This window comes from Anastrepha obliqua, chromosome 1 (assembly GCF_027943255.1).
Source record: "Anastrepha obliqua isolate idAnaObli1 chromosome 1, idAnaObli1_1.0, whole genome shotgun sequence".
In the NCBI taxonomy this organism is placed as follows: domain Eukaryota; kingdom Metazoa; phylum Arthropoda; class Insecta; order Diptera; family Tephritidae; genus Anastrepha; species Anastrepha obliqua.
In genome coordinates this window covers 103,417,173-103,489,261 of record NC_072892.1, presented here as the reverse complement: position 1 = coordinate 103,489,261, position 72,089 = coordinate 103,417,173, and the positions used below count along the sequence as shown (strand labels likewise).

At 35.8% G+C, this 72,089-nt stretch overlaps 1 protein-coding gene across 1 annotated transcript; it reads right to left on the bottom strand.

Annotated features, from left to right (window-relative positions):
- Positions 1 to 46,645: 46,645 nt before the first annotated feature.
- On the bottom strand, positions 46,646 to 47,482 carry LOC129236312 (piggyBac transposable element-derived protein 4-like). The gene has a single exon (XM_054870628.1). It carries the CDS (start codon positions 47,480 to 47,482, stop codon positions 46,646 to 46,648), a length of 837 nt encoding a protein of 278 aa, XP_054726603.1.
- Positions 47,483 to 72,089: the final 24,607 nt, after the last annotated feature.

Below are 72,089 nucleotides of genomic sequence, written 5' to 3'. Positions count from 1 at the left end.
CAGAGGAAACTTGAAATTTACAAATCCCATGAGCTGGACTTCACCAACTAGTTCGCATAACTGTTCTGTATGACTGAAATTTCCGGTTTTACTTCATCGAATAGAAGTAAAATACAATACGCCAATGTTTCATCAGCTGTTAAGCCACAGAAAATAGTTATTGTTGATGAATCCGAAGCTCTTGAAGAGATGGAAGTAGAAAAAAAAGAAGTGCCAGTGGAGGAAGAAGAAGGAAGCAGAAATTTCTGAAGATGAAAATCTCAAAGACGAAGATTTCATGCCAGATGGGAAAACGAAAAGCCCTGAAACTTTTACTAAAGAAGAACTAAATGATCTCATACGAGATTTAAATTTGCCCAAGGATGGAGCTGAATTACTGGCATCAAGACTAAAAAAGACAAAAAATAAAAATATGTTAGGAATAGAGAAGAGGAGTTCCGGAAGTTTTTCACAAAGGACGATGAGAACTCGGTGGTGTACAGTTCCAATGTTAAAAGCTTGGTTGATGAATTAAAACCTAATATCTATAAAGACGATGAGTGAAGACTCTTTATAGATTCATCAACTAGAAGTCTCAAAGCTGTCTTGCTTCACATTGGAAACATATTAGCGCCAATTCCAATAGCCCATTCGACGAAGCTTAAGGAGACCTATAAAAATTTGGAAATTGTGTTGGATAAGATAAAGTATTCAGAACACCAATGGCAAATTTGCCGGGATCTCAAAATCGCAACACTTCTTTTAGGCCAACAATCAGGTTTCACAAAATATCCTTGCTATCTATGTTTGTGGGATAGCAGAGACAGAAAGAATCACTATGTGAAAAAAGAATGGCCTGCGAGAGTGCAACTAAATGTCGGTACTCAAAATGTAATACGAACACCATTAATTCAGCCTTCAAGCTATCTTCTACCGCCACTTCACATCAAATTAGGTCTCATGAAACAATATGTCAAAGCTCTGGACAAGGATGGTGATTGTTTTCAATACTTGAGAGAAAAGTTTCCGGCGATAAGTGATGCCAAATTAAAAGAGGGAATTTTTAATGGACCCCAAATTAGAACTCTATTTCAGGATGCTAATTTTATAGGTAAAATGAATGATACGGAGAGAGCAGCTTGGGTAAGTTTAAAAAATGTGTGTCATTAGTGACAAGTTACAAAAACTAAGGATGCTTAATGAATCTAAAATTACACTTCCTAGATTCTCACATCGACTACTTTCCTGAGAATCTTGGGGAGTACAGTGAAGAACAGGGAGAACGCTTTCATCAAGACATAAGTGAAATGGAGACTAGGTATCAAGGAAATTGGAATATCAACATGATGAAAGACTATTGCTGGACACTCAAAAGAGATATACCAAAAGATAATAACAAACGAAAGAGAAATCCTCTCTGTAGATCATTTGAAAATAAATAAAAAATTTCGATACCACCGGACAACGGTTTGAAAGTTAGGAACATCATTCTTCTAATTCTTTTTATACGCCATTTTCATAGATTTTACAATTTTTTTGCATTTTCAGATTTTAATTTTGTATTTTGTTAATAAACAATACAATAAAATTTATTTAATTGTGTTTAAAAGATTTTTTTCCATTTTTTCAGCAGCAATTTTCTGCTATTTTATCCATTTTTTGCTATTTTATTCGAATTTTCGCTATTTTTTGGGGTTTTTTTGTAATTTACTCGGGCTGGGCGGCCCAAACTGACTTGGAATTCGAATTCAGCGGATCGAAAAACATGGCCGTAGATAGGTGGCGCCCGGTGTACAGACAACTTTTTTTTTTGGGTGCCAGTGTAATATATTATTATTACTTCAATTATTTCGAATTATTTTGATTAAAAAATTTCAAAAAACCCCGATTTTTAGAGTGTCAAATTCGAAACCGCGCCATTTTATCAATTTTTTTTATTCAAGTACGGGACATAGCTACAGTCAAACTAATTAATAATTTTATTGGTTTTTGTGTTTCAGATAAATAAGTGAGCCTAAATGGACAACACCGTCCAAGTAAAATTTTTCAAGAGCGTCAACATTTTTAAAATTATTAAACTTAAAAAAAAACTTTTCATTTTTGTATGTACAAAAAGTTAAATAAAAAGCCTAAAAAATTTAAATAACGTTTTTCATTTTTTTTATTGCAAAAAAAAAAAATACTAAGAATACCCTAAATTTTCGAGCTCCACCGAAACCCTTTAAATTTCACTTTGGGTTACCCGCATTCTCAAATTCTCAGCGCTTTTCACTTCATCTCCTAAAGGGCGCATCAGCGTGTATCTACCTGCGCTGCGTTCATCTGAAACCAAGGTTTAGTGAATCCTTCCCGCATGGTTCGCGGTAGAATAGAAGAGTTGGAGAAGGCAATTTTTACCATGAACTTTTTATCCACTTTAAATTTAATCCTACGGATTGCATCTATTTCAGGATTTTGGATCAATTTCAGGCCGAAGGAGTCGCACTAATTTTATTTTTTGAAGAGGTTTATGTGGTTGTCGGTTTATTTTTCATTCAGAGAGGTTCTTCCAAACAACGTTAGTAACGGGTGGCTCAAAATTAATCGGGTGGCGCAGAATTAACCATTCAACTTTTTACTAAAAAAAAAAATTATTTTGAATGACGGAAATCTTTATTTTGACCCTTACGTGCTCCGTTGCTTGTCTGTTTGTATGCTGCAGCTGTCTAGCTCACAAGTGTCAAATATGATTTGCAAATAATATAAATCTTTCCATAATTGATTAATTTTGCGCCACCTGTTATTTGAAATGCAATCGAGTGGCAATACAATCGGGTATTTATACAAATCAGTGAATTGGCTCCAACGTGATCTGAATGTGCTTGGCAATCGCAGTTTATTTGTTGTTTTGACTGAAGCTACATACTATTCGCAGTTACTGTTTAGGTTTATATATGAAATCAGCGAGATCAAAACATAGTGGTTATCATTTATTGACGTTTAAGGTAATATCTAAGCATTAGTCGAGGAAGTTGCAGCGACACTCTTTATTATTATTACTGCCTAAGTTGAATCTATGAGTGCATATTTAAATTAATTGAAATTAATTAATTCATACTTGTCTAATAATAATAAATTGTAATTGAACGATTATTACAGGCTATCATAACACAATGTTTAAGTAAACGTAAACGCCATATGAACTTTGGCCTTGTCACCTTCAGCTTATAGGAAAATAACACTGAACTCTTATCAAACAACATTTTTATATAAAATTTTACTATGTAGTTGTTCTTAAATATTGTATTTTGAAATGCTGAAACGTAAATATACTTATACAATATGTTTGAGAAGTGGCGGAGATTTTCGTTATTACTTCGCACAATATCGGATGCACGTCATAAATGGGTGTACGTGCCAATTATTTATTACTTTTTTTTAATCGGCTATTTGACCAGCTACTCTTGGCAAAATTTCAGAACTATTTCCGGAATATTGATTAAAATACGTCCACTACATGAAAAAATAAAAACTACGCAAATTAGGCAAATTACCTGGTTTCACTCTCATTCTCTCAATTTCTAAAGTGGATAACTTCCTATCTTGATAACAAACACTGTATCGCTCGACTCGGAGTGTGTCATCCTATTGTTTTTTTGCGTCTTCTGGTGTCCTCAAAGGAAGTGTCCTAGGCCCGTTACTATTTGTCCTCTTCGTTTAGGATATTTCCTCCCAAGTGCAAAGTTCTCTTATACGCGGATGATCTGAAAATCTCTTATGAAATTAAGTGTCCTGAAGGTTCATCCATTCTCCAGCGTGAGTTGAATAACTTACTCGTATATATTAGGTTGGGGAATAAGTTCATAGCGTTTTTATATTTTCTTTTATTTTACAACGATTTTTTAGCTGTTTGGCAAAGGGTAAGTATTCGTGCGATAGAACTATTTCTGCTCTACAAAACAATGCTAATTGTATTTTTGAGTTATTTAATTTTCTATTAGCTTTTAGGCTTAGGAATGAAACACCCAGGAGGCAAAAGTCAGCACTTTCGATTCTTTGCTTTTCATCGAGGTCAAAAAGCTGCCGAACCAACCCAGGATTCGGGACATTAGCGATGTGTATGGAGAAGATGTCCTAGGCAGGCCTACAGCACGGAAATGGTTTGCAAAGTTTAAAAAGGCTGACTTTGACATCGATCACACTTCCCGCAGCGGAAGACCTTCTGAATTCTATGTAGAACATCTCAAATCACTTTTGAAGGAGAATGGTCCCCAAACCAGGTGTGAATTGGCGAGAAAAATGAACTGCGATCATAAAACGATTCTCAATCACCTTCATTCAAGGGGATTTACTGAAAAATTGGGAGCTTGGGTGCCTCACGAGCTCAACGAAAAAAACAAAGAAAATTGCCTTCACATTGCTTCTTAGTATCTCGCCCGCCATCGAGCAACACGCGGTCATCAACAGCGCTTTTTGTACCGAATCGTCACGGTGAAGCAAAGAAAGGAGTGGGTGGCTCCAGAAGGTACGCCAAAGTCGAGAGTCAGGCCGGATCTTCACCCAAAGAAGATCATGGTATGCGTTTGGTGGAACTGGAACGAAGACTGAAAGTACCTGATGGTCATGGTCAAGTCACACTCCTTCACGACAACGCCAGGCCCATGTTGCACACATCGTGAAAGCCGCATTCCAAGAGCTCGAACGGGAGGTCCTTCAGTATCCGTAGCCACCGCATCCACACCTCGTACATTCTGAATATTATTACAACCTTTTAGACCAGCTCAAAAGAAAAAACTTGTGAAAAATGACCCAGTTTGCAAAAGAAAAAATTATTTTTCATCAGGGCAATGCACCGGCCGTACCGTGTCACAAGCACATTTTCACAATGGCAAAAATCTATGATCTAAAGTTCGAATTGTTGGAGCATTTGGCCCTTAGCGACTTCCATCTATTTGCAGGCCTAAAAAAATTTAAGCGTGGAGAGCGCTTTTCATCAAATGAGTAGGTCATAACAGCTGTGGAAGCGTTGAAGTTCATAAATTGGAATATCGTTGGAAAAAGGGGGAACAGATGTTCAGGGAGATTATATTGAATAATAAAGTGTATTTCAAACCAAAAAATTGTGTTTTTCTTATCGAACTGCAAAACTTATTGGACAACCTAGTAGTTATTTAAACTCAACTTCGACATTATTTCTTAGAACGAATACATTACAACCGGCTTACACATCTTTATTATTGGTAGAAAAACACGAGTTCAAACTACGTAGATTTTTTTTTTTGGGGGGTATATTCTGTGATCAATGATTGTTTATTATAATTTGTTTGTCGTGCTTCGTATGAAGAAAAGTGCCATATCCGTCCCCTTTTCAGCTGCCTGGCTTATGTTTTCGTCTTTATCAAAGAACGTTTTTAAAATTCCGAATTGCTCCTTGATTTGCCAACTCTTAAGATTTGTCCTCTTAAGCTAAAAACTTTCAGAAAACACTGTAAAACAAAATAGAAAAGACGTTATGCTTAAGCAGAAATAAAATAGAAAAGGCCTTATGCTTAAGCGCAGATAAGTAAGTGGGAGTATTAATAACATAAATTATTGAAATGCCTTTATGAAATTTAGCAACCCACCGTTTATGGAAAGCAGTCCAAAAATAAATATATATATTAATTACATAATTATGCATACGAGTATGCGCATAATTACATACATACCTGCGTATATATTATATATCGTACATAAACGTGTTTAAGTCTGTATGACAATGTAAGATAGGATCAAACAAATCCCAGAAATATCACTTTACATCACGTTCAATGAATAAGGCAAAGTTTTGTTGTTGTTATTATGCGCGATATTTGGTAGCATGATGGCCATGACCCATAGGCTATCTCTTGCTTACTATCCATTATTTATTGTTTTCGTTTCGTTTACACCAAAATTACATTCAAATTTCGCGTCAAGGTTATGGCGAAATTTGCCAATTATCAGCCATTTATATGCGCGATCGACAACCGTTTAGCTCCATATCTTTGCTCTTATTCACTCTCACTCGTTTTAGGCCATCCCACCAAGTTACGAATGCCAAATGTTTTGGGTTTTATCTGGCCTTCGATGACCTTGTGAGAGGCCCACGTAAATCCGACTGGCACGTGTTGTTGCTCATTTTTTTCATTATTCCAAGTAACAGTTTTTGTTAAGTATATTAAATTTAATTTGAAACTCATTTAGGTAAAATGATTGTGTTGAAGAGACATGATTATCTAAATGAATCTGTTTCTGCTCGCATATTAATTAATTTTCTTTCTAAACGTTTTCGTCGAAATCAACCATGAGATTTGTTTAGCTATTGTATGCATCTGTATACACTGAGTTTGTTTATGTTTACTGTTATGTAATACGATTTCCCTTGAAATGTAATGGGTGTCTAAGCTTTCGTTGTTCCACTCAAAATAAAATCTTTTAATTATCTGACCACCACCCACTTCGTCATGTGCGAGTTGCAGTAACCAACTCGCGTGGAGCTTTGGGTCACGATAGAAAGGGAAGCAACTTTAGTGGGGTCACAGCCAAACAAAAAATGTGCAGTAATTTGGTATCGAGCTGGTGGTGGGTGAAAAACTTCGTCACCAAGTACTTTCTTCTACTCTCTGTGTAGCTTTTACTTTGTTGTACCTTTTCGCACCAAACAAATAGCGCATGTACTCGTGTCACGTAGCCACGTCTCTATTAACAGGTACCATTTTCAAGTAGTGGAAGACTTTATTGACTCGGAAGCTAACACTAACCCCGATAAATAAAAATAAAAAATTGCATTTTAACAACAGCTGTCTTCTCCAACTCCTGCAAAAAGGCCAATTATTGGGCTTGGGAATAAGTTTCCGTTCTCGTAAAAGAGCTGTAGCTGACATTCGTTTGAAACGTAAAGATCCTTTTTTATCTGACGTCAAAAATGTCTACGTTCGTCTCGAAAAAAGCAGCATTTGCGGGAAGTTATGCTTCATTATTATCTTTTAAAGAAAAGTGCAGTTGAAACGTGTCGTATAGTGACCAATGCTTACGTAATTACGCTCCATGAAATACAACTTGTAAAGAGTGGTTTCGACGCTTCCAAAGTAGCAATTTTGGCGTGAGTGATAAAGATCGCGAAGGAGCAGAGATAAAAATTAAAAAATTTAACAAGAACAGTTATTGGATGAAGACATATGTCGAACCCTTGATGGTATGCCGAAAGAGTTGGATCTTGACAGATCAACCGCGATAGAAATGGTCCAGAAACCATGTAACTGGGTGCCAGATCAATTGGAGGAGAGGGATATCGAGAGACGTTTGGGGATGTGTGAAAACGGCAGAAAAGAAAAGGTTTTCTACATCGCATCGTCACTGGCGATGAAAAATGGATCTATTATAATAACCCTAAGCGTCGAAAATGTAGGAGCCTGCCAGGTGAATCAGATCCATCTACCGCGAAAACAAATATTCATGCTGTGCATCAGGTGCGATCATTCATTGTCTTGTCATTTATTATGAGCTCCGCAGACTATCTGAAGCCATCACTGGCGATCGTTACCGACTGCAGCTAATGCGTTTGAATGGAGCCCTCAAAGAAAAGTGGCCGAAATGAGACGCTAGGCATGAAAAACTAATTGTGCTGCATGACAACGCCAGGCCTCACCTCGCAAAATCGGTCCAGAAATATTTAGAGGGACTGAATTGAGAAATCTTGCCACACCCGCCGTATTTCCCAGATATTGCACCTTCGGACTACCATCTGTCCCGATCAATGCAGTCAGCCCTTCTTGGAGAGCGGTTCACTTCTTACGAGAGCATCGCAAACTAGCTCAATGAATGGATCAAGTCAAAAGAACTCAAAATTTTCGTCAGAGGAATCCATATGCTGCCTTAAAGATGGAGTAAAGTTGTAACTTTCAATCGCACATAATATCATGTATTATTTAATTTCTTATATAATTGGTAACGTTGGCTAAGGAAGGTCGGAAACTTATTCCCATACCCAATACGATTACGATTTGCAATTATACCAAATGCAAAAGTCTTAGAGCGCGTAATGCATCAGCAGATTTACTCATTTTTATGTAAAAACTCCCTGGTTAGTGAACTAAAAACCAATCTGGCTTTAGGCGTAAAAAAGCTGAATCACAGCGCTCGTTACCATTTCAGATGGTGTTTGATTAAATATTAACAATAATTGTGTAACCTTACCAACTTTTACTGACCATTCCAAGGCTTTTAACATTGTCAAGCACAAGGTTTTTCCTTTGCTCGGTCACTCTAATGTACAAACATTCATACTTTTTTATTTATGTTATTAAAATCTACTAAAATTTACTTCAACGTACCCACACATCAAGAAAAAAAACATTTTAAATTCAACTACTTAAACTTGATTGAGTTTTTTTTTTTCCTCTGCTAAATACGTATGTTTGCCGAAGAACTTGCAAGTTCCTCTGAAGTGTAGATGATCATTCAATCAGCAATACGCTGTTAGAATTCCTGTGATGATTCTGAAAATATTCTTATTTAAACCCATATAGTCTTTAAATCGATTTAGGTTAAAGCTACCTATCATTGATTTTGATTTCGATAAGCACTGTTGATTGCCCCAGTATTACTTTTTTGATTTCTTCTACTTTTTCAATAAGAGTAGAGTAGTTACCCTTACCTAGCCCACAACATGGCTCTGGGAATAGAATGGAGAAAATTTATCTGCCATTTCATTCCCACTGATTCCTACATGCCCGGAGGCCAATAGGATCACCTACCGTTATTCTGATGTACCTTCTATCAAAAAAATAGCGGGAATTATTCATTTAAAAAGCGCGCGTTACACATATGTCTAATTTTTTTTTTACTGGAACGTTGTCATAACTCCCCTCTACAGTGTCGAACAGCTTGAGCGTGATCTGTCGATTAGCTTGTTTTTGGCATTTAATTATATCAGTCAACCGCAGGTTTGCTCTGCAACTTTCACTATGGATAAAAATATCGAACAAAGAATTTTTCTTAAATTTTGTGTTTTGAACGAGATTTCAACGGATGAAAAAGAGGCTTTGATGACTGAACTAATCGTTGGGATATGTGTATTGATTCGACAGAAGCTTATTTTGAAGGCGACATAATACATTTTGATGATTATATTTTGCGTTTTACTGAACAATTCCCCGTACTTTTTTGACAGAGTGTAAATATTCACCTTATTAAGACATTCCAGAACCAGTTTTGATGTATCCTGGAAAGTGTTTATAGCCTCGATTGGCTACTAGCCACTACCTGGTTATTAGTGAGGATAGCTATGCTTCTGTTGTTATAGTTTTGTTCAAAGTTAAAGTGAGCGCATTTTTTTTATTGCATAGACTTCCGCATGAAATAAATTTCTATTCTTGCCTAGCGCTTCCGCGTATCTTTTCCCCAGTCCGCAGTTACATGGAGCCGCAACTTCCTCGTTGTAATATTCTAAATTATCTTGTTGGTTTTAGATAATCCTTTCCGAGTCCTTTTATTGCCCAGTTCGGTTTTGAAGCGTTTGACTAAACTGAATATCACTAGCATCATTTCCAATGGCATTGAGATTTTAAAGCTTTGGTAGTAACTTTAGTAGGTATGCACATTTTCCATTTATTCGCAAACGTTTGGTATGCACAAAATATGTTTAAGGTATCTGAGAGCTCCTTAGTTTTTATGTAGCCATTCCCTTTTAATGACACCGAAACCTATAAACTAACTTAATTTATGATAGTCAGGACTACTACAAGCTAGGAATACAAGTAAAGAGGAGACGTGCGACTGTAATGGAACAAAAAGCAATTATGAGAAGACGGCCTACCTTGATTGTTGTCACTCGTGCATTTGCATTATAAACCGCATTTGTGATTAAAACAACTTAAGTCCATAACGAAATCTTCAACTGCGCTGCCGTCTCCGCTAGCAGAGAGCAGCAAACGATACGCGCTTGTAAGCCAACAGCGCTGCAAATCGTTGTGGGCGGCAAACGCAGCATTCACCACTTGTCGCAGAGCTAACAGAGCGTTCGCATTCTCGTTCTCGATGACTACGCCAAGCTATGTAACTGCTGCCGGTGTCGCAGCGACTGCAAAGCACAATGCATACTGGGGACTACGTTTAACCTCACACCAAACTCCATCTCAGTTTCAGTCCCCATTCAGTAGTCGATGTGTACAATTGTTAAATCGTGCAATTCTCCATTCGTTCGTCAGCCTGATCAACCAGATGATTCTAACTTAGTTAAAATACCAACAAAACGTGCCAAACAAGTCAGTCTCTGAGACAGTGTGCGAGACGGTGCGTCAGTTAGTTCGCGAGCGAGCCAATTGAGTTTTAAAAGTGAAAAAGAAACTAAAATCTGTAAATAACAACCTGTAAGTCAGCCAACATTTTTCGCGTACAGCGATCACCGGATTGCCTGAACAACAGCGGCCAGTCGGTATATTACAGTTTGGCAGGTTTGTTTTCGTTTTTTGTTTTCGTACCATCCTTTATTCGCTCCTGAGCTTTCCTTTTTATTTTGGAACTACTTGTTTGCCCATACGTAGTATGCTTTTATTTTTATTGATTTGGTTTTTATAAGTCAATTCTGAAACCGGTGATGAAAAGCTAATGTAAAAAGCAGAATAAAAAAATATTGAACACAGGGCAGACAATATTAAGAACAAAATAAGCGACAGGACAGACATTGTCGAGCGATCAAAGCAGAGGTGCAGTCAAAAATCAGTAACAGCCTTCGTCAACGCCAGCTTTAAATGAAAGTGATTCTCATGAACAGTCAGAATAGTCTTGAAGTGCAAGCGCAGTTGTCTGGTTGAACTGCAGCCGAAGCAAAAAGCATTGAGGTGCACTCAGGCGAGCTAACATCGATTGAATCGGTCGATTGTAACGAAGCGAGAAGTTGAAAGAGATCCTTTAATTTGCAATAAACATTAAAATTGTTGAAATAACTCTATAGTGCAAAGGTGCAGTGAAAATTTGGTTCATAAAAAACTTTAAAAAGTGTAAATATATCAAATGCATTAATCGTGTGAATCGAACTGGAGTCAGTTTAATATTAACGAGTCAAGCGATAAGGTAAGTTTGGAGAAATGATCAAGAATAAATATGAATGGCAAAGATAAATTCAATAGCTACTACTAGCGTTAATGTATGTAGTTACATGTCGGCGTTTTTTGCAGAAATATATCGATGTTTTGATATAAATATAGTTTAAATTATTATTAAATTAAATAAAATTAAATATGTTAAAATTAAGTGTCATGAAAATCTTTACGGAACTAGAGATGTTGCCCGATTAGAAATATGCATTTTCCGTAATTAGTTTTTTTTTTTATAAAATCATTTTTTAAATTTTGTTATTCCTCCAAATTGTATAATTCACTTCCGAGTGAAATTCAAAGCAATTGCAAGAAAATTTGAATGAAATTCACTAGGACGTGATTTACAGAACCTGACAGTGATTTACACACTTCCTTGGGTGTAGAGCACAGACTCATTAGAATCTTAAGCTTAATATTTCGAAATCTTTTATGATTCAATTAGGATTGTCCTGGTTCGGATTCATTGAATCATATGCAATTAGAATGAACTAGGAAACTTAAGAAAGTTTTTTCCTAAGCATTCAGTTCTCTGCGCACAATGCCAAACCTTTGTGCGCATTTCTGTTATTGAAAAGGTGTCAATAAACCTGTGTGTCATTCCACTTGTCGGGCACATATCACAAGTTAGAGTAGAAGCTCAACCAACAACTGATTACTATATAAATATGCGTCAAAAGAAATTATATTTTTTCTGAAATTTCGTTCAATGTTTAAAGCGGGTAACATTTTTTTCGGCTTTTTCTTTTATATAAAAAATGGAAGAAAAGGCACACCTCATCGACAAAAATGATCAAAAATTAAGACTATTTTGTAGTCATTTGAAATTTAAATTTTTTTTTACTGAAATTCAATGGGCAATAAAAATGCATAACCAGAATAATATTGCAAGTTTCAATGGAATTTTTTAAAATTTTGTGCAATTTTGCGTTTATGGTTTTTATTATAGTATGTATGAACCATATTTTTTTTTTAAGAAGAATACGATTTAATGGGGGTATTGCAAGAGTCAGAAAACAAAATTTACTTTGTTCAGCTGTTTAGCATCATAATGCGCCTCAATTTCGCTCCTAAAGAGGTGCCGATACACCACACGAAAAAAATTAGGAGATCAGCTAAAGTTGTTATATTTTTATTATCAGTTTAGAGCTAACAATTCGTGTTTTTAATACTTAAACTTTTAACGATAAATGTTTTAAAAGTAAGCGAAAATAAGCACGCATTTCACGAAACTTAAATAATTATTATAAATCTAATATCAAATTCTTGGGGTTAGTTTATAATTTGGAACTTAATAATTTGTGTTGGATCCTCTTCTGATTGTAACTGGTTGAATTCGATGAGCCATTCATTGGTTTCATTAAATTTTGTATAATATTTTGATAAATTTTTGACCATTCGACATTAAGGGGATAAATACCTGTAAACGGCCATGATTTCCCTGAAGAAGTCAATATATTTTTTTCAAAAATGGCATACAGTTTATTTATCTATACATTAAAATAATATATATATAATTTTTTTATTTTAATTATTTAAAATGGCGGATGTATACTGAATTCTTCCAGGAAGGTCGCAGCGGGGCTTCTCAATCGGCGGGTATTGTAGCATCGCGTCAGTGACCTGAGTACAAAAACCAAAAATTTTTTTGTTTATTAATGTCATAATTTCTATATGAATTAAGAAAAAATGGGAACAAAAATTCGCGAAATAAAATGCTTAAAAAAAAACAATGAATTTTGGGACGAATTTTCCTACTATTTTTGTTTCGAAAAAATTATTTTCTCGAAAAATTTTCGAAAACTTGTAAATTCACATAGAAAGTACTATCATAAAAAAGACGTGTGCAAAATTTCAGGGAGATCGGTCACAACTTTTCGAGTTATCGTGTACGCCAATTCGAAAAATATATTTAGTTTTGAGAAAAACGCGTCTAAAGTCGGGAACGTAACTATAACTCTCCCAGCGCTCGAACGAAAAGAATAGAGTTGTCACGGTTGACGATATATAATACAATAAATACTTAAATTTACGTTCTAAACTTTTTTTGACATATTCTTAAAGGATTATATTAACATTTTATGAAAAAAAAATTTTTTTTTTGAAATTTTGCAATTAAGAGGACACTTGCACTTCTAAGGTTAAGGCTTTTAGCGCTATCAAACTGACTTCCATTATTGAAAATCGTTAGAGAAAGTATGAAAGTATTATATATTCGATTGGATTAAGGTCAGGGCTGCAGTCAGGTCATTCTAAAATATAATAATTTTTTTCGCTGTTAAAAACTTTTTTGTTGCTTTAGAAACATGAACGTCTTCGTTATAATGCTGGAATTTAAATCGTCATCGAAATTATCATCAAAAAAAGTAATAAATACTTCGTCTAGAAGTTCTATGTACTTGATTCTATACATTTTTGTGGATATGAAGCATAATGCATTTTGATTCTAATGGCAAATCATGACAAAACCCCCTCCGAAATTAAGAGTAATTTTCTTCTCATTTCTCATTTCCCTTCCGTGCCTTCAAGCCAATATATTTTGCAACTATGTGGTTCGTCCAGCTTGCATTTTTATTTTGTTTTCCTTACAAAAAATTACTCATTGCCATTCATCTTTCCAAAATTGGTAATTTTCTGCAAATGCCAATCTGACCTGTTTGTATCGTGGTACATAAAAAGTTTTACCTATTCTAGACTAGAATTTGCTTTCAAAATTTGTTGAGCACGATGAGTATTAATTTCTAAATTAAGAATATGTTTAATTTTAGCAGGTTATTTGATTTATTTACAACTAAACGTTTGATTTCCCGAACATCTGCAGCGTTAAGTTTTGGTTAGTTCCCACTTATCTTGGCACGTACTTTTATTATTATATTTATTTAATAAAAGTAATGCAAAACCACAGTTTGGCTTCTTTTTAATTTTGAAGCCACCTCTCGCATTGTAAGCCCTTTTTCTTTCCATACTAAAATGTATCCGTGCTAAAGATTTTCTACGCGCCGTATTTTTTGTTTTTTAAACGAAAACAACCACATAAATATGAGAACGAGATAAAGCTATCAAAAGCACTTATAATATAATAAATTAAACGTAATAACTTACATTGTACACTTCTTAATTAAAAGCAAACGCTTTTGGCATTATAACTAGTTATTATAACTAGGTCACTTGGCACAGAACAAGAATTAGCGCGTTACTAAAATACCAGCAATAAACGCCGAATAATTTCTGCTATGAGATACCGTTTTAAACATACAATCAACAAAACGGTATTGGGAAATTTTTTTATTATTGCTTTAGTAAATATTACCATAATCATCTTGGCCTTATAATATTTTCATGCGGTGTATAGTTCTCTATCAACCAAGTTAGTATCTGCGCAGATAGCCAAACCGAGTCGCAGTAATCTCAAATATGTTATACTTAGATCTGCTCGAGTGTACCTAAATCTATGCTGAATAATTATCGCAAGCTTTTACTATATATAGTTCAGTTAACTATGATCCGACTAGGAGATAATATGTGCAGGGAAACGTTTTTTTTTGTAGAAGTTTTTTAGTTTTTCTAAAAAAAACATATTCTAAAAGTATATATTATCAAGGAATGAAAAAAGAGTTCCTCTACTGCTTTGATTATTTTGATTCAAGGTATATTTTATGTACGTATAAGGAGGCCCCGTAGCCGAATGGGTTGGTGCGTGACTACCATTCGGATTTCACAGAGAGAACGTCGGTTCGAATCTCGGTGAAAGACCAAAATGCAGGAAAAGTTTTTTCTAATGGCGGTCGCCCCTCGGCAGGCAAAGGCAAACCTCCGAGTGTATTTCTCCTATGAAAAAGTTCCTCATAAAAATATCTGCCGTTCGGAGTCGGCTTAAAACTGTAGGTCCCTCCATTTGTGGAACAACATCAAGACGCACACCACAAATATGAGGAGGAGCTCGGCCAAACACCCAAAAAAGGTGTACGCGCCAATTATATATATATATATATATATATATAAGGTGGCGCAAAATGAATCATCCAAATTGTTTTTGAATAACTTTTGTACTAAATAAAAACAAAAGATGATTTTGGGTGATGGAAATCTTTATTTTAATCTTTACGCCCTCCACTGCTTGTCTGTTTATATACTGCAGTTGTCTAGTTCACAAGTGCCAAATACGATTGACGTACGACGCCACATCCTCGAGGATGATTCATTTTGAGCCACCTTCTATTAGCTAACTATTTTTTTTTTCGAATGTTTTTTTAAGTTGACCAAAGGACCATGTACTAAAATCATGATTTTAACTTTGACGACTGTAATCAGAGATGAATGGTAAAAAAGTAAAAAATATGTTAAGATATGTAATGGAGAGAAATGATTTACTTTCTGAGGAGCTGGAGATAAAATTAATTGAAGAGAGTGTAATTGACAAAAATGTCTATTCAGACAACTATGTTTTTGGGTATCGGTCTCATCTTTATGGCTACACCTAACATCTTCTACTTAACATCTGTTATTATGTGTTTTAATTTGTTGTTTTTTTCTCATTTGGGCTCTTAATATTTAATGATTTTCTAAATATTAATTTCCTAAAATTTTCTAAGTTCATTGAGTTCTTATGCAAAAGCCATCAAGGTGAGTTATCAAACTATAAAATTACCATTCATGTTAAGCATCCAGCATATGTTAAGATGTTATTGAAGGTCATTAACATACATTTTCATTAAAATTCTCTGCTTAGATGGGAACTTTGCAGAGCTCGTCAGTAACAAAAATTCTCATACTGTACAATAGCAGCTGCTTACTGTACCAACAGTGAGCATTAACATTCTCTGGTACAAATTAACCAGATGGAGTTGTTGCAGCGAGAAATGTTAATCGGTGCATGCAATGGCTATCAACATTGTATAGCAGGCAATCGATAGAATGGCAATGATTTTAAAGAAATGCAAAATGTTTGAAAGAAGTAGAGAAAACAATCCCTCCTATTCTAAAAAAGTTGATAAAAATGAGATTTATTATATACATTTATATATTTGTATGCACATACGCACTTATGTAAATAAATTTGAAAGTTTATTACAGAAATGTATACGGCAATCTGTGATAATCGTCAGAGGTAAGGTTCAGCCATAATCAAATCGCAATCCTGCTATTATCCTTGAACTCATAATACCTTGACTTCGCAAATTGCGTATACATATATTGTGGAATGAAGCTCAGTATCATACCGCATAAAGTATTACATACATTAAAATCTTACGCTAAGCTTCCTCAATTAAGCTTTGCGTCATTAATTACTTAGTCTTTTTCCTTTAACTAACCCAAAAACATGTCGCTCTTCATATATCTTACTCCTACTTAATTGTTTCTTGGTTGTCAAAGTTTTCCACTTATGTGTAAGTCGTTCGCTTTTATATTCTGGCACAACAACTTTCGAAAATTACACCAATCAGAATTTTCAGTGCTATCCTTGAATACCCTTATGGAATCAATACTTATATAATAGCCATCATACTATAGTTATATAAAGCAAAACGGATAATAAAAAATGTAATAACAATAAAAACAAAGTCAAGATTAAACAAAAGTGAAACTGTATCAAAAGACGAAGAACACCGACGCTATCATTAAACCATTAAAATTAAATAAAAAGCAAAATAAGCAGGAAATGCAAAACGAAAGTTGTTTCTCAAGCGAACTGCTACGCACAGTTTTTGCTGATTTTGACACCGGTTCACAACCAGAATGCAAAAAACTACAAAACAAAAATAAAAAAACAATAACAACTATAACAAAAAATACAAAAGAGTGCTGTGCTGCGAGTGGGAAATGAAATATGAGATGTTGCAAAGATCAGGGTCACATTAACGGTCATCTGCCAGCGTGTGGTCCAGCATAAATTTCTTAATGCCGTTAATGAGGGAAGGGTGAACAATGCTCACTTTTACATGCATACGCACTTACTTATATGTAGCCATAAAGCCCTTGATTTTATGAGTTAACAAATTATATGGAATTTTGTTCGTTATAATTGGCAGCTGCTGTCCCAATGTCAAGTGCAAGGTTTGCGTGTTGTGACTGGGTTTAATGACAAATGCTACTAAATCAAACGGCACCTAGAGGGAAGTAAACTCAGTTCACTACTCAGATAGCGAAAAGAGTTATTAAATTTATTTATGTATATAAAATTTTAATTGGGGAATAGTAAACCCAATGAACTAAAAAAATATGCTCAAACTTCTAGCCATCTTCTGGTTATGCCTCTTTATCAGCTATGCTTAACGTCAATCTAAAAACGTAAAAGTTATACTCGTATTCATACCACCTTGGTCAAAAAGTTCCCAGAATATATTTAGTAAATTCAAAACACAAGGCTATTCCTCAAAAGCGATACTATCGCCTTCAAAGTACTCCCAATCAACTGCAACGCACTTATGCCAGCGTTCGATTCAGTTCTCGAAACATTTTTTGTACTCTATTTTCGGTATAGCCATCAGAGCCGTCTTCCATTTTTCCATTACGTTTTCGATTGGCATTGAATTCAATGGCTTTTTTCGTTTCGTACTTGATCGATAATTGACAGATAATGAGGGATGGAGGCACGGGTAGTATTGATTTTTACTTCGCTATTTGCTGTTGCAAAAGTAATTTAAGAGATCCTGGTAGTCTAGAGCTCGAAAATTTAAGGTATTTTTAGAAATTTTGTTTTACAAAAAAAAAAAAAGTGAAAAACGATATTTAAATTTTTTTATATTGTACTTTTTATTTTACTTCTTTTATATATTATACAAAAAAACCAAATTGTTTAATTTTAATCATTTTAAAAATGGCACTGAAGTTGATTCTCCCGAAAATTGGACCTGTATGGGGTTGTTTATTTTGGTTCTTTTATTGATCGGAAGCGCAAAAATCCAAAAAAATTATAATGGCGCTCGGTTTTGAATTTGACCCTCTCAAAATCGGGGTTTTTTCAGTTTTTTAATAAAAAAAATACAAAATAATTGAAATATATTAATAATATGATTCTAGTACGAGAGATAGCCATTGATGTTGTGAACAACATATTGAAATTTCAGACAAATCGATTTAATAGTTTTGTTTTTGTTTTGACAACACCAGGCCGAAAAAGCAGTTTCGAAATAATTAAGTTATGAGAGTGGCTGCTCTAAAATCGCTGTAGAATGTAGAATCTACTGGGAATATCCTTCCAAAAATTTGACAATATATTCATAAAAGCCTATACTTTCGAAAAAATCGATTTAGACCACCGGGATCCCTTAATGCATTTTATGAGAAGCAATAATTCATCTGTACCTATTTCACTTTCGTGCTGTCTCATAAGGTAGGCTTGCCTGCTCTATACGTAGACATCATTGATCGAGTCGAATAACAGAATCGCATCAAGAGGTAAGACAACTTTATTCATTTGTGATACTCAAAATCGTTTTCTCTGCCCTTGAAGGCCACAAGATCTTAGAGGCGATCTAGTGTTGCATTTTTTCGTAGAAAACTGTTGTTTAGCGCCAAGTTTGAATAAGTAAAATTTGTATGGCTTTTGGTTCACTCAAATTAATGGGGATAGCGATTCACCTAGGCACGATTATAAGATTTATTTTCTAGTATGAGAATGGGACTCTTACAACTTCTTTATACTTCTATATATTATTATTGCACCTTTAAGTGGAAAACTTATAGTTTTATATCGCCTCCGAACTGCGGATGATTTATGTGAAGCTTTTAGCTTAACAGCTATAGTCACAGTTTGGTCCTCATCCTCCTTCTTCCCCCCTTCTCGGTTTTTGTTTTGTTTTCCCCTCCTTGTATGTTATCACAATGGATGAATTTGAGTAGCTATTTATCTTAACCTAACCTAGTGCAACAAATTAAAATGTACTTTGCTGGGTTCCGAGTCACTCTGGAATAAATAATTACTGATGAACTCGCCATGGAATTGCACAAATTGCGTAAAGTAGACATTAGGAAAATAGAAGATCTGAGAAGTCACTATTACTTAAATTACCATGTCTGAAAAATTCACATTACGAATAAGACAGAGTGTAGGCACTGTCGTAAATCTCATAGAGCTCATTGTTCCATCGTCTGCGATACTCGTCATCGCCAACATGCAAAGGTCCAAAAATCTTCGGAACAATCCTTGTCTCAAGCGCTCTGATATCAATATCATCGACAGATACCAAAGCTTTTATAAAAAAATGAGCCTGAGCGATTAAGCTCTACGGCTTGCACCTGTTACACAATACGCTCGCTAGAACCTTATAGGTGGGGACTTATGCCGCGGTAATTGGCACATATTGAAATATCACCCTTCTTGTGGATTGAGCAGAGCACACTTAAATTCCAATCAGCATGCATACTTTCTTCCGACCTTATTTTGCAAAGGAGCTGATGCACGCACCGTACCAGCTCTGCGCCCCCATGTTTGATTAGTTCAGCCGGCCAGGCTCCGGCGGTTTTTTTTGTTTTCTCGTCGCATTATCGCTATTGTCACCTTGTCATGTCCGAGTAGCGGAACAACAGCCAGTCTCCAGATCGGCGTTTTTGTTCTTTGCCGAAACCGCCCCGGTCTAGAAATCTTCTATAAGCCACCGAACTTTCTAACGATCTTTAATTTAATTACGTAACAGAAATTCCCATCTCGAAATACCACAAAATACTTTTAACACTAACAAATCGTCCCTTTTCTGTATTAACCTCGTATCTACAAAATCATAATTTTCAGTAAATCGATAAAAATGTTTAGAGTTACTTAACTTCTATGAAAAGTTATAACTTATTTGATACGATACTTATGTACAGGGTGGGCCATATAGCGTTTGCTTTTTGAACCACCTATTTTTTTGAGAATGGTAACACAAATGACATGTCAAATGTGTTCATAATTTACTTAAAGGTTTGACATTTACGAAATGGGACGCTATATGCTTGAACAAAATTGGGAAATATTGAAAACCTATTTCCAAAGTGGTGAGTCTTCTTCTTCTTTTCTGATGAAGCTCATTTTCACATCGGTGGCTACGTCAATAAGCAAAATTGTCGGAATTTGGGCTCAGAAAATCCACACGTTACTGTAGAGAATCAAATGCATCCACAACGAGTCACTGTTTGGTGCGGTTTTTGGTTTGGCGGCAACATCGGGTCATTTTTTCTCGAAAATGAGCGAGGAGCCGCGGTTACAGTAAATGGCGAGCGTTACCGTGACATACTCAACGAGTTGTTTATAAAAATTGAAGAGGATGACATGGACGCCATTTGGTTTCAACAGGACGGTGCAACTTGTCACACTGCCAAAGTTACACTCGAACTTTTGGCTACCGTTTTTGAAAACCGAATAATCAGCCGAAATTTCGATGGCAGTCATTTGAACGATATTATTTTTCATTCATTATTGACTATGTTCAATATTCAAATTAAAAAAAAAGTTTGAAAAAATATTGATAATTTTTTTTTATAGTCGATTCAAAAAGCAAATTTTACATGGGCGAGGTTTTTGAATTCGAACATGTAGATACGAGAAAAATCGAAACGCTCTGAAAAAAATTCTATAATCATTTTGAACATTGTATGCTTTGTTTTACATAACAGGAGTGCTAAGGAGTGCTTTTCACTAAAAATCTCAATTTCGAAAAAAATGAAGTTACGAGGTTAACCCAGAAAGGGGACGAAATTACGAAACTTAAAAAATCTCTGTTTCCATAAAAAAATTGTAAGTGAAACTCCCTTTTTTATCAAGTGCTTCTGTTATCAAGCATAGGTTTTCCAGTTAGTTGTCTTCGCCATTCTGAAGAGTTGACATTTTGGTCCAAGTGTTGGCCCAAACCGACAGAAAGGTTATACAAGTATATAAGAAACAGAAAATTTGTATCTGCCTCGAAAAGCAACTTAAGATGTTTTTTCAAATCACAATTTAAATACATATATATGTACACACACACCTACATATTTGTGCTCCTTTGCATAACATTTTGCACATCAAAAGCCTAGACAGTTTTAATATTGTTACCAATATTAAGTGGGCAATTCCGTTTGATTAATCGGATTCTACATAAAAAAAGTGGAATGTTTGCCATAAAGATTTCGACAGTCTAATTGAAATTCATGTCAACGGATCTTTTGGACGGAAAAGGTGCAGATATATTCAAATACGTTTAGTTTTTATGATGGAAACACTCTTGGAATAACTTGCAGGAACTTTAAATAAAAATAAAAATATGCATACATTTACTTATGTATGTATATGTATGTACATAAAAATTATTATAGTAATAGACTGACATGTTTATGAAAATGGCATAAAATACTGCATAACAAAATTGTATAACCTAAAACTACAAAAATATTGAATTATATATTTCATAATTGTCAAAAGAGATATGTCTAGAATATTATTAGAATGCTTAGGTGTTTGTGAATACAACAACTACACCCCATTACTACTCTTGGTGAAAGATTTTTGTTTTAATTATTAGAAGGAAGTCTTGATTTCTTGCCTAGATTCGAAGAAATCTGCGTCGGAGGCTCATGGAATGCTTTTAATATTGGGTGTTTTTTAGCTGCATGAAAACTATTGATAGCCCCAACTTTGGTTTGGCAGCTGATAATGGCAAACTGTATTAACATTTCTGGTCACTAAGATTTTCCATGTCATAATGAATCGTTTAACGTCAGGAAAACGCTTCCTTCGTGAAGTTCATAGAGCACTGGCGGCATCATTGGTCCTTATTACTTTCGAGATGAGGAAGACGCTGTATTACGGTGGCCAACGAGCGTTATCGAGCCATGCTGACTAAATTTTCGTCTCCAAAAATTAATCAGCTAAACATCGTATGTGAAAATTGAACCATCGAGTAGACCATGTAAATCGTAGCCGCGGCGGACATATGCCGGATATTATAGCAAAAAAAAAATGCCAAATTATCTACCAGATTAACAACTTATATTTTGTATTATCATTTTAAATTTTCAAGCTCTGAATGAAACCATCGCACGAACGAATCGAAGCCAATTGATATATTTGATCAGAGCATTGTAGAGAACCGGCCAAAGTATCAATAGAGGCACGGCCTCTTGCGGTGAAATATATAGAGACATACTGAGAAACAATAGAATGGGTGCTCTTACCTCAATCAGTGTACTATTTAAAGATTTGATGGGTAGTGAACAGCTGATCTACTTCCGTGGGAAACTTCGGTCGGTTAAACAGAATTGCGGCAGGGACGGTTTTCTTGCCGTAAATTATTTTTACGCCGGAAAAATATTTAGATTAATTTCTATTTTCTCCGCCGAGTTGAAGACTCAGGGTTGCTTTTCTGATCAGTCGAAGACAATTTGTTTATTTACCAGTAACAGCAGGCAAATAACAAGCAAATAATATTTATTCGATTTGCAAAAGAAAACCCGCGAAAAATAAATAATTTAGAAAAAAGTTGTTTTTTTTGTAATGATGAGCTTCAACGAGTTGCTTCACAAATATGGCAAAAGAAAAAAATTCATTTTAGTGCCACCGCAAAATGTCAGCTGAAAACCGTTGCCGTCACAATTCCGATCGGAATGTTGGTGAGGTAGGGTTTAAAATGCCTTCGCACTTACAGCGACCGTCGTCTACTGCATTGAGTGGTGTGGCCACTAAAACAATCCCTCCTCCTCTTCTGGGGAGATTCCCTTCTCGGAACCACTTTCTGCATAACTTCATGAGGCCCCAGAATGACGTCCATGAAATGGACCAGTTCTATTCCACCATGCTTGTAGCTAGCTTCATGATATAAGCTCGTCTTCTTATGTCTCTATCTGTGAGTCTTCGCTTTCCTGTACTGCGGCAAGGACTATCTCTTTTCTCCGTAATCTGCCTTGAGCGTAACGTTTAACCTCATTACAGTTATGTGATGATCGGCTCGATGGCACCAATCTGCTCCCTCAGAGTATCTCTTTCCACAAGCCACCTGTCGCAATTAAAGAACGTGTGTTTAGCGTCATCGTTCGTTGCGGCACAGTATATGCATCTGAGATCACTTACCTTACCCATGCGGTACCCATTTACCTATTTTAGGCCGTCCATCTGCCACTCGATTCAGTGCCCTGGTTTATTTTCTTGTTAGCCATTTTATATCTACCTATATCCATCTAATGCGAGGTGATCTCTTCGTGAAGTGTTGTGTGTACAAGAGCAGTGACAAGGGGATTCAGGTGGGCCCGCAATATTTGACATGTTTTTCTTTTTGTTGTCATCATCGATCATGAGTATTTGAAGATCTCTGTGTATGTGCTAGGCTTTTGGGCACCAATATTTTGAAGTCTGCCCTTTGGATGATATCGATGTCAGTAAATCAGATATCATACCTCCACACTTCCATATTGACTTTATAATGAAATTATATAATGTCGCTTTGTAGCTCAGTATTAAAGCAGATTTCCGGTTTATAGTGAATGTAAGTTTCAAGTTTCCAAACTTATTTTTAACTTTTTGGTAAAAACAATCGCTTTAAGTTTTTTCAATTATGACTATTTTTTACTTTGACTTTCAGTAAAGTGAGAATGGGTGTGCAGAGTTTCAAGCGTTCAAACAAGACACGGAGCTCTGTGCAGAGTAATGAAACTTTAGCTTAGAATCAGTTTCCTAAAAAAATGTAAATAATAATTTTTCGTTTTACAACACAAATGTACAGCAGAGGTGCTTTAGCACAGAACAAGTTTTTTTTTTCATTTTAATAATTCTTGTTTTTTTTGCTCTTCAATACAAGAAAATGAGCCCTGTGCATAGCAATGGAACATTAACTCAAAATCAGTATTTGCTTTTATTTATTTATTTTCTTTTTTCTAACTTTAATAGTACTTTTTTCTAGTTTTTTTACAAGGCACTGATATCTATGTATAATAAGGAAGAGTTAACTCAAAATCCGTTTTTCGAAAACAAATCTAAATAATATTTTTTTTATTTTCAACACAAATTACTGAGCCCTATTCACTGCTTAAGCTCAGAATCAATTTTATAAAACATTGTAGGTATTGTTTTTTTTTTTTTTAATTTTATTGACTATAGCGTAGCTTTAGTTCAGAATCAGTTTTTTAGTTTTAAAAATACTTTTTTCTTGCTTTTCAGTACAAAACAATATCTTTAGTCCAAATAAATTTTTTAAAAACAGTTGAAGTACATTTTTTTGCTGTTCAACACAAAATACTGAGCCCTATGCCCAACAGCTTGAACTCAAAGGGGGAGATGTTTGAGAGCGAGTTAAAATGCTTTGGCCGAATTTAGTTTTAGTCTCACATTTTATGTTTGACCACAGCTAATAACCGTCCAAATAAAAGTGTTCCGGGAGATACAGCGAATAATGGGCGTGTTTTAAGGGCAAGGCATATTTCGATTGCTTTCATAGTAGCCTCGTTTTTAGTTGTAAATTCTATATAGTTTCATTAATTTTCTTCCTCTATCTAAGCATGTAATACGCATGACACTTCTAGCGACTTACAAAACCAATGGCAGGCCACCAGCCTTCAAGCTGTGGGTATTTCCCATAAAAAAATCCAAACAAAATTAAAATAAGGGGGCTTCGCGCATTTCTAAGTGGAAAAAAGGTTTAAAAACATTTAAATCCATATAAAACTACTCATTAAAAATCATATTCACGTAGCAAAAATGTGGTTGCCCTCGTGTGCAAATAATTTTGCACACATATAAACAATTCACAGCTTACATGTGCCGGTGTGTACATGCGTGCATGTGAAAGCGTGCAGGAATACTTAATGATGACACTACATTAATCTTCAAGCCCGCAATTGAGGGGAAGGGAACATGTATTTATGGTCATTGCACCAATAAAGTATTTTATTAGCGGGAAAAGGTATAATAAGTATGTAGTAGAAAAAGTAAGTACCCAACCCATGTAAAGTCCACTGGGCCAGGTGGTGGAACGCGGTTAACGCGAGCACAGTGGACACTGGACTATGGAATAGCGATCGTTATAATTTTATTTTTAACATCTACAATTAGAACTATAAAATATTTTTGCTAATTGTAAACATCCTTCATAATTAATTGTCTAATTAAGAGATAGGTGGGGCTTATGAAAATAAGAAAAAATCAAATAAATATAAAAAATAAATCGTAAAAATTGAAACGAAAAACACTACTGGTTGCATTTATTTGCTTAGAAATTCACAATATCGCTGACCAGATCAGAAATTATAAATAAATACAGGGCTTTTCTTTCGTCACATTTCCAATTTGAAGGCAAACGAGTGTCCACACGTATTTTTATGTATTTGCACATGTGCCTATTCGTCAGTTTATGACAGTTTTGTGAATTGATAGCATTCTTTCTAGCAAAAATGGTTAAATTAAAAAGATCCACAAAAAAGTGCGAAATCCGGTGATATTTCGAAGAAAGCAATTACGAATTGCCAATGATGATACATGATACATATATATACAATAGGCCGGGTCGATTTGTGGGGAGGCAAAAAAATCGCCAATTGCTCTGTGAAAATCATATTCTAGAGATCAAAATAAGAAACTTTGCCGAAGGAACCATACCTCTAAAACGAATTCTGATGTCCCCCAATTTAGGTCGAACTTTTTAGTTTCTTTTCTCTCGTTTTCATCACCAAAAATGGTGATATTTTGAAATGATTGCATGGGGAACCCCCAGGGGAATTCCGGGGGTGTCCCACTGGCATGGGTGGATCGGCCGTCCAAAGTTAGTGGGGGTCGGTCATACATTTGGACTCGATTGGAGCACTCTAAATGGGTCAAAGTGGGATTTTTCATTCGACCCAATTCACAGAGCAATGAGCGATTTTTAAATCGACCCGCCCTAATATACAAGTATATAAATGCGTATGTAAAGTATATGCAAAAAGACGGCATTCTCACCTGCTGAAGGGTAATGGAAGTTTATTTATAAAAAATTTTAATATTCAAAGCTTTAGGTTTAATGTTCTAAAGTTTGTTTACCACGAATTATTCGTAATTGGCATCTGTGTTAGTATAAGTAGAAAAGAAGGTAAGAAGGCGGAAGCTTCAGAGTTTGCTTTGAAAGTTTCAACAATAATATGTATAGGTTTCTTTAACTCCTATTTGGAGCATAGGACATCAACAATTAAGAACGTACAAATGTGAAAAGCTGAAATCCCGTTCTGTTCCTTGTACGAAATTCTGGTGAAAATGCCACTACACAAAAAAACATTTGAAATGAAGTAGAATCAATTTAGACTCAATTCTCACTTCATTGTGCCTTCGAATTTGTTTCCCAGTGTTTACACATATGAATAATGATAGATTACAAAATTTAATTAGCCGTAGCAAAATTGTAAGAGTAACTTTGGCTACTGCGTCATAAACGACTTGAGAGCACAATTGTGTTCGTTCATTGCACACTTATTCTCTCGCTCTTTTAATCAGTCTCTGCTCTGACCATAGATGACAAGATGTGAAACTCTCTCATTTTGTGTGAGAGCGCGCCCAGACATTAGTTCCAGTGCTTGGGTGCACTGACAATTCTTGGCCTGATAACAAAGATAATAGATACAAGGTTGCGCCATCCCAAACAAAAGAAATGGCAATTACTTGTTTGTGAAAGCAATAGAAACTACCAAACAGAAGCACACATTCTTGCAATGACGTCAAACGAAAAAAAAATGCGTTTGGCTTTATATTCATTCGTGATTTCACAAATTAACCCATGGCACTTCATTTTCATTGGTTTGTTTAATTTAAATCTCACAAATCACAATGTTACCAGGCCATTTCCAAAATTTTCGCAAACATATACATAATTTCTGTTTTGTTTAATTTTTTCGTTTGTTTTGTATTGGAAAGGAGCCTGACGTCAGACTTGTCAATATCGCGAAAAATAAAGTAACTGTTTTTAAAAAGACGCCATCTTGAGTATTCAATTCGCTTGCGCTGATAAACAGCTGCTAGATCAAATGGCGATCTGCCAAAAATAAAATATCAAAAATAATCTTCGAAAATTGTTCGTTTTTACGTTAATGCCGCGATGTGTGTACATATTTTGCAGAAACTTATTTTCAAATAAGACAGGCAACTAAAAATGAGGAACATAAATATTAAAATTAATACAAGGTTGACGTCTTAAGCTAATAAATCAAATTATAATAATGCTTTTTGAGCAAGAAAATGCTTTGCGGAGAAAATAAGTTGGCTTGAGGATGCGTCAGAGGACAATGGGTTTTCAACTTCCCAAGCCGAGGGAAGGAAATAATTGAATTGGGATCTCCTTATTTTGTGAAACTTTACAAATTAAAGCTAAAAAATTGGTTTGTTTGTTGTTTTACAAATTTTTAGTTGTTATATACTTTTTATCTCATATTAAAGAACTGCAATATTTTTCTTATACTTTTATAATTATGGGTTTCGCCTTCACTATTTTTTTCTTTCACTGTTTAATAATTTCATTTGAATCTTAATTTTTGAATTTCGCCCATGTATTTATTTTGTGCTTTCTGAGTATTTTTTTGCTTGTATGTGTAGTATGGTTGTGTGGAAACTGAAAAATTCCCAATTGTAGTTTGAAAACTACTCTATTAATGTTTCTTTCGGTATGGTATCACTGGATAGGGTTATAAAACATTAGCACATTTTGACAACGGTCTCACCAAAACAATCTCAGCTTTCGTTAACCATTTTTTCAAATAAATAGCTGCCATATCCCTTATGACGTCATAAAATCAATTGATTCCTTGATATTGACTATAGTTTTGCATTCTATACTACAACGTGCACAGATATGTTGAACATGAAGCGTGAATGTCTCAGAATTGCATATTGCAGCACACCTCTAAGAAATATTTCAGAAAACCAAAAATTTTGAGACATTTTACATTGCTTTTTAAGGGCAAGAATATTACATCAAATACTAATTTAGAAAGAAAAATACATATACAGAAATATTTTCTATTAGAAAAAAACAAAAATAAAAAATAGATAAAAAATTGCCGAAACTATTACTAGTTTTTTATTTTCCAAGCTGCTTGCCTCAATCACAGCCGAGAGCTAGTGAGTTTTTTTCCTCTCCCAATACAGTCGGTTCCACGATACCGGAAGGAGACAGTTTAATATCCGGCTAAGCACTGTCAGTCCAGCAGCATTCCAAAATAACAACAACAATATATAGTGATATTTTTAGAGTAGCATATGTTCAGTAGATTCTATATTTGACCTTCACTGTGTAAATTAAACATCAAAAAGCAGTGGCGGCCCCTTGACAGGTGGAGGTAAGCCTCTGAGCACATTTTTGCCGTGTAAAAAGCTTCACATACAAATTATCTACACCCGCTTACGTAATAAATCCCCTGATCCTCCATTATAGATAAAATGAGCGAAGTATATTGAGTCAATGCGGTGGAATTTAAGATTCTCCTCTTTAATCTGATTACCTCCGCTTCTACGAAGTAACACACATCATTCAGCAAGGTGTAGACATAAAGCGTTCTTCTTACCGCTCTACTATTCGCCAGTATTTACTGCTAAAGCCCAATCTCCCTTTTGCCATTGACAGCGTAGCCTGCCTGATATACCTGTTCTATATGTACCGTAGTTGCTAATTGTAAACCAAAACACGCCACATCTCTTCACTTTCCTACTAATACACGTAAGCGCATAAATTGGCACAAACCTACGCACTGTAATTAAGCAAATGCGTAGTCTCCCAGTAAGCAAAGCTGCATGAGAATTGTTCCAGAGCTAATAGTTCATTGACTTTGGCAAATAACGATTATTAGTGAGACCCTGGAACGGGGCGAAGGAAGAGTGTGTTCGGAAACATTTTTTTACGCAATGTACACTTTTTTAATGATAAATCGAATGCTTTTCCAATAGACCCAGGAAGTGAAAGAAAACTTTGTGATGCATTGTCCGCCTCAGCTCTGCAAGTTGATCGTTGGTCCTACGTTGATTAAGGCAATCGAAATACATCAAAGTAAAAATTACCAAAATTCATTTGATTAGTCTGAACCAATATTTGCTCACTGGGATCACTGCAACTCTAAGATCCCAACCATGCATATTAATACTTATATAAGTAAATTATTATAACCACAGGTAGGTAAACCACCTTCATATTTTACTATTTTAAAGCGTAAATCTATAATTTTTACCAGTAGATAAAATCATTGATAGTACAAGGTTTTATTAATTGACTAGGAAAGTGCCGTCTATAACAACAAGTTTCAATAATAATCTTTTAATAAACTTTATTGCTACTGCGCATTTGTAATGGTTGGAGGGATTTTCAATAGCGTAAAAGTGCTGGAAAGTGGCCTTAAGCACATAAGAATTATTATTTGTATACAGTTTTTTTTGTTATTTCATTTTGTTATAAGTCACATACTGGTTTCTGAGTTCAAAGTCCTGCATGCATAAGGCGGATATACAAGCACTTATTCAATTGAATTGTTTTTGTATTTACTTAACACTGAGACAAAAAAAAAATGTTGCTTGTAAATAATATTTACTTATTCAATGCATTTTAAAGAGATATTCAAAGATGATTTACAGTGGAGATAGCTTAGATGTAAGCTTACATTAGCTTGGTACTCGTGTAAGATAAATTAGCCTATTATTCACTAACAAACGCGGTTTTTATTACACTTACACGGGATGGTAGTGATTTTTATGGCTTTTAAATGAAACACAGCTTTAATAAATACTATAATATTCTAAATAATAACAAATAATAATTCAATTATTGGCTTACTGGTATCCATACTCGTACACTCTCTTAGTAATACTAGGGACCAGTTTTTGTTTCTGTGTGATCAGTGTTTAGCACCTAAACCTGGAAGATGCTAATCGTCATAAATAAATCCTCGAGTAGTACAAATCACTCACTTTAAACGATGCAGCAATTGTTATTTTTGTCGATAGTTACGAACGTCTGGCGCATGGGTATTCTTCGTTCCTCATCTGTGAGCCATTGATAAGATCCAGTGGCGAAAAATCACAGTGCAGCTAGAACCTAATATTATGAAAGGATAATTTAGAATTAAATATTTTTGGAACCTCTAAGTTGACTGTCAAGCTAAGAAATTAGGTTCTCAGTCACGTCTGGTGTTAACTGGGTTAGTTTTTGGAACTCCCCTGCAGCTAAATGGAAAGGATTGTCCACATCTCGAGGGCACTCTGCCTTCTCGACACGCGATAAATCATAAGTCTAATAATTAATAACCTTTGGATAATGTAATTTCAACGTTGTAATTAAAATCATTAATTCTTATTTTATCGTTTGATTTAATCGATAATTGATTTGTTAATCGATTTTTGTTATGAAACGGGTTACCGAATATCAAAATCCATAAAATTGTGGTTAAGGGGACCCGGTGGTCTAGAAATTTCAAAAATCAATTTTTTGTTTTTTCAATATTTTGAAACTGTGAAATTTTCATGCGGAAATTCTCATTATTATAGCTTCTACAGCTCATTAACTAGGTAGAGAGCGGCCTGCGCGCTCCAGCACCTCAAACTTTAAACTTATTTACCTCGAAACGACTTTTCTCGGCCTGGTGTTATTGAAAAAAAAAAAAAACAAAAACTATTAAATCGAATTGTCTGAAATTTTAATATGTTGTTCACAACATCAATGGCTATCTCTCGTACTAGAATCATATTATCATTTCAACTACTTCGTTTTTTTATTAAAAATTAGATTAAAGTCTAAACAAATTGCTCGTTAGTTAATAAAATTTGTCTTTGTAACTAGTCGCAATGTAAAATAAAAAAAAAAAGCACAAACTAAAAACTGAAAAAAAAAACGATTTTGAGAGTGTCAAATACAAAACCGCGCCATTTAAAAAAAAAATTTATTTTAGTACAGAACAAATTTGTCTTTGTAACTAGTCGCAATGTAAAATAAAAAAAAAAAACACAAATTAAAAACTGAAAAAAAAAAACGATTTTGAGAGTGTCAAATACAAAACCGCGCCATTTAAAAAAAAAAATTTATTTTAGTACAGAACATAGCTACAGCTATACTGATTCATATTTTTTTGGATTTTTTGTTCAGATAAATAGATGAACCAAAATGGACAACGCCGTCCAGGTCCAATTTTTCGGGAGGTTCAGCTTCAGCGCCATTTTTAAAATTATTAAAATTAAAAAAATTTTCGTTTTCATTTTTGTATGTAAAAGAAGTTAAATAAAAAGCCTAACAAATTTAAATATCGTTTCCCATTTTTTTATTGTAAAAAAGTCCTGAAAATACCCTAAACTTTCAAGCTCTACCCCCGTGACTTGTCAACAATTCAATTCTAAAATGTACTTAGCTTTGGAAATTTTCTTTATATTTTCTCATATTCCATAATTTAATATGAAGTGCCCTGCATCAGAATTTATTATATTAAAGCCGCCATCAGTCACGCCTTACAAGACAGTTAGACTAACCTAATGATACAAAATAATACGTGTAGCAACCTAATGTTGATAAAGTAGCAACTTCCTGCCTTGACTAAGGACGCCCTCTTCTGAGCAAATTTTTCAAAACATTTACTTTTGGTGGTTTTTCAGTGTGTGATAATTTAGAGGGTCGGAGGTATGATTATTATTATCATTTTTTACATTTATGGTGAAACTTTTTTGGAAAAAAAAATTACATATTTGCACGAGTCGTGTTTATCGTGGAATCTCCTTGCCACATATTCTCGGGTCTAATTTGCAAACAATAATTTTTCTCAAATGCCTCTATAATATTCACCACTACATTTTAGGACATTATTTCTAACCTAGAACGATAGGTTATCAGATTTGACCCTCAGCGATGGTGGAAAATGAAAATTTTGAGGGGAAATTTGGCTGTCACATTTTACATATTTTCACACAATCGTCCAAGCAATCATTCTTAAGACGGTAACGAAGTGTCATTGGTTGATTTCTTTCGTATATCACCAACATAATTTCAGTTTTTTTGTATTCAGACCTAAAGTGACGTTGACCTATCAACTGATTCTGTCACATTAGTTCAGAGTCCAATAACTGTCTGTTAAAGAGCTCATCTTTGATATCTTTTCACCATACGACTAATCAGTCATTGTGTCATTGTCATCAGACGGCAAAGAAGTAATAGGAGCGTAAATTGTTTTGATTTTTTTCGTATATCACCAACACAATCTCCGTTTTTTGGAAATAAATCGCTGCCATTACCCCGGTTACGTCTGCTGATTCTTTCAAATTCACTGAGAGCCAGTCAATGGTTTGATATTGGCCACACCTTCTAAATTGTTTTCCCCATGATTTCTAATTTCGTCAAAGAAATATGATCCAATGAAGCTTCCGGTATATCCTGCAGCTACTTAATTAAGGTGTAGCAGTACTGTAGGCTAAGTTAGCAGTACTTTGGGCTTCGTTTATCAACATCGATTTCACATAGCCCAAAACTGTACAAAGGCGTAAGCTTAAGATCATACTTGGATTCGTGCTAGGCATATTTCACTTAGTAATAACTCGACATTTCTATTCGGTGTAAAACAGTGTCTTGTCAAGACCCAAACTTTTACTCTACAATTTACTCTTGGAAACATTAAAAATGGTTTGTTATTTTTCCATTGCAAGTGTAAATTACGATTTTGGCAATTCGACCAAGTGATAATTTTTTCCACAAAGCGTTCGCCTTCGATGTTGTTGCTAATATCAACCTCAGCTCTAAGGTAGGTGAGAGAGAGGTGGCTGTGCGACACGTTGACCTATGATAGGCTTGTATCAATTTGTTAGCAGCACTTTGGTACGCTCATACCCTTCTATTCCTTTTTATTACGGCATCCAGCAGACAATTTCCCTCTTATTAATTATTCACTTGCTCGCCCAAGATTCGTGAAAATTTTTTCCAGCTTCGGAATTATAATTTATATGTTTTTTTTTGTGAAATACCCAAACTTTTATAAAAACAACAAGAAAACATGGTAATTCGTCGCGCTCCTATTATTTTAACTCGCGGTTCGAAGTTACTCATACGCCACATCTACCATTGAAACTTTAGCAGCATTACCCCTTTCAGATATGCCATTTTTACATTACATTTTTATTTAACAAATTTACTAACTTAATCAACTTTGCTTGCACTAACTAAATTTACAACCCAAAACAAATCCCTGAAAGGATTTCGAAAAGTATCGTCAAATGTGGAATATTACTTCAAGTAAGCAATGCATATGAGTATGTATGTATGCAGTCATGTTGCTATAAATGTTTGTACATATGTTCGCTGGGTCAATTACATCTTTATTTGTTAACTTGAATAATGAAAAAGAAGTAGCGGCGAAAATCGCAAGTTGCAGTTCGCAACAACAATTTAACTGCCAAAAAGATTATGACAATGACATTGGCATTGAAAGACAGAGTAACTAAACCAATTTAGTAACTAAATAAGGAAATATTTTTTAATATATTTTTTAATTTATATGATTTTCTAAGAATGGTTTACTACTAATTTGACAACTTCATCTCGCATGAATTCACCTATTATTTTTATGAAGTTGAACAAAGTCGGTTTACAATCGGTCTTCATATTTATCGTAGAGAAGAATATAACAAATTAAGTTAAAGCCAATTAAAGTACGCGCCACTTCTTACCGTTGAAATGCGCGAGCAGAAAATAAATAAACAAGCAATAGAATTTTACGGCGCGTCAGCACAAATGGCTGTAAACGGCAAGTACACGGCAATGAAACGCAAGCGTCATGCCAATGAAGCTGTTTGAGCAGCTATTTTATGCATTGGTTTTGTATTTATTTTCCTTTGAAAAGTTAAGAGCGAAGGGCGTTTTTTTTAAAACGAAAATAAAAAATAAAATTAGAAAACAAGTCGAAGCTCAAATTCGGGATTATGCTGCTTACTTCCAGTGGGATATAATATATTTTTCAGCATAGTGATCCTTTCGATTGGTGTCGTGTTCCTTACTCGCTTTACTCGCTCTGCCTTTGCAACATTAAACTATAAAAAGAGTAGTAGTTGTTTGTAATAACTTTATATAAAAACCATCGTTTGGTATAAAACTATAGGGCTTGCTTTTTATAGTGCAACTTCAAGTCATCCAATAGAAATTGAAGGGGAGCTTAACCAAATGCGCAGGCTTATAAACCGTTAAAACATAAATCTCTCATTCAGGTGACGTATTTTTTTAGTAAAACGGCTTTAATAAGCTCCAAATGTATGTGTATGCACAACCTTGTGCTAAGGCATCCTTCTGAAGGATCTTCGAAGGCTGTGAACTGTGTGAACTGGATGTCAAAATCTTCACCAGTCAGCTGATGTTAACATAGCGTGACCATTTGCCACCGTCGTGGGGAAAGCTCACCTATTGAGGAAATCCAAACCTTCATAGCTCCTTTTCGATCTTCGAAGAGAGACCAATTTTAGAATGGAATAAAGAAGACAAGCCATCGGACGAGCGCAGGTTAGTCTGGTTTATAGATAGGTTATAAACTGCATTTATCGAAAGTCTTTTATCAACTTCTTACACTCCCACCACCGAATGCCGGTATGCCGGTATTGGCATTCCACCCATCGCAGACGAAGAGATTCAGCTGTCTCGTGAGACCCGCATCATCTGGACATAACTGTGTTCGAGATATTGTAGTTTAAGTCAAAACGCTGAAGTCTTTCTTATTCACTAAAAATAATTTGGAACACAGTTGCGACTACTTTAAAGAAAACTCAGATTTCCTGAAAAAAATTTTATGAATAAACTAGCATTTCCCAGTGGGCTTCGCACCACCATACATAAAATGTTTTCTTTATATCGCAAGAAATTTTTCATATTAAGTTTTCTTTATAGAACTCGTAAAATGTTTAAACAGTTAATTAGTTGATTTTTTTCATTCAACATACTTTCTAAAGATGTCACAATAGCCTTTTCTGTACTTTTTTAAAATTTGATTGTGGTGGTCACCTATATACAGGTAAGGTGAACGAGCCGATAAAAACTTGTAATTAAACTTTGATTCTTTAATTTCCATATCAATTTTTTACGCTAAATAAATTATGATAAAATAAATAAAGTTAAAAATGATTTTCCAGTTCCTTGAATGCTCCAGTTTTTATTATATTTTCGTCCAAAATTAATATTAACATAATACAACACACAACACTTACAACCACAACAGTACAACAGAAACGCTCATAAGCGGCTGTGTATTTGTTGTTGTTTTTCCCATACAGGCATTTCGTATGAGAGGAAACCATTACTCACATAAAATGTCATAACTCAGGAACGGCTGCACCGATTTCAATCAAACTTCACACAAACCACCTCCTCAAAGATAGAAAAGAACTCTAAAATTGTTGTGTCAATCGGTTCGGCGGTTCTTGAGTTATAAGATTACCAAGGAAATGTAACTTCTTTTTATATATATAGATTTAATCAGATCTTTTAAATCAGTGCCCGTCACCTGATTTAGAGTATCTAAGAAAAGTGTTCCGACGTCGCCCAATACAGGCCGTAGTAGAATACATCAGAAATGGTTCTCCCTCCCAAGTCGTTCTAGCGGATTGTTCTTTCCTTTCTGCATATTCCCCTATTTCTCCATACAATCAGAGCAATGCCTTCTATATGCATTAAATACACTTATTGTGCAAGCTAAATGAAATCTCCCTATTCCAATTCAGCATTTGGTTGAAAAAGCGAAAAAATTATAGCCAATGGGTAGCACTGTTTGCAGGTGAATAACACTGCCGAAGCAGCTGATGCAGTTAGCTGCTGATATATTTGCTGTTGCTGGTCTGGTAAATGCGACAAAGATGTCATCGTTAAAATAATAAAGCGAGAATAAAATTAAGTAAAGGTAGTAAATATTTAAGGGGGCAGCGCGTGCAACGTGTCTGGCATGACAACGTGTGAAATTAGCTGGCAAATGTTGTGCAAAGTCGTGGTGCAGCATTCGTGCGGTTGGGGGCGACTGCCTATAATTTTGCAGCACAGCAGCGCGCTTGATCGATGTGTAATGATGAGATGGCAAGTTTAGTGCTGAAGTTACCCATTTTACGAGCACGCCGTCCTGGGCTAAGAGGATGTGAAGTGTGCAACGAAGAGGCGCAGGAATGCAAAAATGTTTGAAAGCCATAAAACGTGAGGAGTTGACTGTGTTGAAGTGCAACAAATTGCTTAGGGGTAGTAGAAAGGGCGTGGAAAGAATATAAATTTATAAGAAAAGAAGAAAATAAAAAGGAAATGAATAAAAAAACATTTGCTTTTATTGAAAATTTGAAAAAAAAATTGCTAATAATGCTCAAATTAAAGTTATGTCTTACAAAGCGCATTTTGAAATTTTTACACGATTTAAATTGTACTTTTGACAGCCATTTAAATTTAATGAATGATTGAACAAATATATTTAAAATAAAAAAAAAACAAAAACCAGCTGCTTTATGCAAAGAAAAAGATTCAAAAATGAAACAGCGGCGCAAATTATATTCAACACAAAAGCATTTGTCTGTTTTGATTGCTGATGGCTGACGAACATTTTTTTTTTCTTTCTTTTAATTTTGTATCTATTTTTTATCTTTTGCCGCATTTCCTCTGTGACACCACGGAGCATAGATTTTGAGAAATAACGAATGAACACTGATTCAAACTTAATTGTGGTGATATTGTACATCACATCGTTGAAAAGGTTCACTCAAGGGAAAGCTAAATAGTTAACAGCTTTCCTCTGCATGACGAACCGAATTGTGCTATTCGAAACTATTTGATAATCCATTTTCGAAACTTATATTTTCGAATATCACATTAAGAACTAACGAAAAATGTTAATTCTATTGCTCTACGAGTGCAGCTCTACCTGAAACGGATTATCTGCATTTTTAATGCATTAAAAATCGTCTTGCTTTAAATGTTAGAAAATGTTTGAAAGTTACGTGCGCAAAAATCCAAAGGACTAAATTTGTCGAGGAGTTATACTATAAAATAGGCGTCTTCGATTCTCTATGCATAAGCGAGTGGTCAATAGATGGAGCAACTAACATAAATAAACAGCATTAGAAAAGAGCTGCATCTCGACGTTCCTATCCATCCTTCGTCTCGCAACATTCCACAAGTTACGAGTTGAAGCAACAGAAGTCGTCGTATGAACGCCGTCCGATGTAACTTGTCTAATATAAGAAAAAAAGAGTTGGCAGCATTCAATTTTGTGAGTTATACCAGTTTTATGAGGTGAAACTATATTAGCTAGTGGCGAAGCGTGCTCGATAATATTGTTGTTGCATATGCAAATTTTTCATCAAGCGAGCCAAGTTCAAACATTGCGAACAGAGAATGTTGTCATGTAGGACCATTCATGACATTTATTTTTTAAATATATTTCTATTAAAATGTTGACCACAACTGCGCCGTAATTTGGCCATCCGTTAACACCAATTTTTAGGACCTGGGTGGTCAGTCCACTGGTCCGAGACGAGAGATAAGTTGATCACCGAAACGACGACGCATTAAATCCATTGTTTTACGGACTGTATGGCAAGTAGCGCTGTCTTGTTGGAACCAGATGTTGTGGAGATCACGGTCTTCAATTTCCGCCATCAAAAAGTCATTTATAATGGCGGGATAGCGTTCGCCGATACTCACACTAGCTAGTGTGTGAGTGACTAACTTTGTCAAATGCCTTAGAAAAGTCGGTATAGATATTGACCACTTGCGAATTATCATGAAAGGCAGACATGCAAAACTCAGAAACTCAGAATAGCAAAATTGGTGACGGTCAGTCATGAAGTCATGCTGATTGTTAGAGATAAGTGTTTGACTGAAAAGTACACCTTCCGCTTGACTATGTCTTCAAATAGTTTAGAAGCATCTTTCCGAATTACTACATTGAACGAAAAGTTGCGCCTTTAAGAGATACCAGAGGTTATCAGATCAGAAGTGCATGAAAAGTTAGTCTGCTGCTATGTAACTGCCATATTATGATCACAATATAGGGAAATTATGCTCTGCAATATAAAGGGTCCGCCATATAACTTTACGGAATTAAAAATGCTATAAAAAAGAAACTACTCAATATTTTTCCAAAGTACAATCCTTCCGGTTAATGATAGAACACAACTTCATTCATATGGCTGCCTCGGCTAGCCATGCACCATCCCATACGATGGGTCCAATTTTTCAACACATTTTCGATTGTATGCGGCTGTATTTCAGCTATGACATCGCGTATGTTGGTCTTCAGTGCATCAATTGTTGCTGGTTTGTTGGCATAACACTGGTCTTTGACGGCACCCCAAAGATAATAATCCAACGGCGTCACATCGCAGCTCCGAGGCGTAAGTACGCACATACGCTTCATTCGGTGCTTTTCTTCTTCCCATTGCCGTACGTAATTTTCGTACACATTCTGCAACATTACCATGATTTTCAAAGTAATGTCGCAATATTTCCCAGCGTTCTTTGAGCGTATACACAACCATTTTCGTTCAGCGGAAGAATAAAACTAATTTTCTGTCAAATCAGATGACAGCTAAGTGTTACCATTCTTCAAATCCGTAACGATAGATGGCGGGCCCTGTAGAAATGTATTGGAGCTGGATTAAGAGCTTGGGTGGATGGAGTACGTGCAGCGGGTGCCGGCTATGATTACGATCAGTTCGTGCGATGTAGAAATATCGTGTAAAGTAATCGGTTAAAGTTTCCTAGAAAGTTAACGAATCTGAGCTACTGAACAAAGCGCGGATTTTAATTTAATTTAATTGTAAATATATAAATAAAATTTTAATAACTTAATTTGTATGTTTACACTGTGGCTGAACTTCCTGGAAGCGAATTTTAAATGTCGTATTAATAAAAAAAATTAGAAATAAATTTATGAAAAGCCGCAATTACTGATATATGCGTATAAACTATGTATTCGATGCGCTTCCACTGAGTAAATGTTCACGTCGAATAAATTAGCGCTTGTCAGTCGTAATTCGAGTCTTAATTACATTTGTTTCTAAGATAATCAAGCAATAACAGCCAGCATACATGTCATGGCAGAGAGCCAACCAACAAGATCAGTAGCAACTGAGGATAAATACTTATCAGCAACTGTCAGAGCTGTCTGTCGTTAACAATAAAGGTGAACTCAACAGCATACTTGCATACGTAATTTAAGTAAAATACTAGTAGCTATTTTTGTTTTTTTTTCTTTCGCTGATTTGATACGAATTACAGTTAAAGCAAAGTAATTAGAAACTTTGGTTATTCTCAGTTTATCTGGGTGTGGGGTAAAGTACTTTGAATCAAACTTGAAAAAGACGTTTTTATTGTATTTATTTGGTTGGAAAAAGAAATCCATTATTTTTGCGCAAATAGGTTACAACTTTTTTATGGTCGATCTTTAGCTCCTGGGCGATGCTACGACTACTAACATGCCGACTTCGATTATTTCTGGGATTTTATCGACATAGTTGACATCATCTACATTTTCTTTGACATCAAAAATGCCTAAACGGAATCGACGTAACTAAAATTATACGTAATTACCTGTTGCAGTTTCGACACCATAAACACCATTCACAATTTCAGCGGCCATTTTCGCCTTTATAAAAGAAAAACTGTAAAATGTACCGATTTTTCTCTTTGTTGACTGCCATTGTTAAAGCCCTGTAACTCATAACTGAATAGAATAAACAAAAAGCAGCAAAAGAATTTTTTAGTGTGAAATATCATCTTGAAAATGAACATAAGTTTTAAATTGTTTGATCGATACTTAACGTATATCGATCACTACAGCCATATACCGAGAAAATAATAGGTTTCGTTTTCCCCAAACTAATACTTTGTATGCGTGATTGTACCATTACAGCTACTGTTGCTTATTTCAAAAGCAGACCATTTAAATGTAGCACTCTTTATTTACTTTAGTGTAAAAGTCTTTGGTCCAGATAGCATCAAAAGCAAAAGCCTAAGTCATACAAATCATCTTCATCTTTTAGCTCTAAAGCTCTTTGTGAGCTTTGACCTGCTGCACGTGGCACCTTCAAACATCTCGACCGTTTGCGACTTTTTCTCAGCTCTTAATCCCAAGTTTGTTGATGTCTTCCTCTAGTTCGTCGACCAATCTTGAGCTCGGTCCGCCTTTTGCTTGAGTGTGGAACGATATAGCTTCTACAATTTTTTTCTGTGCCGCCCTCGTACCATCTATTCTTGTTACGTATATGACCCAGCCATCTTAACGGCTGCACTTTGATGAAACGTATAGCATTTTCACTATTTAATCCATCGTAAGCAGCCTTATCCGCCACTAGCCCTGATCTTTGATTGCTCCAAAATCATACAAATCTTCTTCTTTTGTCTAGTCTTATCCTATTTCTGATCAGCTCTCCTTGTGCGATGTCACACGGTCCAGAGTAGTCTCTTCATTCACCCTTCTGCATGGCATGTTGTTTTTTAAAGTATTTTTCCAAGTTTTTGGTGGTCTGCCTAGTCCGTTTTTTAGCTCCTCCATCTGGCTCACTAGTGATCCTCAGATATTCTTATAACAAAGCCGCAACAGCGAAGTCGAATTTCTTCAAGTTTTGCGGTAATTGAAGCGACTTTGCTGCTACCAAGAATAAAGTTGTTATGTAGCTTGTCCAACAATGCTACGCCACTGACCCACCTCAGCAGCCGAATTTCTGCTACGTGTCCAGCACTCGGAAGCGTATGCCATTGTTGGTCTGATCATGCTTTTGTAGATTTTACCTTTTAGCGTTTATGGTATTTTTTTTTGTCGCACAAGACACCAAAAGCTGCTCTCCAGATTTGCCATCCAAAATCATATAAATGATGTGACCAATTTCAGCTTAACATAAGTACATATATAATATTTGAATTTTTATGGTGATTGTTTATATCCGGATCTCGAAATACTATGTGGGTATACCAGAATCCCCAACTTTGTGTCGGGACATAACTTGTTTTCAATTCCGTTGAAAATTCTCTTATTGAGCTCAAAACAGGAATTAATTCTCAGGATCATCGCTCAGCCAGACGTACATACACACTAGAGCTCTTGATTTTGTTTGCATATTTTGGAACAGCCTGGGCATACGAACAACGAATACCAGCATATCTGTTTGATCCTCAATACTCGAAAATTTTCGAGCAGGAGCTGGAGTAGTAATCTGAGCGACGCTTGTTTTGATTATTTTAACGTTTTTGTCGTTTTGTATTTCGTCCTTAGTGTGGCAGCACGACAGATGAAGGGATACATGATCAACAAGTTAATTAAAAAGCTTTTATTTAAGATAATATATATTTTGTGATTATAATAGTATAATAATAATACAAATAAGTATCTCAAATGTATTTTCGAAAACTTTTGAAAAAATTACTTATGTTTCTCTTTCTTCGTACTACCAACATGTTTTATATCAATGCTGGCAACACCCCTAAAAAATATCTGGATCATTTCCATATAATGCTAAGTGCTAACATCGGTGGAAAATTAAAAGAAGGCTGACAAAACAAGGCGAAAATATTTTTTTAGCTACTCAAATTCAAAAGCTCGAAAATTGTGTGCAAATATTTGAGCACTTCTGCAATGAACAAAAATTTGTAATGACTTAGAAGAAGATTTTGAAGAAATTAAGGCTGAACTAAATCCTTTTTTGTTTTGTTTTTAACGATTCTTAGACATTTTCCAGAAGAGTTGTATCATTGCAACCAGTATATAGAACAGGATACCATTAAGCAATCCCCATTTGATAACTTCAGTTGTTTAAAAAAAAACATTAAACAATAAACTCTCTAGTCGCTCTCCATAAAATCTGCTACCCTTGTGTGTTTGAATGGTCCTCGAGAGGAATTCAGCCGAAGTAAGCTGGATGCTGCATCGTTAACACAAGTTTTTAGTTGGTGTTTGTGAGCTACGCCAAATTGCTTCGTTACTTCAGTCAGAGTTCGTACGCCAAGATCACGATGAAGATCTGTACTTCTTATACAGGGTGGGCCATATAGCGTTTGCTTTTTGAATCACCTATTTTTTTGAGAATGGTAACACAAATGACATGTCAAATGTGTTCATAATTTACTTAAAGGTTCGACATTTACGAAATGGGACGCTATACGCTTGGACAAAATTGGCAAATATTGAAAACCTATTTCCAAAGTGGTGAGTCTTCTTCTTCTTTTCTGATTTTCACATCGGTGGCTACGTCAATAAGAAAAAGTCGGATTTGGGGCTCAGAAAATCCACACGTTACTGTAGAGAAGCAAATGCATCCACAACGAGTCACTGTTTGGTGCGGTTTTTGGTTTGGCGGCATCATCGGGTCCTTTTTTTTCGAAAATGAGCGAGGAGCCGCGGTTACAGTAAATGACGAGCGTTACCGTGACATGCTCAACGAGTTGTTTCCAAAAATTGAAGAGGATGACATGGACGACATTTGGTTTGAACAGGACGGTTCAACTTGTCATACTGCCAAAGTTACACTCGAACTTTTGGCTACCGTTTTTGAAAACCGAATAATCAGCCGAAATTCCGATATCAATTGGCCGCCTCGGAGCTGTGATTTAAGCCCGTTGGACTATTTTTTGTGGGGAGCCGTTAAGAGCACATGCTATGCGAACCACCCAGAGACGATTGATGCCTTAAAACATGAAATCAAAGTTGCCATTCATGAAATTGGAGCCCAAACAATCGAAAATGTGCTTAAAACTTGGGTTGATCGAATGGCCTACTGTAAAGCCAGTCGTGGCAGTCATTTGAACGATATTATTTTTCGTTCATAAATGACAATGTTCAATATTCAAAATAAAAATAAAAAGTTTGAAAAAATATTGATTAGCTTTTTTTTAGCCGATTCAAAAAGCTAATTTTACATGGACCACCCTATATTAAGTACTATGACACGTTTACTATGCTCCGCAGGATTTTTATTTTTGCAGATATTGGATAGAGGTGACGTACTTTTGACTAGCGCACCTTGGGAATAAAACAATTTGCAATATGGAGAGATCAAATTTCTTTAATTCATACGATTAAAGCAGCTTGGTCTACGATTTCTTTGAACTATTTGAAATCACTTTATGACTCTGCAAAAGTAAATAATGATGGTCGTACTTATTAATAAATAAAACAAATAACTGCTTACAACCAAAACGTCGTCTTCGCTTAACATTTTTCTCTGCGCTCTTAATCAAGTGAATCAAAAATTAATATATCATCAATTGAAATTTGACAAAAAACAAAATAAAAATATGTGACATTAATTACGGGAGAGGTAGGGAGTGTATTTAAGAAGTGGGATATCACATGAGCGATCGAATGGAGCAGCACATCTTTATACAAGGTGGTGCAAAATTAAGCATCCAATTTTGTTTTTTAATAACTTTTTTACTAAAACGCCATTTGCAAAAATTATAAACTTTGCGTTAGGGTATTTACCTTGCGCCATCTTGTGACTATAAACACTCAAACTCCCACGGTGAAAAGAATTTAAGAAAATTTGTTCCATTGTGATTTGGATTTAATTTTTTTTTTTGTTAGAATATATAAAGTAAAATTTTATTCCATTTAAATTTTATTCCTCAACTTATTGCTTGTTCGCAAAACTGTTAGTGCGAGTATGCAAAATTTCATAAATCATAATCATTAAAATCGTAATATATATTTTCTGATTTCAGCATCTCTGTTTTATGCCCATCATATATGCCCATCATGAAGTCAAGATTTCACAATTTAATTTTTACTATCGAAACTGGCATAGCAAATTTGGAAATGAATTTCTATTTCTTTAGTCTCCATCAGATAGAAGAAAAAATCGGAACATGCGATTATTGAAATATTTGTGCGCCACATTCACCTTATGGATAACAAAAATAATCTGTAACGCGTACTGCATATTGCAATATTTTTTTTTTTTTTTTTTGCAAGGATGTGTCGTCAGCAAGGTTGGTCTCCTCTTTACATTGGAATTAAGGGCAGATATTGCCTTTGTGATGGTCAGCGTTTATTACTTTTGCATCCGTCTATCCATTTTGTCTTAACACACGAGGAAGATATTGAATTTTATGCATATGACTTCGTAAGATCATAACCAAATACTACAGAAATTAAGAAGAATTTGGTTATCAAAGGGTTAAGTTGAAATTAGCAAGGTGCTAATAAAATGAAAGCGTCATGACAAAAAATTATTAAGCACTTCAAGCCAATTGGAAAAAATGTTCGCGCTAAGCCAGCTAGCGTTGTATGCGCCCCACTATAATCATTATATGCACCTATTATAAAAGCGATTGCACAAAAAGCGGTTATTTTAATTTTTTCTAAATTTGTAAGGCAAATTGCTACAATCAACAAGTTCTCGCCTGTAATTACAAATGTGCCTTTATTGGTTATATGATAATTAAAACTGACGAATGCCTGACAAGCAAAGAAAAATATAATTCATAAAGCGTCAAATAGTAATGAAATCGCCATAGCCCTTGCCGAGGTGTAGCAGATGATATCAAAATTCAAATAAGAGATAATTTGCCGATATTTTAGAATGCCATCAATGTGTAAGTGCTTATTATCAGCTATAGAGAAAATACGAGTTAAACAAACATTTCGTAAATGCGCAATTCAAAGTTAATACACAAATTGAACTTTGCTTAATGCAATGCAATGGAAATTGTCTTGTAAATAAAATTTGGCTTGCGCGCCTGCGCAATTGATTTTACCGACAGCGTTCACAGATGCCAAACTTTGTTTACGGGTATTATCGTGCATATGTATGCGTGTATGTGTGTATGTACAAGTCAACTCAGACAAACCGTAGGTCATCAACATCACAGCAAAACACTTGACCGCATTCGTCAAACACACAACGGGCAGTCGGGTATTTGTCTGCTGGATGTGCATGAGTTACGAGCACTCAATACCACAAATTGATTACCTCGAAATTTTAATTGCTGTTAAAATTTTCTGCTTTTCAAACTAATTACACTCAGTTAGCCAAATTCATTGTGAGCCAAAAAAAAGCTGTCAAAAATGTCACATGCCACCATCTTTATGCTCAACACAAACCAATAACCAATTTTTCATCCTTTCCTTGTTTACAGTATCAACTATAAAAAAAGGTTTATACCTTTGTTGTACGCCGTAACAACGTCTGATTATTCTCAATGAGAAATGTCCAAATACGCAATATTTTATTTGGTTTCTTTGTTTTAGTGTTATGGCGTACGATCTTTCAAGGTCCAAACAATAAATGCATGTGACAATGGAACAAAACGTTTGTCGAGTTTTGTCATTGCCGCTATAAAACTGTTCGCGCATTTTGTTAGGCATTTGAAACACAGGAAGCGAAATGTTGCGCATTCAATACGCCAAGTTGGCACGTGCGCGTTTTGCTTAGATTGTTGCGTGACCTTAGAAAGTGGTTGTTTCATGTTAGGTACGCTTACACACACATACTTACTTCTAACTACCCTGCCCCTGCAAAACAAAGTGCTATTAGTGCTAAAAGAAGTATTCCGGGACTAGTCTCCATGGAGTAAGATTAATTTGATAATTTTGAATAACTTCTTCGAAATTTAACACGTTGGCTGCCAATGTACCACTGGTGATCATTTCAAAAACCTACCCCCAGGTGCCAATGTATCACCGGTGATCATTTCAAAAAACTACCCCCAGGTGCCAATGTATCACCAGTGATACACGCCTAGGCCCCTAGATTTTAGGGGCTGGGACCCTAACGGAAGGAGTTTTGAGAAAAATGAAAGTTTATTTTAAAAGAAAAAATATTTTATTTCATAGTAAAATACAAAGTTTTGAAATAATACGAAATTAAAAATGAGAAAATTCAATTCAATTCTGGAAACAGAAAAAACTATATTTTTTGTTTTTAATTTTAATGTAGTTGTTGATTTAAGGCATAGGTATGGTGACCCTCGACATTGGGTGCAGTATGTTGCCACTAGTTTGGCCTTCTTCCTGGCGACTGACGACGAGTTTGTCGTCTTTAATTCTGAATAGCACATGCCGCAACGATGTCTCTTGCGCCTACCATCCTTTGTTGCTTCTGTCGACGTTATTAAAAAGTGTTTTCCCTGCGGAGGTGAGCGCGCTATTGAAGCGCTATCTTTTCCACTCATGAAAAGGATAATGCTTTGACGAAAGTCAGATATTTGCATGTTGGGGCTATTTTCGTTGTGTAAGATATACGCATTAATAACCGCCGTATTCAATAGCACGTCAAAAGCTACTTTGTGGAACCAACGAATAGTTTTCCTTAAGGGACTGAAGCAGCTTGCCATTTGATCCGCCAAATCGATTCCTGAAAAAAATAAAAAAAGGAATAAAATTAATAAGTATTTAAGTAGATATGTATTTGAATTTTGAAATTTTAAAAGAGTTTAATTAACAAACCTTGTTTACATTTATTGTATTCCAATATAACGTTAGGTTTCAAAATATCTTGTCGATTTCTTCTGGACTTGCTTCCAGAGGGTACAAGTGTTCCATTGCTTACCGTGGACAAAAAACGAACCTCTCTCTTGTCCCTCCAGTAGCCAATTACCATTCCAGCTTTTTCAAATGTGATGCATTCTCCTTTTTTTAGTTTCTTCGTTAATTTAGGTATGCCTCTCCGGTTTTTTCTTAGAGTTCCTTGTAGATGCGTTTTTCTATTTAAGAGGACCTGTAGTGTCTGCTAATTTGAACACCTTAATACCATATTTATGGGCCTTACCAGGAAGGTATTGTCGAAAACCCAGACGACCACGGAAAGGTATCATACTTTCATCGATAACTAGTTTTTGGCTAGCTGGTCTATTTTGTTTAAAGGCCAGAATCAATTCCTGCACGATCTTGTCAATTTTATAAGTTTTTGACACTGTTTCAGAGGACTGGGCATTATCTGCGAAGTGAATGAATTTGAGCAAGATCTGGAACCGGTTACGAGCCATAACTTGTGGGACGAATGCGTTTTTGAACAATGTGCTTGGTTTCCAATAGTCGGTTATTGCAGGGTATTTTACCATTCCCATATACATGACTATGGCCAGAAACTCCATGATCTCCTGGCGATCAGTATCTTTCCACATATTCATCCTACTGCTGCTGCGAGTACCGATGCCAGCTACTTGAGAGTTTGCATTCCTATTTGTCTCTTCAACAATAATATCCAATATCTCATCGGTCAAAAACTTTCTGTAATATTGAAATGGCGTACCGGCATCATATTGCAAAACCTGGGGTGGATTGGTAAATTCTTCGAAATTCTTCAAAGTCTCTCCGGTAGCAGGCGAGGTCCATACTGTCGTAGTTTCCGTCTGTTCTTCATCTGCAGTATTATTAACATTTGTAGCACTAATATCGAGGTCTTCATCAATACTGTCATCACTCCTTGTATCACTGTCTGAATCTGGGATGTATTCATCTTCATCTGGACTGAAATCATCACCACTAACACTGGAATTTTCCATTGAATTCAACGCGTCACGTATTTCCTCGGAATCCATAACTTCACAACTTCACTATTTTTGACTGTAATTTGCAACCAACTGCTCGCTATGAACTCAAGTTTGATACTGATTTATTTTGATTTACTTGTTCGAAATGTGATCACCGGTGATCACATTTCAAAAAAAAATAAGAATAGTTTTAAAAAACGGCAAGTGGTCACCAGTGAACACAGCACAAAAACATGCTCATACGCGTCAGGAGCGTGACTTTTATTCCTGGTAAAAATATCTCGTTAAAATTCAAACGGGAACATGACTTTTTTTGCTTGGCACCTGGGGGTAGATTTTTTTTGTGATCACCGGTGATACTTGGCACCTGGGGGAGGTTTTTTTTTGTGATCACCGGTGATACGTGGCAGCCAACGTGTTAAAGGGAAAAAGGCTGAGCTAAGAACATACGAGTCTCGTTTGAAAAGTACGTGCAAAAGTCAGAGAAATGGCACTACTGGCGCGTATGGAAGTTATGTTTAGTTAGTAGCACCTCTTGGAAGAACACACACCAAGTTTCAGCCAGATTGGTTTATTTCTTTGTGTTGGGCATTCGTTTGAATCGAGAAGGTCGAGTGATTTTCCTTTTCCATTACGACAACGCACCAGCTCACGCCTCAGCAGTTGTGGTCGCAAAATTAATGGAAATAGGTTGCCAATTAGTTTTACATCGCCCCTATTCTACAAACTTGGCTCCCTCGGATCTCTCGAACTACTATTTATTACCCTGTTTGAAGAAATGTCTAGCGGGAAAAATTTTATTCAAACGAGGAGGTGATTGCAGAAACGAATGCCTAGTTTTCAGACTTAGACACATCCTATTATTCGTAAAGGATCAAGAAACTAGAACAGCATGGTACGAAACGTATAAGCCTTGAAGGAGAATATGTCGAGAAATAAAAAAAGTGTGTCCCAAGCAATTAAGTAGTTCTTATTTTTGCGTGGACTTTGCAAACGAGAGTAGTAAATAGCTACTCCACTCACACATAAGGGCAATGGTATAATGTACGCACTACACCTCAAGATTCTGAAAGCCATTATCGTGCAAGTGATTTTTAAATCAAATAAAGCGTAATCAATTTAAAAGTATCGTATTTTAAATCGAAATAAAACAACGGAAATTCAAATTGATTAAGCAATCTTTATTATTTTTGGGTAGGACCATTCACGATATTAATTTTTTAAAGATAAACCCTTTCAAATGTTGGCCGCAACTGCGCCGAAATTCGGCCATCCGTAAACATCCAATTTTGAATGACTCGCTGGAGGACTTCGGTCGGTGTCTCATGAATAACTTTAGTAATGTGGGCTTCCAATACCTCAATTGAAGCTGATTTATCTACAAACCATTTATACTTTACATACCCCTAAAAATACCGTCCTTTTCCGAAAATATGACACTGTCTGACTTTTTTTTGTTTTATTCCAAAATACGAGCTAGGACTTATTTTCGGGGGAGGGCAAATATAAAAGTATATTCATATTTATTTTTATTTAATATTTGTTTTACACAGAATACAGAAATTTAAATTTATTCAATTACAACATCAAATCTGAATTATATTCTGATTTTCTTCCAAATCCATTTCCTATTGAATCATTGGTCCGAATCTCTCATGTCTTGCGATATAGCTATCGCTAAATGAATACTTCTTGTCTAAGTAGCCTGTTCGTAGTGCGTTGGAAACATCACTATCAGTTATTTTGTCACATGCATTTTTTACCCAATTCACAACTTCTTGTAAGCCTGGTTTTACAAAATTACTTCGATGATTTCTCACCATTCTGTTTTCATTATATTCATTGATTTCCCGCCGCAAATGATCCTTGAATAGCTTTTTTATTGCAATGTAAAGTGTCTGGAGGTAACCAGCCCTCAATCTTCCTCTCAGCAAGAAAGTTGTTCATGTCTTTAGCGGTGAGTACTGGTTGAATCCCAAGTAAGTAAACCTCTATTCTGGCCACTCAACAGTGGTGGCAGCATAAAATCAACCCGCTTTCTTATAATTGCTTGAGTGCTCCATGCTTTTTCACTTTCAATGACATAAATTTCTGAAACTCGTTGAATCTGGTCTTTTTTACTTTTAGTGATTAAAAAATGGCGATACTTTCTTCTCATTTAGACGAATCGCCGAAAATGCCAGTAACACGTGCACTATCGTAACCGGTAGAAGAAACGTAAATTGGCGAAGAAGACTTGTGGTGAACTGTCGTTTAAGCTCCTTGGCCGTCTCATCCATAGCAATCAGATTGGAGAGTTGGTATTTCGAAAAATCGATGCCATCAACAAAAAGCTTAAACGCAAGTGCACGCTTAACCATTTCATTGTCTTCCAGCTTAAACAATGTTGTTATTCTCCTTAGAGACAGTTCATATCGTTTAAAGAAATTCGCCAACCAGTATGATGATGCTTTAAATTTTTCCTGATGCTTTAAATTCGTACCCTGGGCACAAACAAAGCCATTGCTCTCCTGCTTGTAATACACTCCCTCAGAAAATAACGGCTGCCGATTTGATCCAACACTGCGTTTTTTCTCATTTCCTTGGTCCACCAGATGACACAGGTAATCATAGTCTGCACGCCATTTACGAACCATACGCAGATCCAGCATCTTCTCTTTACAGATTGCTGTAAGATTTAAACCGCCGATTCCCTTTTTGTACTCGACGGAATAGTTCTTTCGTTTTGTGTTCATTTTAACTGAGGTTAAAAATTATTCACTTTATTTTTAAATAAAATTACGTATGAGGAAATAATCAGACTTACAAGACTGAAAGGAATGAACGTTGTACACCTGCACTGTCGCTCAGTGTGACTGCTGCCTTATGTTGTATGATATTTTTAAGATAAGAGGTAAACAATTAATTTTTCGGAATATTTTCTTTCAAACATTTCTCTGAAATACGAGTATTAGGAAAAGTAAATATATTATTACTTATACTTAATAAATCAAGACCATTTTTAACGAATCATTTTTATTACATTATTTCAACTAGGCATAATTTTCGGCCGCCGTAGCCGAATGTGTTGGAATTCGTAGAGAGAACGTAGGTTCGAATCTCGGTGAAACAACAAATTTAAGAAAAAGTTTTTTCTAATAGCGGTCGCCCCTTGGCAGGCAATGGCCAACCTCCGAGTTCATTTGTCCCATGAAAAAGCTCTTCATAAAAAATATTTGCCGCTCGGAGTCGGCTTGAAACTGTAGGTCCCTCCATTTGTGGAACAACATCAAGACGCATACTACAAATAGGAGGAGGAGCTCGGCCAAACACCCAAAGAGGGTGTACGCGCCAATTATATATATATATATATATTAGGCCGGGTCGATTTGTGGGGAGGCAAAAAAATCGCCCATTGCTCTGTGAAAATCATATTCTAGGGATCAAAATAAGAAACTTTGCCGAAGGAACCATACCTCTAAAACGAATTCTGATGTCCCCCAATTTGGGTCGGACTTTTTAGTTTCTTTTCTCATGTAAAGGCCAAAAATGGTGATATTTTGAAATTATGGTATGGGGAACCCCCCAGGGGAGTTCCAGGAGGTGTGCCACTGACATGGGTGTATCGGCCATCCAAAGTTAGTGGGGGTCGGTCATACATTAGGACTCGATTGGAGCACTCTAAATGGGTCAAAGTGGGATTTTTCGTTCGACCCAAATTGGGGACATCAGAATTCGTTTTAGAGGTATGGTTCCTTCGGCAAAGTTTCTTATTTTGATCCCTAGAATACGATTTTCACAGAGTAATGAGCGATTTTTAAATCGACCCGCCCTAATATATATATATATATATATAATTTCGGATGATGTCTTATTTTGGAAAAATTTCCGAAAATCACGATGGGGCTTATTTTCAGAGGATGTCTTATTTTCAGAAAAAGACGGTAAAAGTGCAAAGGTGTGATATCACCCGATCTTGGTGGCCAATCCAATGGTCCGAGACGAGAGATAAATTGCTCACCGAAACGACGATGCAGTGAAAAAATTGCTTCATAATGCATCAAACAATTGTTTTCAATCGATGGGCATTAAGCAAGAAATGGGCCTCATCGCTGTACACCATAAGTTGGCCGGAGCGCGTGAAGACCACTTTCCACAGAGCGTCGATTCTCGTTATACAATTCTACGATTTGTAAACGGTTTTGAACCGCAAGTCTTTTCAAGATGAAATGCCAGTTTGTCAGTAGTCACCCAAACATTAGTATTCCATATTTCATTTTTATTGGCACTATGCCCCATTTTTCCATATAGTGATTCAATATTTCAATTAGTCTTTGTTTTGGCTGTTCATAAATATATACGCTTCGATTTCATGTTTTTCCCTGCGATTTTTTCATGCTTTAAATTATATTGAGAATAATTTTGTCGGACCATTTATGAGCCTTTTGCTATGAGTATTTATGTAAATTTATTCCAGCTTTGTTCAGAAGTATAAAGGATATCGTTACTAGCAAAATACTGCATTGTTCGCTGGTATTTGCTGGTACCCAACTGGTACTCGTTCATAGTATAGCATTTGCTTCATTCTGTTGCATTTGACCTGCAAAAAGAACACCTGAAGTTGATTATGTTTTGCCTTTACTGTTACTCTATTGTGCTTCGTTTTGTGTGTGGTTCCAGCAGTTGGACGATTCGTTGTATTCAAGTTTTTTTTATATTTTTTTTTTGTATTGGCACTTAATTTGTTGGTTTATATATGCCAACGTTTCAAGCAAAATGTAAATAAAAAGGCAAAACAACAGAAAAAAAGAAGTCATTTGGCCATTGAAACCACCAAATCAAAACAAACAAATAAATAAATAAGAGAGACTGCTCTGTAACACGATACAAAAGAAAATTGTATTACAAAAACAATTTGTTGTCTTGCATTTGGACAAAACCTGTGTAGTTAAGTATCTTTTAAACTAAATTTCTAAGATATATATTAAAAGCGATATTGGTATACAAAATACTAAACTTTCTTCCGCGTTGCATTACAGAGTAGACCCGCATCTTTTATGTTCCAGTTTAAAATAACTTTAAGTTTGCGCTGATTTTTCCAAATTTTGTTTGCTGCCGGTATTTTTATTTTCTTTCATATAAGGAATGCGCAAAATTTTTACATGGAAGACACCTTGAGCAAAAACAAAATTCAAAAAATCAATGCTATTTTTGAGGCACTTGAAACTTGCACTTAATTATATAAAAATTACATAAAGTGCTCTAACTCTGCATACTCGACTTTTTTTAATTAAGTTAAAATGTTTGAAATTTTAATGGAAACTTATTCCATTTTTTTTTATATGCACAAAGTTTGAAACTAGGATTTATATGTTTTTTGTATCAGAATAAACTAAAGGGTGATTTTTTAGCTTTATCTTTTTAAACAGTTGGTTTAAACAGCTGACGCACGTTTCGTGTTTTGTTTCACTGTCAAACATCTTTAGTTTGGTCTATAATTTAACCATGAATCGTTTTACAAACGAACAACGCTTGCAAATCATTGAATTTTATTATAAAAATGCGTGTTCTGTTAAGAAAGTTTAAGATCCACTTTTTTTATCGAAAAATTGTGTTCTGTAACAAAGCTCATTTTTTGATCAATGGGTACGTAAATAAGTAGAATTGTCGATTTTGGAGTGAAGATCAGCCAGAAGAATTACAAGAGGTACCAATGTATCCAGAAAAGTTCACAGTTTGATGCGGTTTATGGGCTGGAGGTATCATTGGACCGTACTTCTTCAAAGATGCTGCGAATCGTAACGTAGCTGTGAATGGTGAGCGCTACCGTGAAATGATATCCAACTTTTTTTTGCCCAAAATGCAATAGCTTGACTTGCATGACATGTGGTTTCAGTAAGACGGTGCAACATGCCACACAACACGCGTAACAATGGACTTGTTGATAGGTGAGTTCGGTGAACATTTTATTTCACGTTCGGGGCCTGTCAATTGGCCACCCAGATCGTGCGATATAACGCCTTTAGTTTATTTTTGGTGGGGCTATGCTAAAGCTCATGTCTATTCAGACAAGCCTGCTTCAATTAACGCATTGGAAGACAAAATTAAAGCATTTATATGTGAGATACCGGCCGAAACATTGGAAAGAGTATGCCAAAATTGGACTAAGCGGATGGACCATTTGAAGTGCAGTCGCGGTCAACATTTGCATGAAATAATCTTCAAACATTAAATTAAATGGACTGTCGATTTAAATAAAAATTCCATGCATTTTTCTGAATTACGTGTGTTTTTTTGAAAAACTTTCCTATAGCTCTTAAAAAATCACCCTTTATGTTTTCATACAAAAGTGATTAAAATTAAATGTAAATAAATAAGTTGTCTAAACTTTTAAATAAGGATTTTAAAAGCAATTATATACACGTATACAAAATTTAGTGGCATATTTGAATAACTTAGAAAATTTTAGGAGCTTTTTTATTAACCTAGTACAGCTTCTTCTTCTTGATAGGCGCGATAACCGCTTGAGCTATTTTGGCCGAGTTTAACAAAGCGCACCAGTCGTTTCTTTCTAGTGCTAACCGGCGGCAGTTGGAAACACGAATTGAAGTAAAGTCCTTATTTCCTGATATTTCCTCTGCTACCACCAGCTGGAGCCGTGCCGAATACTTCCAGTGCCGGAGCATTTGTATCCATCTCTGCAAAGATGTATCCCTGTCAGCAAAGACGCTGGAACTTTATTCGCTGCACTGAAGCTCCCGCAGCTCATTGTTCCATTGCCTATGATATTCTACTTTGCCAACATGCAAAGATCGAAAAATCTTCCCCATAATCTTTTGCTCAAACTCTCCAAAGGACACCTCATCAGATATTGTCATCGTCCATGCGTACCTACTTATTGAATATCGGAAAATAATTATTGCAAAAAACTCACAAATTTAATGAGTCAAAAATATGTTTTCTGTCTACTTAACTGAAGCTTTTTCGTACTTAGTTACATACATAGTACATATTTTAAATAAAAATCCATCAATATAATTTGTCCTCTCATAACACGGCTTTCAAGTGAGTTAGATATGGGTACACAAATTTTAGTAAAAACATGTGGCTAAATCGAACATTTTATGTTTTGCAATTTCAAAAATTTCAAACGTATTTCATTATGGATATGTAGCATGCGAGCGTACTAGCATACGCATGCGCGTTAGACCTAATTCCGCTGGCGCATCCAAATAAGTCCAACGGCTAAGTTATCGATGGCTATGTAAGGTGGGTGGTCAGTTCACGGTTAAACCACATACATACTTATGTACAGTAAGCCGCATAAGTACAGCACACACGACAAAAGCATTGCGATTGGAAGCGTAAAGAAAAAATAATGAAAAAATGCGCAGCACAAATTTTTTTGCAATAAAACGTTGTAAAATACGAAATGTGCACAAACTACAAATAAAAGAAATACAACCCAAGAAGCCATGGTGGGTAGGCGTACAAATTTAAAGTAAGCGCAATTTTGTTTACCAGTTCTTTTGTTGTTGTATTTTTATGTGTTTTTTCCAATTTTTGGCAAACAATCGATTCATTTTAGGCCAAAAATACCTTGCAAGTCGTTGGCATTGCGCCGGCGCAATTTAACCTTCACATAAATGGCTAACGTTTGGAGCTGGTTGATGAGTGCTAAGTGTCATTTAAATATGAGTTTTGTTGTTGGTTTATATAATATGTTGTTGTTGGTAATGAAGATTTCGAAGTATTATTAATGAAAGTTCACATGAACCAGGAATCTCATGCGCAAATGTCAATGTCTGCGCCCATTTAATACAGTACGCAGTGTGAGCAGTGTCACTGAGCTTTTTATATCACTTGTCTTTCTTTATTTTCGCACTACTCCCCTCACCACCTCAGTTATCTCATTTACATAAAAGCAGCTCGCATGACCTTGACTTAAATTTTAATGGTTTTTCTCCTATATATATTTTTTTAAAGTTATTTTTAACATTTTTAAATACGCACAATTATGTGGTCCAATGGGCAAACGTAAGCGGCAAAGGTTAGAACTCGAAGTCTTAACAAATTTTGCAAAATATTTTATGAGCATTTTGATGTTTATTTACGCAACGCGCACCCTTTGCTCAAAAGCGATGTTATTTTTTTTTTTTTGCTTTTTCGTTTGATCTATGAAATTCTAAGGTATAACCGTTGTGCACATTGTGAGATCTTTAATATACCACTCAATACATATAAAGTAAAGATAAAGTAAAAAAATATATACATACGAGGGTCGTTTGAAAAGTCCATGCAAAAATAAAAACTACGTAATTGTTTGGAGTAAGCCGTTTTTTTATTTTTCGACGTAGTCTCTCACCTCCTCGTTTGAATAAAATCATTTTCCCGCCAGACATTTCTTTAAATTTGGGAACAAATTCGAATGATTCGAGGGAGCCAGGTCTGTGCAATAGGGGAGGATGTGAAACGAGTTGAATTTCTATTTCAATTAATTTTGTGACCACAACTGCTGAGGCGCGAGCTGGTACATTGGCGTGATGGAAAATGAAAATCACTCGACTTACTCAATTCATTATATATATAAACATTATATGCGACTTTAAACCTCCTTCCGGTAGATCTGCAGGCAATATATAACGCACGCAGTGCGGCAATAAGGCTGAACACCTGGCTAGCACTTTGGGGCTTCCCGGACTGGTGGACTATGCACTCCCGCCTATACTTGCCATTACATCGTTTACGACCCTCCTACCCTCAAGGGAAGAGTGGGAACGGGACGACGTGAGACAGGACGAGTCCATCCATGTATACACAGATGGCTCCAAGCTCGAGGGCAGGGTGGGCGGAGGTGTATATTCTGAACATCTGGGGATCTCCTTCAGTTTTCGGCTCCCCGACTACTGTAGTGTCTTTCAGGCTGAACTGATGGCAATATTAAAAGCCGCGACACTGATACAGTGTGATGCGATATCCGGAAATGATATCTACATTTTCACTGATAGCCAAGCGGCGATAAAATCCCTCACAAAACAGTCGACAACCTCCAAGGTAGCCATGAAATGCCGCACATCTCTTAACGAGATGGCTGAGTCATTTCACCTAAAGGTAACATGGGTTCCTGGCCATCGCGACATTGAGGGTAACTGTAGAGCCGATGAACTAGCAAGACTCGGCACTAAATTGTCTAACGAGCACATAGATAATAACATAGGGATACCCTTACAAACAAGTAAGCTACACATCCTTAAAGAAATTGTAAAGAAAGCAAACGAAAGATGGCGAAATGAAGCAACCTGCAAAATCACCCGTCAACTATGGCCGACTCTAAATGCTAAACGCACAGAATCTCTGCTAAGCCAAAATACTCGTAAACACAGTCTTAGCACATTGATCTCAGTCATAACGGGGCACTGCCTAATAGGTAGACACGCCCAAGGATGGGTGTGCAAATACATGACTTCTGTAGAAGTTGTCTAGATGAGGATGAGGAAGAGACAATCTCGCACCTACTGTGCCACTGCCCTGCTCTATCCAGACGCAGGTTTACTATTCTGGGTAGACAATTTTTTAATGAGTCAAAAGACCTCAGTTCTATAGAAATCAGAGATATTTAAAAATTTTTGAAAAACACACACTGGTTAATACTTTAAGAGAGATAGGGACACGCTCCCCACGCGGCATCACAATGGGCTATGAGCCTGAGTATGTCCCACATGACAACCGCTTCAATCTAACCTAACCTACTCAATTCAAACGAATGCCAAACACAAAGAAATAGACCGATCTGGCTGAAACTTGGTGCGTGTTCTTTGAAAATATGCCACTAACGAAACATACCCCCATTCGTGCCAGCAGTGCCATCTCATTGATTTTGCAGGTACTTTTAAAACGACCTTCGCATATACACTGCGTTAAATAACTATAGCACAGGGACTTCTTGACAACTGGTATGCCTATTTATTTGCTTTTTATCTCATTTTAATACCTAATATTTTTTTTATGAAAAGCCTACAGAAACCATATAAATGTAAGCTTCAAACTTCGTGAAAATTAAAAAAAAAAATTGTTAAAATTTTACAGTTCTTAATAAGAATCGGAAAATTTTGTATATAGAGTTCTATAGCCCATTGAATTTTGGTATTTCAAGTGGCTCAAAAATGCTTTTTTTACATTTTTTCTTTTTGCTGGCGGAATTGAGTGAATCCCTCTAAATTACCAAAACAAGAAATGTCGAGTATTCGCTATAAGGAGAAAATGCACAAGTCAGCCTACAAAAAAAATTGTTAAAAATCAAAGCGATGTTTGAGCCAATTAAGCTTGCACATTATAATCCCTGAATTCAAGTCTTAAATTGAAAGTTTGAAATTTCGATGAAAGTTTGCAAATTAAATTGCTTTTTGTTTTTTTTTCAAAGAGTGTGAAACTTGAATTAATATGGTTTTGTGGGAGAATGAATCATATTTTTATAAAAAATGTGTTGAAATTAAATGAGAAACAAATAAATTTTCAAAGCTCGTCAATAATTCCTAGTACTTACTTATGCGCCATATGTTAGACCGGGAATGATGAGCGTTTCGGATAGAATTATTCTCCATTTGATCTCCAGTAACATAATTTCTAGTACTATAATTTTTTTTCGCATTTTCCTTCAACTCCATTTGGAGCGCAGGGCCAGTCTGGTTTCGGTAATCAGTTTATTTCAAATAGATGCGGAATTAGTTTATATGAAGTTTTTTTGTCCAATGGTAGGGCTGCTACCTTTGATAGCATTTAGCTACTGCTTGGCCTATGGACATGCCATTGATGCACATTTAGCGAACCGCTTGATACAAAACATACCCCCATTATAGCCGCCACTAGCCTGTGGACCAACGCTCTATTCTGCCTTGCAGTTCGACATTACTGACTTGGATGTCGCTACCGTCGGCATTGCTCTCGGGATGTATACATATATTGAGTATACAGCTAATCGAGCCATAAATACGATTTTTAGAAACTTATCGACAACAGCGCCACCAACGAAGAACAACTATAGTTAAAAACGTACCAGATAATGCATATGATCCGACTAAGAGCGATAATATGTGCGGGGTGATGTTTTTTGCTATAACAGCTCGTTGGTTCTTCTTAAAAATTTCATGCAATCATTTCATATTATCAAGGAATAAAAAGAAAAAAGAAAAATGCCATTAGGATAAATTTCATCAGACAGAGAGAAGATTTACGAACACACCCACGTCACCATTTTCTATACAAAATTCTACGATTAAATAAAAGGATGATTTTTAAACACTACATAAAAATGCTACTACTATTAGTCTCGTAAAATCCTGGTACGGTATAGAGAAAACACGGATCGCAAAGATTTGTATCTCCGTCAAAACGAAAAAAAAAATTGCAATACCTGCAAAGTAAGCAACAGCGGAACCCATATAAATATAAATATTTCTCGGCTTTGAATTGTAGCATGACAAATTCGACGCTCTTATACTATAATTTGTGTAGTTCGTTTCAATTCTTTCATTGTAACTTTGCGGCGTGAAATGTGCGCACTTGCATACTCTTCCATATTTCAGTATACGGTTTTTGTACTTCAAGTTATGGTACAAGCGTACAATCATGTTAGACCTTGGAAATCCGCCCAAAACTTTATTTATTCTTCCAACTATATTTCATCTCTTTCAAAGTATTACTCCACCAACAAATTTTTAACCAACTCTTGAATAATTTTTTAATGTCTTCTAAAGACCTAAGCGTCGTCTCAAGAATGATATTTTTAGTTTATTGTAAATTAGATGAATTCGGTGCGTTTGTGGAGCTAAATAGGTCGAGTGCTTGGTCAAGAGGTCCCACTGCGCATTATCGAGGCACAAAAACTTGAGTTACCTGGCCTTCTTAGCTTCTCATAAACTGCATTTAGTGCCCACAAAAGGAATTTCGCAGGAAGAAAATCATTAAAACTATGACGATTATATCAAAGGTAGTATCGGTAAACCAGCTGATTTGTTATTTTTTTTTTTTTGCCATTTCCATCCGGATGTCAGCATAAAAGAAGTGACGACAACTCGTTCCATTCGCACTATCGTTGTATGCTTTTACCTGCAACTTTGTGCTGACTGTGCAACATAGTTCGTTCTTTTCTTTTTCTTTTCTACTTTCCTTTGATGTGATATGCCGATGTACAAAACGTTGTTGTTGGTTTAGCGACTTTGGCGCGAATTTTTCAGTATTTGTTTAGTTTTGCATGATAGATATTTGCTCAGGTTGTCGTAGATAACCACTCAACTGCAGTTATGTTGAGTTTCATGACCCTCTCATAGTTAAAAATTATCTCTTTACAATTCTTAAAGAAATTTAGTGATTTGAAACCACACCAGAGATGGAAGAATAGTTGAGAAATACCGAAGATATTAATGCGAAGCTATTTCATAGCACAAATGCATTCAGCGATTTACGATTGTTTGTCGTAGAGCAACCGCTATTAGAAAAACAAATTAATTTCACCATTTAATGCCTTCATACTCCCAGTGGGACCAACCAAATGGTAGTCACGCGCAAGTCTTCTCAACTAAGGCAACCGATGCGCATTCTAGTTTTCAGCTAAACGTTTCTGTTTAAATTTTGCAATGCTAAGTTTTACGTCTTTTAGGTTGTTTTTTTTTTTTTGTTATTTTTTGCAGATTACGCGTATGTCTCATGTCATAACTTTAATTCTAGCATTGCGTATGTAATTACTGTATAATTTTTAAAAACTTGCGAAAATTCTCATTAGTTGCTAAAAGATTTTCTCTCGTTTACCAGTTAAGTGCAGTTGCTTATCCCAAATTACAACCATTCCAAAGCGCTATGTTTATACATAACATACATCCACATACAGGTATGTATGTATAACTATAAGAATATATTTCGCAACAAGTTACAAGGCAATGGAAAATATGGCACAGAAATGCACTGAGAGTTTACCCTCAAAACATAAATGTTGCAAATTAAAAATTTAAAACATTTGTTGCATTATGTTTCTATTATGCAACTATGCACGCATGCATAGGTTTATACATATGCTTAGGCTTATGAGCGATTCCATTTCAAGTTATTTGCCAAGTATTTTGGGCGCTGTTGTCAATTCTTCTGAAATTGTGTTTAATTGTAGGCTTAAAGAAGTAGAAGTAATTTTGAAAAAAAATTATTCATTTTGAGATTTATTCAATGTTGAAAATTTGGTGTATGTATTGTATGTTTTTTAAAGTGATATAAAAGGTTTTCCAATAAGAGATGTTATTTTGATATTCACAGAAAAATGCTATTTTTTAATATAAATCATCGGATGTTTATTCCATTATAAAGAGAAAGGTATGCCGTTAATAGTGGAAAATAACATCAGGCAAATGACCACCACGACCACGCTTACATGGCAATACCTTTTTCATGAAATTCTCCATAACCGAATTGCAAAGTGGCTGCCCTATGTCCTCGATAGCTTCACGAATTCCATCTTTGAGGTCTTGAATCGACCCTATGCTTTTGGCGTAGATCGTCTCTTTCACTTGGCTCCAAAAAAAAGTCATAAGGTGTTAAATCATAAGATCTCGGTGGCCAATTGTGATCACCTTTTCGAGAGATAACACGATCCGGAAAATAATTTTAATCTGTAAGATAAGTTTCGTATATATCGTAAGTTTAATGTCAATGTTATTTGATAATAGAAAATTATAGACTTCGAGCTTGTGCTTAGTGAGACCGTTAGCGTTCCAATGACAAATTATGATTTTGTACATTATGGTTAATTTAAAAGGATTTGCATTAAAATGGTTGGATTTCTAGGCATAAATTGATAGAAAATTATATTGTAAGAAGCTACCTACATAGAAGCTCAAGTCGTTAACTATAATATAAATATGTTAAATTCACGTCTAAAGTCGAATAAGTCCTTTTGGAAAAGTCTGGTCAGACTCGGTTGCCCAACGGAGGCTTAGACTATCTAAACTATTTAGGAGGTATTGCTTGCCGATCAAAAAACTTCTTGAAAAAGCCTTTCTTCAGGCAATTAGTGAAATTTTTTGTACGAAAGATTACGAGCCTCGTAGGTAGTACTGATTACTATTGCAATCCCCGACGTAAATGCCGAAAAGCATTTCTCTTGCTGTACGGCTTTCGTTAGATTAATGTGATTGATACTTTGTGCTGAAGCTTAGACATTTGAAAAGGGTAGTTGATGGACAATTGCGAATGCAATCCACACACAAACACCTATAAGCACTTACTCCTTCAAAATGCGCTGAATGAATTATTTATTATTCACTGTTTAGATGAAGTGACGCACCATTTCCTAATCCACCGACATCCAATCATGGATAGTAAATGTCTTCATATCTACAATAAACGTCACAATTTACGTTAAAGATACTTGTACTTGTATGTGTATGCGTATATGTATGTATGTCAAAGTCAATGGCATAGAAAATGCAAGTGCACACACGCACAAAACGTTTTTTTTTAAATATATTTAAATGTGTATACGGGTATGTACCTGGATGAGCGCCCAATTAGCCTCTTCGTTGTCAGTTGCTCACTGGGCGCCATAAAATATGCATGAGACAACCTAATTTGTTAAGTCATTCAAAAAAGCATCGGTGGGTATCTCGCCGCTTATTAACCTCACGTCAACGTAGTGACACAACAATGCGTCAATGCGTTGGTGCTTGAGTGCTTCAGTACAGCAGTGCGTCAAAGCAATGCCTAAAATTGTCTCGTCACCATGTAAGCGCATATTTATTTATACACACAAGCAAGTGTGTATGTGTGAGTGCTTGGGTGCTTGGGTGCTATAAGCACAATTTTTGTGTTTGAACTTACGAAATTTCTACGGTAATTTCTATTATTATAAATTTATGCACTATTTTTATGTGTACGAAGTCCATTGGTATTACTAAATTTAAATACATATTACAGTGCGTCAACAAAATATTTTTACAAGGAGGCAATAATTTTGCAAATAAATTGGTAGTTTAATCAAATTTAAATTAAACATTTTTTTAGAGGTAGTTTTTGAAAGGGTTGCTCAATGAATGTCAACTATTACGCCTTTAATTCACTCCAAAGTAAAAAAAAAAAAATTACCGACTATAGCCAGAACTAATTAAAATACTTACACAGGGTGCTTTTTTTAGAGGTGAAGAAGCTTTAATTAAAATAAAAAGCAGAAAAATGTTTTAATACCCATGAAATTTTGAGGCCGACATGACATAATTACTTACTCTTTCAAGTAATCCAGGCTGTATTTCTTATCTTCTTCCAAGTGGTGAATCATTTTTTATCTGTCAGCGTAGGCATGCACCCTTACATAACCCCATATAAAATGATCTAAAGGAATCAAATTACACGAATGAGGTGTCTAATTCTAACGGCCCGTAAGGCGCATCAAACGGTGACTTTTCCTGGATGTAATGAGGTTTTCTAATAGCGGTCGCTCCGCGGTAGGCAATGACAAACCTCCGAGTGTATTCTGCCATGATAAAAAGCTCTTTATAAAAAGCCATTTGCCGTCGGTTTAAAACTCTAGGTCCCTCCATCTGGGAAGCAACATCAAGACGCACATCACAAGTAGGAGGAGTTGCTCGGCCAAACGCCTAACAGAAGTGTACGCTCCAAATATTTATTTATTTATAATGAGGTTTCAACAATGACTTATGGATTGGAAAATGTTTTTCAAAACAAAGTCAAATAATTTACAAAACCTCGTGCCAGCGTCTGTCAATTCTAGTTAAATTTCTAAGGCCAAACAAACCTCCAAACCAACAGAGCACAATTAAATAATAAGTTCTGAGTATTTGTGTATTTATGCTGCTGATGAAGTTCATCAGATTTTTGATATCAAAGCCTGCTATATCAGCAGGCGTAGGAAAGAAGTGAGAACCAAGATGCTTAAACCTTAGTCCCGCGAGAGCTTGGCAGTTAAGGAGCAGGTTCTGAGATGTTTCCCCCTCATCCTTCCGTACAGCTGACGCAAAAAGGAATCGAAGTAATTCCGAGACTCACGGCATGTATACCACGCGGATAGTGCCCCGAGTGAGATTATGTCTTTCTCAGAATATCGCTCGAACGCCCCCGCTCCACACGTGGAAAGAAGACGCTCGGTGAGTTGACGCGAAACCCATCTTTCCAGAGGTTGTCAAGGATATCCCGATCCTCTCCTTTTGCGGGGACATTACCTGACAGATCCCTTGTCTGACCAGCTCGTCCGCTTCACAGTTTCCTGCAATGTCGCTATGACCAGGTACTCCATTATAATTAATTGAAATGATGGCCGTCCATGCAAAATAAAATAAAATAAGGTGAACAATTCATGATGGCCGTCCATGCATATAATCCAGTAGAGATTTTCGTCCTTATACGGGAAATGATCGAAACGAAAATTTCCTTCGTCAGAGCCCTTGCGAATGATACTAAGGAATTCTGTAGTTCAGCCGTCTTATTGGAACCAAAGCTTGGATGTATCGATATTTTCAAGCTCTGGCGTCATAAAGCTGGTTAACATTGATCTATACCTAGGATCATTGACGGGACTGAGGTCTCCTTCCTCACTTCAAAAGAAATAAAATTCGATAATGCCGCCGATGCCAAGATTTGCATCAAATTACTACTCTTTGTGGAAGCATTAATGCTTAATCGAACGCTTGTGAATTCTGTTCATTCTGGCTTTTTTTTTTATTGACATAGCCGCTGTGCTGGAAATGAGCCACGGTCGAGAAAATGATTTGTTGGTTAAAATGCACATCTCCCGCCGCGATTTCCAGCGCCCAAGTTACAAACTCACGGCCTTGTCTATGGGTGTCCGGTTTCAATTCTTGCGCTAGCATAGCCTTAAACTAATGGAAGCACACCAACAGCCGGAAAATAAACCGGGTCGATCATCTGGAGATGCCCAATTCAGCTTATCCCTTTCTGACCTGTGGCAATTCTAGCCAACCTATTGGTATGCATTTTTGGTCCCTATCACTTTGGTCAGTGTAGAAAATAGCTAAAAAGTTTATTTCGCCGAATCTTCTGTGTATCCTTTATTTCCAGGATACGCACAATTGTTGTGTTTCGCCCTGAATACAAATAAAAATCTATAAATAAATACAAATGCACGTTGCTAGAAATGTTAATTTATTTTATTTTTATTAGGCACTTTTATTATTTTTCTGTATGATATTTCGCAAAACAATTTTGTCTTTTATTTAAACACAAATAAACTTTACATTTGCCTGCAACATCTTGCTGATGACAAATCATGCTCCTCTGGTATATGATTGTACCTATCACGCCTCTTATCAATGCATGGCTGTTCAGATGGTCGATATTTTTTAGATACACTTGGAGTTTCTTCTTCTTCGGTATCGGAGATATACTCTTCACGTGGCCTTTTCGTAACAGCTATCAGTTGCTCAGCTAATGCTAATCTAAAACTTAGTAAGTCATGAGAATCCGCTCGAGATTTCGAATTTATTTTGCAAGGTTCTCTGTACTGTAGCCAAGAGTTGCAGCATGCAAGATCAATAAAATGAATGAAAACTTTAAACGTCCACTTAGGAGTTTTGAAAAATGAACGGTATGCCTCCATTAATTGATCACATATATCTACCCCTCCCATAGACTTGGAGCCGGTACTTCAGCATACCTCTTTTCCTTTTTTTCCCAGCGTTTTACATTGGAAACGGGCCCGCAACCATAAGCTGATGATGCCAAGATTACCGCTTTGGAATCCTTCCACTGGACCCCGACAATATTATCCTCGTTTTCCTCCTTTTCTCTCCTATTCTCCTCCTTTTCATTTGCCTTTCATTGGTAAGGTGGATGTTTTTTATTCTGTTCCTCATTATAGTCCCTGTAAGATAAATACCACGGTTTAGTAAAGCCTGAAGGAGTGGTATTGTCGTAAAGTATCGGTCAAAAAACACTTTTGAACCTTCTGAAAGTTTTTCAACCAAACGTAAAATGAAGGCTGGACCTACGCCTAAATTCGTATTGGAAAGTGGTGTCGTCTTTCCTTGGTAGATTTCAAAATCGAGTACCAGCCCTTCAGATGTCGTTAATACTTTGTTCTTTAATCCCACTCCTCTAGGTTTGTTAGGAAGGCTTTGTCTCATGGGACAACGACCAGTAAATGGGATCATTTGCTCATCTATGGAATAATTATCTCTTGGCTTTCTAGGAATGTTCCGACATGCCGATCTTACAGCTTCAATTAATGGATTTATCCTCCAAAAAACATTTGATTGTTTCCCTGCTTCTGTCACTTCATTTTCGCCCATAACATGGAGGCACATTCGCAAAAGAAAAAAGCCATCACCGGACATTGTATCAGCAACAATTGGAAGCCTCGTTTTGGTCTCCCAGTACATGCGCAATCTTGGATAACGTATGCAGCCCAACGCAATATTTATGCCAAAGAAATTCTTTACCAATTGTAGTCCCCAGTGGTTTTCCTTTCGAAAACATATGGTATCTGTTTGTATTATTACACATTATAATATTATTATTATTTATTAGATAGTTCATGTTTTTATCCAAATATAACTGCCAATTTTTAATTATTTTTAAGTTATTTACCCAAAAATACACTTTCTTTAGCATTGATTATATAACTTTTTTGGTTTCGAAATCATTTAAGTAATTTTATTTAAAATATTTAATCTTCTTTGTTAGTACATAAAGCAAAGCACAAAAAGTAAATGTCAATCCAGTCAAACCAATCACCATAGGCTTGTCAATACACTCACATACATACTTGAACAACTGTATACGTAAGTGTGTATGCATGTAGGCACTCGTATCCGTGTACGGCCAGCAACAGGCACTCGGTGTCACATACTCTCGCACGCACCTCTTTTCTAGTGCACCGTTTAGGAAGAAGAAATCAATTTATGTGAAGGGCAATTTTTTTTATTTGTCTTTACATTGTTTTTGGTAAATCTTTGTATGCACATTGTCGAAATCGAATTATTTGTGCAATAAAATAGTTGGTTGGTTTACACGCATACATATAAAAACATTTGTGGTTACATATTTGCAGATGAACTTGGACTTATTCGACGCAAGCAAGCAAAATTAAAATTGGGAGGTGTGTTTGCGTATGTGCATTAGGAGGGTCCAAAAAATATATATTTTTGTTGATTACAATTTATATTTTTATTACAATAGTTTTTTTTTTAATTTTTAAGCGTTCAAAAAAAATTATTTCTCTGTGGAAATAGCTTACGTTAATTACTAATAAGTCATATAAAAAGAAATTTAAAGAAAAATCTCATATTTTGGTTTTTGTTTACGGAACCATATATAAAAACTAGTTGTAAAATATAGAAAACAGTAGAAAAACTATTAACCGACGAGAAAGATGAGTATAGCGGCTCCTTTTTTTTTTTTTTTTTTTTTGTAAAAAGTACTTACATATTATTTTTGCGATCATTTTTACTACAAAAATGTTGATTTTGTTTCTTTTGACAATCGAGTTGACGAAAAGGAATTGATAGCAAAAATAATAGTTTGTATACGCGCGATTACATAAAAGTATAGTTCACAAGCAATTCTTGCACCATCTAAACTAAATCTACTTAATTCATGAAAATCTCAAAGCACATGCATACATAATTAATAGCTGTGCTGCACGATGCGACGTTTTGCTACAAATTACACTTTTCCACATTCAATTGCCAAGCATCGCTTACGTTTTACTCTGTTAAAAATATATCACTCGCACTTCAACTTTGCTTTTCACTCACTTACACAAAAGTGAGCTTATTGCGTTTTATTATTAGTACATAAATATTTTTGATGGATTAAAATAGTTTGAATTACGATCTGTCAAGAAAGTACCGGGAGTTGTTCAATAAAACGCAAAATAATTGCTTAATCATCAAAATTCATTTTGTCACCTTCAAAATTGGCCAACGAGTAGGCTGGTCATCAAAGCTCCTTTTAAACGCGTTGGAAGAGATCTTCTTCAGCTCCTTCAGCGAATTCTCCTTAATGGGCTCTATCGACTAAAAGTGGCGTCCGCGGAGTGGCAATGTAAGTTTCGTGAAAAGGAAAAAATCACAGAGTGCCAAATCTGGTAAATACGGTGGTTGTTCAATGATATTTGTCGAGTTTTTGGTCAAAAAAGTGCTCACAATATGAGCCTTGTGAGACGGTGCGTGAGCCATGAATTTTATTTCCACAAATTTGGCCGTTTCCTATACACATTTTCTCTCAAACGTCGCATAACTTCCCAATGATTTTCTTTATTTACCGTAGGACCATTTGGAACGAATTCATGACTTTTACTTTTGACCAACTTTGCCGTGGTTTTTTGGGTTTCGGCTCATGTGGATAGCGCCATTCAGCCACCTGTTGATTGGTTTGCATTTCAAACTCATATAACCACGTCTCATCACCTGTTACGATACGCTGGATAAATGTTGGATGCGAATTCATCTTCTGCCGATGAATTTTTTTAAAGAAATTCAACTTTCTTGGAACGAGCCACGCAGCCTCTCGTCTCATGCCCAATTGATGGTGTAAAATGTTGCGAATTGATTCGTGAGACATGCTAAGGTAACGAGCTACCTCCCTTAAACTTAAATGATGGTTTTCTAGCACCTTTTCCTTAACTTTGTCGACGTTTTCATCCGTTCAAAACGTCGAGGGATAACCAAATCGGTGCAAATCTTCCACGGCCACTCGGTCCTCTGCAAAAGCCTTAAGCCAAAAGCCACTCGTATACCCGTGATTTTTGATAAAGCACACTCGCCATAGGCTTTTTGCCACATTTTCAATGATTCGGCACACGAAAACCCGTTCAAACACGCACGATTCTTTGTTCGATATTTTTATCCATAGTGAAAATCGCAGAGCACACCTGCGGTTGACTGATATAATTAAATGCCAAAAACAAGCTAATTGACTGATCACGCTCAAACTCTGCGACACTATAGAGAACAGTTGTACAAACATTCCAACAAAAAAAAGACAAATGTGTAACGCGCGCTTTTTAAATGAAGAATTCCCGATATTTTTTTGGCAGAATCTATTTTATCAACTAGACATTTGTCAAGCAGACAAATGTACATTTTTAAACGATTGAGCAACGGATTAAAATTACTGAAACTTATTATGAAAATATATGCACTTTAAGGCAACATAACGCAAAATTCGTGATTTCTTTAATCTCATTTCACACAAACGAAATTGCCGCATCTGGGGAGAAAAAAACTTTCGAATAATTTCAGAATATCTTTGCATCCTCTAAAATGTACTAAATACATATATACTACTATGGGCAAAAAGTAAGGTGAATTTATTTGTCAAACTTCGCGGGATTAAAATTTCGCTCTAGTTATTTTTTCATGAGTTGACAGCACTGTTAATAACATCTGGGCCAACTTTCATGTGAATGTCATTATCAGTAATATATTTACGTTTGTGTTTACCAAACGACCAAGAGTGCATTTTTCGATTTTTACAATGTCTGATTTGATTGAGCAGAGAAGTGCCATCAAATTTTGTTTGCGGAATGAAATTTCGGCTGCGGAAACATTTAGCATGTTGCAGAAGGCATTTGGTGATTCGACCATGTCGCAGAAAAATGTTTATAAGTGGTACAAAGACTTCAAGAGAGTCGAGAACGTGTTGATGACTTGGAGCGCTCTGGACGACCATCGACGTCAACAGATGACCAACACGTCAATAAAGTGAAGGAGTTAGTGCTCAAAAATCGTCGGTTGACTGTTAAAGACCTTACTGATAGGATTGGAATATCAGAAGGATCTGTGGAAACCATTTTTAAAGACCATTTGGGCCTACGAAAAGTCATATCTCGTTTGGTACCGAAAACTCTCAATTTCTTGGAAAAAAGTCGTCGCGTTGATGTGTGTGAAACAATGCTTTCAGACTATCAGGACAAGCTCAAATGCATCATTACGGGAGATGAGACTTGGATTTATGCTTACGACCCTGAAACAACCGACCAATCAAGCGAATATCGTGCTAAAGGCGAGACCAGACCGAAAAGAGCACGTCAAAGTCGTTCAAAAATAAAGGTGGTTCGATTTTCCTGGTGTAGTGCACTATGAATTCCTTCCACCTGGCCAAACTGTTATAAGGAATATTATTTGAGCGTTATGCGTCGTTTACGTGAAGCAATTCGTCTAAAAAGACCAGAATTATGGGCCAAAAATTCCATGCATATCGTTCCGCAACCACCGTATTCGCCTGATTTGGCTCCGTGTGACTTCTGGCTATTCCCAAAACTCAAGAGACCACTCCGGGGAGCGCGTTTCGAGTCGATTGAGGAGATAAAAGCTGAATCGAAGAAGGTGCTTATGGCTTTATCGGAAATGGACTATTTGGCATGTTTCGGAGATTGGAAAAATCGTTGGCATAAATGTATTTCATCGAGAGGGGATTATTTTGAAGGGGATGAAATTGATTTACAAGAATAAAAAAAGATTTTTCATTTTACAACCAAATTCACCTTACTTTTTGCCCACAGAAGTATATATATAATTGGTGCGTACACCCTTTTTGCGTGTTTGGCCGAGCTCTCCTCCTATTTGTGGTGTGCGTCTTGATGTTGTTCCACAAACGGAGGGACCTACAGTTTCAAGCCGACTCCGAACGGCAGATATTTTTATGAGGAGCTTTTTTCATGACACAAATACACTCGGGGATTTGCGATCAAACTACACTAGACTACTTTTTATGAGGTTTTTTGAAAAGTATATCTATGCGTAGGTGGGTAAAATAATTCAAGTACCAGACTGGCACTCCCCAAGTAGCACTAACGTGCCGTTTTGATGCGTTTATAAGGCCTCCAACGGGCAGATATCTACAACCAACCAGAGCTGTTGACGTAACGGAGAAGATTGATGGGATTTAGGCCCCAAGCTGTCAAAGAAAGGAGCAGCCGGTGGCATTAATCCTCTAGCTATCAAACCTGGACATTTACAGAGAAAATTCTCAACGGTCTCCTTCTCTGTAAGGTCGCCAAAGCTTCTGCAATAGGGGTTAAATTGTAAACTTAGCTTTTTTGCGTCAGTGCCTATCTTTCCAACTATCGGTAAGAAGTTTGAAAAGTGTATGATGTGAGTCACCAGGACTATGTGAGCTCTCTGTCTATTGTACTGGGGCCATACGATTTTCGAAATATCACACGAAGAAATCGATCTCTATCTGATCTGTACTTTTCTGAGAAATAAGTTGTGCAATTCCTCTTTAATAACAGTCAGATTGATGCCGATGATAGGGTGGGAGAGATCTGAGACCAATTGGAGGATAAGCAATATGCGAATAAGTAAGCACCGATTCCGCAGCTGAAGCACTGCATTCGGATAGAGATAGCTGAACTCAAGGCGGTAATGTGTGAGTGAGTCCATTTTTCCATGTTCTATTTGAAAACAACATTTTGGCGGATTTTTTGAAAGATACTCTTATTAATCTCGTTTGTTTTTATTTTTGGTATAATTTCATGTTCCATTAATAGTTTAATTTCCCGAAGAAACCATTAATATACCGAAAGAATATAGTTTTTATTCATTTTTTGTTTTTTTCTTTTTAAGAAATCAGTATATTATGACACTTTTTTTTAGTTATAAAATAAATTTTTAGTATTAAAAAAACAGTTTTTTGGCCCATCCTAATGTGCATGCATATTTACATACATATGTACGAGCATGCATGTGTGTATGAAGTTTTCCATCATATCCATTTCTATCTACATATATGCCGCTAAAGTCTGTGTTGTGTATTGAATTGTTGGTTCAAATAATTTTAATATGCGATGGATACGTTTGTTTTGACATTGTAAAGCCAAAGAATGTGATCAAACAGCGGTAAAATAAAAAACGGCAACGAAAGAGGTGATGAAGAGCTATAAGCGAGCGTATGCATTTACATATGCACATATCGACGAACTACATATATACACACACATATGTACATGTGGAGCAATGTTTATGTTTATAAGCACTTATGTAATAAACACTAGGCCATCATCGCTGATAGCTTTGTGGGTAATTTTCGATCGCCGACAATTGTTTTGGCCACCGTGTGCGTGTGTGTGTGTGTGTGTTACTAACACCACCTCCACTAGAATGACTGCCTTTTTATGCCTGCTTGCCAGCCTGCTTACTTGCGTGCTTCCCTGCGCACTCGGTGGCTAATTTATGTTGAAGTTAATGTTTTGAGGACGTGATTGTGTAATTTTTGGAATGAAAATGCATATCGATAATTGCATGCAAACATACAAAAACAAATACAAAAGGCCTACATATACTTAAGTGCTTACTTTGACATTTGAAAATTTTATATACTTCTGCTTTTTTAATTGAATGCCTTTTTTTAATTCCTATTAATTTTATTGGCATATGCGATTATTGTTCGCTACTTGCGTTGACAGTGAAACTATTGAAATTCGTAGCATTCGGAATGGCAATTAGAAACAAATATTATTGATAAAGCATGTAATAAAACCAAGGGCATGTGCAGAACTTTTGGCTCTAAGCTAAATGATTTTATAGCATTGACATAATAATAATGAAGAAATAAGAAAGGCTAAATTCGCGCAAGCTTTTGTAAAATTTATTTTAAACTGGCTGCTAATTTTTGGGATCAAACAACCGTTCGAGTATGAGCGGTTGTATAGGGCCCGCCA

Coding starts and splice junctions, on each gene's coding strand:
- LOC129236312 (XM_054870628.1), bottom strand. CDS start 47,482: ATGGATTCCGAGGAAATACGTGACGCGTTGAATTCAATGGAAAATTCC.